General features: G+C 46.0%; 1 protein-coding gene across 1 annotated transcript; it reads right to left on the bottom strand.

The window, feature by feature from the left end:
* Positions 1-45,573: 45,573 nt before the first annotated feature.
* BNIP1 (BCL2 interacting protein 1) lies at positions 45,574-71,366 on the bottom strand. Its single transcript, XM_040344549.1, has 6 exons — positions 71,182-71,366; positions 65,355-65,447; positions 59,851-59,942; positions 56,375-56,476; positions 48,883-49,001; positions 45,574-47,074 (listed from the first exon to the last, which is right to left on the bottom strand). Exons 1-6 carry the CDS (start codon positions 71,314-71,316, stop codon positions 46,881-46,883), a joined length of 735 nt encoding a protein of 244 aa, XP_040200483.1. The 5' UTR covers positions 71,317-71,366; the 3' UTR covers positions 45,574-46,880.
* Positions 71,367-72,089: the final 723 nt, after the last annotated feature.

Below are 72,089 nucleotides of genomic sequence, written 5' to 3'. Positions count from 1 at the left end.
ATAAATCCCGCCTCTTGTGTCCAATCACTGTGCTGTGATTCGTTACAGCACAAGCTGATTTTTGGGAATGGGGGTGTCCCTGAATAGTAGTTTGGAAATGTGGTCACCCTACTGCTCTATGCTTGTGAAATACACAAACAGGTGATGGCATGATTTTTAAATTAAGCCCCACAAAAATGCATGGTAGTGCAGTACCATGCGTTTAAGTGTGCACAAACATACATGCATTTGGTGGCTGAGTGTGGGTGCTATTAAGAATTAATGCCACCTGCACACAACTACAAAAGGAAACACATTTTTGTGTGGTGCAGGAAAATGCGTAATTTCACATACGTTACCGCACTGCACCCAGCGTGAAAAAGCCCTAAAATATTGTTTGCAAGGCAGATTTAAGTAGTGAGTAGGTTGAAAATTCCCCAATCCCCTCTGCTTGCATAAATCTCCCGCTAAACTTCCCACTCATAGTACAAATCCCCCCTCCTAGCACAACCCCCCCCTTCCCCAATCCTAAAGCCCCCCAGCACAAATCTCCCCTCCTAAAACAAACCCCCCAGAAATCCTAAATCACCCCCAGCACAAATCTCCCTCCAAAATTCTCCCTACTAGCACAAATCCCCCACCCCCCTCCCAGTACAGACCTTCCCTCCTAGCACAAATCCCCTTCAAAATTCTCCTTCCTAGTACAAACCCCCCCCCCCCCCCCCCCCCCTAGTACAGACCTTCCCTCTTAGCACAAATCCCCTCCAAAATTCTCTTTCCTAGTACAAATCCCCCCCTCCTAAAGCCCCCTCTGCCCTTGCCACAGCTAAATTGCACACAGCCTGGTACTGACCGATCATTATATATTTCCACTGTTAACTTTTGTGTACAAGTGCAGTTGTATAGAATAACTGTGCACCTAAATCTTACTTTAAGGGGTTGTAAAGGTAAAAAAAAAAATAGGTTCCTTTACCTTAGTGCAGTCCTCCTTCACTTACCTCATCCTTCGATTTTGCTTTTAAATGTCCTTATTTCTTCTGAGAAATCCTCACTTCCTGTTCTTCTGTCTGTAACTTCACACAGTAATGCGAGGCTTTCTCCCTGGTGGGAGAGGGGGGAGGGGGCGAGCAGGAGAGTCAGGACACCCACTAACACACAGCTCCTTTCTCTATCTGCAAGGTACTGTAGAGAGCGTCCTGCGCTCCTGTAGTCCAAGGGAGGGGGCGAGCACAACACTTTACACCAGGGAGAAAGCCCCACATTACTGTGTGGAGTTACAGACAGAAGAACAGGAAGTGAGGATTTCTCAGAAGAAATAAGGACATTTAAAAGCAAAATGGAAGGATGAGGTAAGTGAAGGAGGACTGCACTAAGGTAAAGGAAGCTATTTAGGGGGGGGGGATACCTTTATAACCCCTTTAACACAAATTTACAACAAAAAAATAACCTGCAAGCTCGATTTTTTTTTACAATGTGGCATGCATACATTATAAACAATAAATGCAAGCAAATAAAATCAACAATCCTTCAATGGAAGTCCAATGTGTTTGTCCATAATCAGTGCCAGATTTGCAAAAATGTACATGCATGCTGGAAACGATATACATAATATTACTGAATAAAAATGATAGGTGGAATAAATCAACAGAAAAAAATCAATGATTAAAGCAGAACTATTCTCACCTTCTGCTTTGTGCCATCCAAGAACTCCCCACCAGCCGTGACATCTTCGGGAGGCCGGCTTCTGGGTCTCGAGTGCCAGTCGATGTCATTGGCCAGGCTGAGATGATATCACTCCTGTGCATGTGCGGGAGCTCCATCAGCTTTGGCATTGCCCAATTTGTGCAGTGCGCACCTCACTGTACAGGGGCAGACAGACAGGTACGTAGCTTTAGTGCAGAAGAGACAAAGCAGAAAAATCCTGTCTGCCCATTTTCATTTCCTAGCCCAAAGTTCCACTTTAAGTGGAAGTCCAGCGTGTTTGTTTATAACAAGTGCCAGTAAATAAATCGAAAGATGTAAATCCCATTTGCTCCTCCACCTGTCACAGTATGCTCTCACCTGGAGATATTGACCTATTTGTCACAGATATGTATGGCCTCCTAATTCAAAAGGCATATTTTCCATGAGAGAAACAAGGCATAATAGATGCTAGTGGTGCCAAGAACTGGGGCATGTGGCAGCCAATTGCCCTATATTACATGAGCCTATGGAAACTGACCTTGGGAGGCATATGTCAATATGGCTGTAAAACAGCCACATGATTACACTCCACTGCTTGATCTCTCCCTGATTTTGTGAGTGCAATTTTACTGTGTGTTCTACTTGTGTTTTTAATAAATCGCCCTCATACTGCACTATCAGGTTCTGCTTTGTGATTCCCTTTTCCTTGTTTATTGTCACTATTTGCCAAGCCTGGCAGCAAACCTAGAAACTGAAGCCTCGTAAACACGACCGCTTTTCCTGGCAGGAAAACTGCCAGGAGAGCATTTGGCCGGGAATCCTGGCCGTGTGTATGCTCCCTAGCAGTTTTCCCATCAGGAAAACAGCCGAGAATCCCGACGGGAAAATAGAGAACCCTGCTCTCTATTTTCTCATCGGGTTTCCCGGCAGAGTGTTTCCTGCCGAGAAAACCGGTCGTCTGTATGCTTACCTGTCCCAGATAAACCTGTGCATGCTCTATAAGAGTTTTCCGCATGTGCGATAGCATACAAGTTTAGTGTAGGGTGTAGCAAGATGACGGTGATGGCATTGAATGGGACGAGAGCCGGCTCATCGTAGTCGATGACATCACTGCGTTCTTGCAATTCAAAAGAACGCGGTTCTTTTGATTGGCCGTCGGTATGCACGGCTTTGCAAGGCAAGCTTGCCAGGAATCCTGTCAGGAAAACCAAAGTTTTTTTCCTGACGGGATTCACGACCGTGTGTAAGACTGAATTGTAGATATATTCTAATACAGTAGAAGGGCACCCGGTGGAGGCATTATTAGACTTGACTCAGACCAAACAGTAGTCCTTTGTATACATGGCAATGCTAAAGACTACCCTCCTATGGTGCTCTGGATGGATACACCTAGTAGAAATGTAAAGCATGTCATGGGTGTGGATTAGAACTCTGAAAATGTGTCTAAAACGAATGATGTCACGATTTTTCTTTAATTTAATATTGACAATCCTATCCAATTCCTAGATTGGTTGGGGAGTAAAATATAACAGCCCCAGTTCTGGAAATAACAGATATACCAGTGATCATGACAAATTTTGCATAGTTGGGGCAAACCAGTTCGGCAAATGCATTGAAAAAGGTGATAAACGGGTACATGAAGAACCAGTAATTGGCCTGGTGTTACCTGATTTTAATTTTAGTATAAGGTCAGGTTCATACTGGTGCGTTTCGGTTTAGTGGTTAGGTTTAGGTGCGTTTTAAACCAGTTTTTAGACTCAGTTCTTTAGACTTTTATTAGATCTTGTGCGTTTTTGCCACGTTTTCTATATTAAGTGCATCAAAAGTCCTGTATGCCACATCTTTTAGAAAATGCAGAAAAAAGCACAACCTAACAAAGGTCAATAGGGCCGCAGCTAAAAATGTCTGTAAAACACATCTAAACCGCATATACACCCATGCTGTGGTCAAATTGCGGCACACCAGTGTGAACCTAAGATGGACTACTTTATCATGTAAAGAAGGAACACAAGTAACCTGAGATGTTGGCAGTTTCTCATGTATTAATAACTGATTTAGAAGTAAAAAAAAAAAATAACAACAAAAAAACACAGGAATAGATTGAATAGTATTGTAAATCTTGCTCTTTGTGTCAAATTACTGTAATGCACCCCAACCACATTTTCAAAATCTGCCGGTATCCTTGCCTATAATTGATGCCCCTGTTTAAAGGGTTTCTATGGCTATGGATGGGCCACTGCTGAAGTCTGTCAAGGGGCACTAGCACATATTGGTAGTCCTCAACTATGTCACCTCTTAGCCAGAAGACATCCCTCTCAGAAATACATCACCTAGAACAGCAGTTTTTCCCGTAAATTTAGTTAAGGCAGATCAGCAGATCGTGGGTGCAATGTCAGGCTCCTGCAGAATTTTAAGTGTAGCTGTCTGCCTGTTCCTCCGATATGGGCAGGCAGTCCAGGAAGGATCAATTAACTACGAGGATGCTCACCAGAGCCCACAAAGGCTGTTGGTACTTGTAGTATATTCATTCACAGAACTGAATGACACTGCCATTTGAACTGAGCCCCGCACAGCTGCACTCTTTTCAAAATGTGACAGTGGGTACAGGGACAAGATCTGTAAGTCCGCTGTCACAGGGAAGGTTGGGATCATTGGGGGAGAGCTGCAGGAGCAGGGACATGTTACATGCTCCACCCTAAAAACAGGTGGAACATGTAACATGTTCCCAAAGGTGAACTTATCAATTAATATGTTCTGGAGTGGGTCTTAGAGCCTGAAGATTTTGTAGAGCTTTGGGTAGAATAAAGCCACCATACGTACAGTAGGTTCACATCAGACCATTTATCAACCTCCGTGTGCACAAGTCTTTCTATACTTGAGCTGACTAATGTTTAGATTTCACTATCTTGCTCTTTCTGCAGTGGGAGCCTGCTGCTGGGAGGAAAAAAGCCTGAGTGCTAACAGAACACATAAAAGTGCGTCTTGCCTGTTTGTTTAGGGGAACTCAAATTGCTACATGTATGTTAGCAGTTTGGCCCATGTGCGTCAAATCCAGCACAGTTGCAGAGTCCAGCCCCGCACTTCCAGAAACCTGTCAACAGGGATGGACTGGCCATTGGGACTACAGGGAGTTTCCCGGTGGGCCGATGGCTCAGTGGGCCGGCTTCAGTGACAGCGAACCGCCGCCCCCCACTCCTCTCCCTCCCTGCAGCGCTCACCTGGGGGGAACAGAGAAGCAGGGGGTGGACCAGAGGAGCAGGGGGGGGTACAGAGGAGCATGGGGGAGGGGACAGACAGCTGACTCAACAGCTATGGCCTGGGAGTTTCTGACTTCTGCCTAATCTTGTCCCATAAGGGGGGGCACCAAACTGATACTTTTACTTTGCCCCGGGTGAAATAATGTCTAGCTTCCCCACTGGTTCTGCCTATAAAAGAGTACCAGTACCAGCCGTTCTACTCTAATAAAGCAGAATGGCTAGTGAAGGTGGAGAGGGGGGCTTGGGTGGTGGTGGGGGGGGTGCGGGAGTTGTCCGGCAGCCATGAGAGAGACCTGTCAAAGTGGGCCAGTCTGGATGAAGTCCTGGGCCGAATTTTTGTCCCAGTCCAGCCCTGCCTGTCAATATCTTTGACAGGCTGAAGTATAAGGCGGCTGGGTTGGCCCAGACATAGAATTGAGTGGTACTTGTATTCAGTGCTGTGTGTTTAGAGATGTATGCCCCGAACTTAAATGTGCATCAGTTTACATCCATCTACCTCATCCAGGTACAGAAAAAAATGTAAATGTTCTTTTCTGTTTTGTTTTTTTATTATTATTATTTCATAGACCCAGGAAACCCTGTGTTAAAATGCAGTGAAAAACTGAAAGGACTCGGATGTCTGTTCCATACTGCTCTGTTTCAGCTAAGGATCTCCTCACAGATCCCGATGCTCGGATAAAACATGACCTGTGTCGAAGAGACTTAAAGGAGAAGTAGGGCCAAAGTTCTTTTGGCCCTACTTTTTCTGTGGGTCACAGGAGTGCACTTCGTTTTGAATTCCTGTGCCCTGCATTCAGCTGACAGCAGGCTAAAGGCCACTGTCAGCTGACGTCACAGAGCTGGTCCAGGCTTTGCAGGGTCCCCAAAAATAATGTCACAAGACCCTGAGCCAGCCGCTCCTATCCCCTCCATAGCACAGTGCTGGAGGGGCAGTGCACAGAGCGGTGACTGACAGCCACCGGCTCCCTGCTCACTGAAGACCGAGAATTGAGCAATCAGCAGTCCCTGATAGCTCTGTTCTCAGTGTAGCGCATAGGAGCCGCTGGTGAATAGATATCCCCCACCCTGCACAGTCAGGCACATCAAAATTTTCACAGGCTCACTGAGACAAGAAACAGGACATGCAGCTTTGTTTTGTTTTTATTTAGGGGTTAATAACTTGGATGGGTATAGGGGTATTATGGGATGCCCACTTGACTGGTCTTGGGCCATCCCTGTGTGACAACAAGGTCTTTAAGAGGCAGCTAAGTCAAAGAACATTGCTAGCCAAGAGTTCTCTCACCACAAACTCTAATCTCTGGCAGTACCCTAGAGGTCAGGAGAGAGGTTGTGCCAACCACATAGACTGTCTTCTCAAACTGGCATTGGCTGAATTAGAGGCCCCTTCCCTCTATGGAGCTCTATGTACTCTCCATGGCTCAGGCTTACTGATTGTTTGTGGCTCTGCCCTATATTGCTCTGCCACAGTAGCACCCCAGAGCCAGTCTTTCTCTTCTTTGGAGTTAGCGGTCTCACCCAGCTGTGCTGCTCTGTCACTCGGGCCACACAATACAGCTCCTGACAGCCAGTCTCTCCTGCAGCAGCCTCTCTGCCTCTCCTCCCAGCACAAAGCTCTGCTCATCACTGCAGCCTCATGGCTCATTCCTCGGAATCCCGCTCTAGTAAGGGAAGATCAGGCTCCTCTCTTCTGCCAGGCCCTCTGGGAGATGTAGTCCACACAGCCCTCCACAACTCAGCCCCATCCAGGAAATTACCTTTCCCAGTAGCCCCTTCGCCCACCCTGCCCCATATTCCAAGGGCAGATCTAACAGTGAAGCCGGGGTAGCAGCCAATGAGAGTCCTCTCTTCTTCTGATTCTCCCAGACACAGAGTCCAATCTTGCAGCAGGAGACAAGGGAACAGGCTAGGGAATAGCAGAAGGTGCCTGGGTGGCGCAGATCCTGCTCCTTAAAAGGTTGCCAACCAGGCTACAGAGGAACTTTAGTTTCTTGAGGATTTTACAGGGAAAATGCAAAAAAAAAAGAGCATGTTTTTATTTTTTCAAGTGTATGGCCCTAATTAGGGTAAGATATTAGTATTTTTAGTTCTTTTAAATGTTATTATGTGGTTTTATATTGTTATCTTACAGTAATGAGAGATGTGTTTTGTACTTGTATATGTTGGTTCTATGAGCGCATCGAGGCCTTCTGGTAATGACTGCACTCCCAATAAGCATTTTAATAAATAAATAAATAAATAAAACCGTTTTCTTTTAAAAAATAATGTTGTTTACCTGCCAGTTAGAGAAATAAAATGTTGACTGGCTACAATTTGCACTGGTAATAAGCAAGTAATCACTCCTAAAAATGTATAGAATCTCTGTATAGATGAAAGTATTAGAATCTAACTACATACAGGGCCGGCGCAACCACCAGGCGGACCAAGCGGCCGCTTGGGGCGGGCAGGTCCGCAGCCAGGGATGGGGCGAAAAAATGACCTTTTCTTTTTTTTTTTTAAATTTTTTTTTTTATACTTTGTCCGGGGACCGGAGTTGCCGCCGCCCTCCGGCGCCCGGTGTCCCGCTCCGGTGTGCTAATGCGCCGCAGCGCCTGTCAGTAGCTGACTGAATGTGGCCCGGGCCGGGCGCAGCCAATCCAGTTACTGCCTGGTGATGGATGACGCCGGGTCCGGGCCTGTAACTGCACGGCACTTCAGTGACGACGTCCTCCTCCGCGCAGGAGGACGTCTGACGTCACTGAAGGGGCGGACCTCCGCTGCTGGGTGACACAGTGCCCAGTCCCGCGCCGCCGGAAGATTGAGATGGCAGAAAAGCGCACAGGAGGTGAGGGTGGGGTCGTGGCGTGGGGAAGAAGAATGGATGGATCATGGATGATGGAAGAACGAAGAAGGAGCAAGGGGGGTTAATGGAGACTGGGTCGGGTGGATAATTAATAAAGCAGGAGGGCTTAATGGAACTGGAAGAAGGAGTGGGGCCCCCACTCCTTCCAGTTCCATTATGCCCTCCTGCTTTATTAATTATCCACCCGACCCAGTCTCCATTAACCCCCCTTGGTCCTTCTTCCATGATCCATCATCCATCCTCCCTGGGCCCCGCTCTGCTTCCGCCATTCCTCCCCCCCACAGTGGGGGGGGGAGGAATGGTGGAAGCAGAGCAGGGCCCAGGGGGGATGGATGATGGAAGAAGGAGCAAGGGGGGGTTAATGGAGACTGGGTCGGGTGGATAATTAATAAAGCAGGAGGGCATAATGGAAGAAGGAGTGGGGGGGGGAGGAATGGTGGAAGCAGAGCAGGGCCCAGGGGTAATGGATGATGGAAGGAGGAGCAAGGGGGGTTAATGGAGACTGGGTCAGGTGGATAATTAATAAAGCAGGAGGGCATAATGGAACTGGAAGAAGGAGTGGGGGGGGGGGAATGGCGGAAGCAGAGCAGGGCCCAGGGGGGATGGATGATGGATCATGGAAGAAGGAGCAAGGGGGGTTAATGGAGACGGGGTCGGGTGGATAATTAATAAAGCAGGAGGGCATAATGGAAGGAGTGGGGGGGGGAGGAATGGTGGAAGCAGAGCGGGGCCCAGGGGGGATGGATGATGGAAGAAGGAGCAAGGGGGGGTTAATGGAGACTGGGTCGGGTGGATAATTAATAAAGCAGGAGGGCATAATGGAAGAAGGAGTGGGGGGGGGAGGAATGGTGGAAGCAGAGCAGGGCCCAGGGGTAATGGATGATGGAAGGAGGAGCAAGGGGGGTTAATGGAGACTGGGTCGGGTGGATAATTAATAAAGCAGGAGGGCATAATGGAAGAAGGAGTGGGGGGGGGAGGAATGGCGGAAGCAGAGCAGGGCCCAGGGGGGATGGATGATGGATCATGGAAGAAGGAGCAAGGGGGGTTAATGGAGACGGGGTCGGGTGGATAATTAATAAAGCAGGAGGGCATAATGGAAGGAGTGGGGGGGGGAGGAATGGTGGAAGCAGAGCGGGGCCCAGGGGGGATGGATGATGGAAGAAGGAGCAAGGGGGGGTTAATGGAGACTGGGTCGGGTGGATAATTAATAAAGCAGGAGGGCATAATGGAAGAAGGAGTGGGGGGGGGAGGAATGGTGGAAGCAGAGCAGGGCCCAGGGGTAATGGATGATGGAAGGAGGAGCAAGGGGGGTTAATGGAGACTGGGTCGGGTGGATAATTAATAAAGCAGGAGGGCTTAATGGAACTGGAAGAAGGAGTGTGGGGGGGAGGAATGGCGGAAGCAGAGCAGGGCCCAGGGGGGATAGATGATGGATCATGGAAGAAGGAGCAAGGGGGGTTAATGGAGACGGGGTCGGGTGGATAATTAATAAAGCAGGAGGGCATAATGGAAGAAGGAGTGGGGGGGGGAGGAATGGTGGAAGCAGAGCAGGGCCCAGGGGTGATGGATGATGGAAGAAGGAGCAAGGGGGGGTTAATGGAGACTGGGTTGATAATGAAAGCAGGAGGGCATAATGGAAGAAGGAGTGGGGGGGGGGGGTTAATGGAAGCAGTGGGGGATAATGGAAGAAGGAGCAGGGGGGGAATGGATAATGGAAGCAGGGGGGTAATGGAAACGGAGGTGGATAATGGAAGCAGGGGGGGTGGATAATGGATGCAGGGGGGATGGATAATGGATGCAGGGGGGATGGATAATGGAAGCAGGGGGGGTGGATAATGGAAGCAGGGGGATGGATAATGGAAGCAGAGGGGGTTGGATAATGGAAGCAGGGGGGATGGATAATAGAAGCAGGGGGATGGATAATGGAAGCAGGGGGGATGGATAATAGAAGGGGGGGGGGATGGATAAGTCGACTTCCACACTCCACCACCGGCCACCAGAACTCCCACACGCAAATAAATATAATGTAGTAGATGTGACCTGCAGTCCTATGTAACACCACAGATAACAGTGATAACCCTCAGAGTACAGATAATGTAGTAGATGCTACCTGTGTTATCTGTGGTGTTACATAGGACTGTCTGCAGGTCACATCTACTTCATTATCTGTACTCAGAGAGTTATCACTGTTTTATCTGTGGTCAGCCCTGTCGTATTTCAAGGTAACAGTTTAGGGCCACATATGGGGTATCTCCGTACACAGGAGAAAGTGTTACAAACTTTGGGGGCATTTTCTCCTTTTACCCCTTATGAAAAGGTAAAGTTGGGGAAACATTTTTGCAAGGGAGGTGGGTGGCCGTTGGGGGGGGGGGCGCCAAAATGGAGCTTCGCTTGTGTAGGCAGAAATCCTTGCACCGGCCCTGACTACATATCTTCCCAGAATTGACCATGTAGCACCCTGGTATTAGGCGGGGTTGCTAACAAATTTAGTTATGCTAGGTGATCATTAACCTGGTCAATTGGTAGTTGTATCCACTGATTTTCTGCCCTAAGCCTGAAACTAGTGCATTTCTCTCTTCTGTCAATAGGAGACAGCAGTTCTACAAATTCAGTGCTGCAACCAGCTTAAAGGTCCTCAACCTGTATAGCTGTCTGCCTATTCTGTCTCTGAATCTGCAAATTGCTATTGCATCTTGTGATGCAATTGCCTATATGTCTCAGTTTAATGCTCCCTGCTTGTTTAAGGCTGTTAATGGTATTTACCCTTCTGCAGCCAGTCCTGTTTCAAATGTTAATTGCTCTAGCCCTGTGTTTACTGGTTACTGTGATTAGACAAGTGGCTCATGTTAATTATGCTGATTGCTTCATTGTGGTAATTATCTCTCTATATGCGGAGCCGAACCGGCTAGATACTGATTAGTTCAAAGAAATATCCTTATTCCAAAGGATCTGTATGGAAGCCCCAGTGTGAGGGGGGCGGAGATTTGTCATTGTAACAGTTTTGGAAATGACATATAAGCTGTGTGATATAACATTAAAGTCTGTCTTGTTCTAGCAGTAAGCCTGGACTAATGTGTGGCTTAATGGGCGATCTCAGGAATATTCCTCCTAGTGGAATATTGGGGTGATGTTCTTATGGAAGAAGGGAATCTTTGACGGGGATATCATACCGATACCGTCACAATTGGTTGGTAGCAGTGGGATTTTCCCTTCTATTCCCCTTCACACCCGGATTCCAAGCAGACACTGGAAGAACTACTGGAAGTTCGTGGAAGGATTGCTAGCAACAAAACCAAGCGGGTCATCATAGCAGAATCAATGGAGCTAGACCAGGAGGACGGGATTGCAGCAACGCCAGCAGTACAAGAGATGGAGACACCAGTGATTCAGGAGGAGGAATCGCCAGCCAACAAGCTAATGAGAGAGAAGCTAGCATGGTTCGGTCCGAACCCAACGGCAGATGTGGTGCTGAGAGTGATGGAGCTACAGGAGGCTAAAGAAATAAGGGACGCAGAACTACAGTTAAAACTGGCAGCAGTCCGACAAGCAGCCGCACATTCTCCAAACAGTGAGTACAGCACAGCAGACGCAAGGAAGATTCCGTTTAGCGCTTTTAAAGTTTTTGATGAAAAGGACTGTGAGATTGATAACTTCCTGGCGGATTTTGAGCGACAATGTAACCTGCACCGAATAGCTAGAGGAGAGTGGGTTTCAATATTGTCAGGCAAACTGTCAGGCAAAGCTTCTGATGCTTTCCGTACCGTGCCAGATCAGGATATCCATAGCTACGCCCGGGTTAAAGAAGCGCTCCTGGCTTGTTATGCAGTAACCCCAGAGTCCCACCGACAGAAGTTCAGGGACTCACGCAAAACCACGAAAGACTCTTATGCAGAATGGGCATGCCAGTTGTCCCGGTCGGCCTCTAACTGGGCTAACAGCAGCCAGGCCACCACCGCAGAGGACATTTTGCAACTAATGCTCCTGGAGCAATTTTACAATCACATCCAGACGGACGTCAAAGACTGGGTGAGAGATCGCAGGCCCATGACTCTACCAGAGGCCGCTAAGTTGGCGGATGAATATGCAGATACTCGCAAGACGAACCAGGTCACACCACAGGAACAACCTCCACCACAAACGGTGCCCTCACACCCACCAACCGCTAGATACCAACCTCCTAACAGACCGGTGACATCTAGCCCTCGCTATCCACGCCAGGAGGGCAACGAACAACGCTGCTTCCGGTGCAAACAGCTGGGTCACTTCAAGCAGAATTGCCCCATGAATTACAACACCAGGTCAAATTGGTCTCAACCTGGGTACCGCCCACCAGCAGCAGCCCATTGTGTAGACTCGGCTTGGGATCCCCAGGAGCTGGGTCGGGAAGAACCATTGGGCACCCCTTACGAAGCCCTCATGGTACAATCTGCTATTACGGACAACAGGGAACACCATTGTCAGCTGGTCATGGGCTCCAGCCCTGAGCCGGAGGGGCCCTGGAGGGAGCTGGGCAGAAAGAGGCACCGCCGGCCACCCTTCAAGAAGAAGAGGTCCTGGAAGCCGTATAACAAGCTGACCTGGGAGGAGAAGAAGCGACTGGAGGAGAGGGAGTCGCAGCGGGCGTCCCAGATGCGGGCCGAGATGTTCGCCAAGGGCCCACCGGTGGCCCCTTACACCACCACCCAGTTCCTGATGATGAAGGACCACGTGGAGAGCCTGCAGGACATGAGCAAGCAGGAGCTGATCCGTGAGTACATGGAGCTGGAGGAGTGCATAAGCCGCATGGAGGAGGAAAACAACCACCTGAGGTCACAGCAGGCTGACCCCCCCAGGCTCCATGAACTGGAGATGGAGCTGGAGAAGCTCCAAGAGGAGAACCGGCGGCTGCGGAGGGAGCAGAGGGTGGCTGACCCTATGGGGCACTGATCCCCCCCCCCCGAACTCTGAGCACCAGTGCTACAGCATTTCAACAAATATAACTTTTTCTTTTTATGAATCTCCTGTGATTGTCACTTCAGAGCCATAACCTGCCCCTCCCATAGCGGGACACCTAGATGGCGGCGCACAGACCCATTCGCCGTCTTCACACTGACTTCTGGTGACTCTGCAGATCACACACAGACTTGGGGACTGACCGGCGTGTGATCTGACGACCCGGTGACATACCTGAGTCGGGAGCAGTTGCCAAGGGAGGTCAGTTACGCCAAACGGAGTTAACCTCGGACTAAAAGCTCTGAACCCGTCAACCCTACTGGACCAGGGAAGGTCCAACCGGGTTTGCCGTAGCAGGGAGAAAAAGGGGGGCCATTGTGATGCAATTGCCTATATGTCTCAGTTTAATGCTCCCTGCTTGTTTAAGGCTGTTAATGGTATTTACCCTTCTGCAGCCAGTCCTGTTTCAAATGTTAATTGCTCTAGCCCTGTGTTTACTGGTTACTGTGATTAGACAAGTGGCTCATGTTAATTATGCTGATTGCTTCATTGTGGTAATTATCTCTATATGCGGAGCCGAACCGGCTAGATACTGATTAGTTCAAAGAAATATCCTTATTCCAAAGGATCTGTATGGAAGCCCCAGTGTGAGGGGGGCGGAGATTTGTCATTGTAACAATTTTGGAAATGACATATAAGCTGTGTGATATAACATTAAAGTCTGTCTTGTTCTAGCAGTAAGCCTGGACTAATGTGTGGCTTAATGGGCGATCTCAGGAATATTCCTCCTAGTGGAATATTGGGGTGATGTTCTTATGGAAGAAGGGAATTTTTGACGGGGATATCATACCGATACCGTCACACATCTGCCTAAGGGTGTCCAAGCCCTAACCCTCTCTCCCTCAGTTCTTGTTAAGAGACAATAAATCTCTTTTGTTCGCATTCAAATGTGACTGGCGCCAAATCATTTTACCTTGCATTACACCAACTATGCCTAGTAACCCACTATACAAAGAAGGATGTCAGCTATCCCTGACTCTGGAGGTCATCATTAGGCCTCTAGGGGCCGGCACCCTTGCTACAATCATTATTAGGCATTGGGCAGCACAGTGGCTATGTGGTTAGCACTTCTGCCTAGCAGCACAAGTGTTGTGGGGGAGTCTACCCTAGTGGAAGAACACAATGATTAATGTTAGAAGCAATAGCCACTGGCAGTAATCGAATGCAGAAAATCTGATAGGCTGGCTGCACACAAGTTGATCGATGAATCAACTTCAGCACAACCATGATAATTATCCACTGGGCGACCTAGTGGGATAAACCAAAGGTCCATAAAGATCACTAAGGGCCATCTAACAGGGGCCCCGGTTGCAAATGCACTGGTTTACAGCAGAAGGTAATGCCTGTACTGGTCTATTGGACCACCCCGACACAAGGCGGTGTGAGCCATCTGTAGAGAGGTACAAAGAGGAAACTTTGGAATCCGGAAACAGTGGCCGCCTGCCAACAAGACATATGCCACAAGTTCCAGGACTCAGGGTCACTCTAGGACAGAAGAAACCAAGGGTGGCCATGGGCATGGACTAGGCAGCGGAGAAAAGGAGAAGAGAAAAAGACAGAGAAGAAGGATCGAGAAGGGGACTCAAGGGGGAGGGGAGAGCGAGAAGTTCTGCAGGAGGACAAGACAACAAGCTAGTTCCTAGGAGAGACCCAGGCTGCGCAGATGCAAGGTGGGAAGAGCATAGGACCACCAAGGTGACCATACATTGAGAAACTTAGAATGAGAATCATTGAGAATGCATGACATTTTCTCTTTAATCATAAGGTCGGTACAAGTGCTCTATACCATGGCAAACGGAACAGAGGGTCTCTTCCAAGCTCTGGCTATTACCCGATTAACATCTATGAACAGATAAGAGGCCAATTTTTGGACCTTAAATCTTTCAACCGGGTCACCTGTTCCATTGACAACTGTTTAAGAGGGGAATTTCTTATTCTTTCACATCCTGGTGTGTCTCCAGGATAGAAAGTAAATAGGAAACACAGACATAAAAAAAAAATAGAGAGAGGCTTCACTACTTTATCCGTAAAAACAAAACAAATTTAAAAAAAGTTTGGCTTTATGTTCACTTTGTCATGGAGCTGCCACATATGGTAGGTACTTCTAGACTGAGGGTAACTGAGTAAACAGTACTGACATGATTTTACATGAGACACCAAGTTTCTGCTAAGGTCAGGAGAAATAAAATAGGCCACTATACATGATGCTGCAATATCACACCACTAAAAGAAGGAAGAAGTTCAAACACTTTCTGCCGTGTCACATACATAGAAGATATTCTATCTCCCTCTACTAGTGTGTGCTGATCCCAACAAAGGCGGCCTTTCCAGCCAGTATGCCCTTCGCCTTTTTATCTGCCAAACAGGGAGATGTATGCAGCATTATCACAGGCTGTGGATCATAGAAGCCAAGTATCATTCAGATACAGCCTGTTCTGCCGCCAGATTGGTACCTGCCTGGAATAGCCTACATGGTGCAATCACAGGCACCTCTATGTCATTTACAGACAGAACATTCCACAGTCAGCAACACGTCTCACAGCTGCAGCCCTACAAAACGCTCCATGCCAAATCAAACTTTCCAGATTGATCTGAAGCATAATGTACAATCTGCAAGGCTTTGTGATGCCAGCTTAAATCCATAATGCACGTGGGGAGCTTGTATTGCAGAGAGGTTACGATTACGGTATCTGTTATCATCTTTAAGTTTAAAGTGGATGTATATGAATGTAGCACTACCCCTGTCGGAGCTGCTGGTGAGGTTGGGTGGCACAGGCAGGCACACAAATTTTCCACACATGCTGATGTCAGGAATCAGTCCTTACAGTTATGTTTTTTTTTTAGGGAAGTTGAACTTGGATAGGAAATAGGGTATTATGGGATGCACAGAAAGAATTCTTCAGGGACACAATTATATACATGCAGTATATACACTTCTCCTCTTCCACCTCCAGCACAATTTTGCTTGTAGAACTACATCTCCCAGTACCAGCTAGCACTGTAAGGATGATCCAACAAAGACTCAATTAGATCTGTAGCAGATGCTGTTTGCAGGCAGGGACCATGGGCCTATTTGGTAGTGTAGCATGATAGAAGTCCCAGTGCTTAGCTGTCCTATTCCTGTGGCTACTGATCCCAGTACCACCTCTTCAGGTACTGCGAGCCTGCCTGACTGCAGCTGCCCCTTTCACTAGCCCTCCTGGCTAAAACTCCACAGTCCTCCCAGACTGACTCTGCATTAGGGTTGCCCAGGGCTGGATCCCAGACAAGACCACCGAGGCCAGGCCTCGGGGCGGTAGTGGGTGCAGGGGCGGCGGCGCCGCCACAGCAACAGGGGGCAGGGATGGACTGGCCACTGAGAAACTCCCGGTAGTACCGATGGGCTCGGTGGGCTGGTTAAAGCGGCCGCCTAATCTGCATCGGAGGTCTGCGGCGATCTACCCGTCGATCACCGACAGCTGGCGTCTGACAGGTAGATCGAGATTTAGTCAGCATGCAGAGTAGCGCAGGAAGCGTGTGTAATAAGTTCTCTCTCATGTCCCTCTGCTCCCCGGCAGCTCCTCCTCTCTTCTCGTCCATCCCCATAAAGTGCCATAAAGTGCCATGTGCCCTGATGTGCTATGTGCCCTGTGCCCCATGTCCTGATATGCCCTGTGTCCTGATGTGCCCCGTGCCCCGATGTGCTGTGCCTCAATGTGGTGTGGTGTTATGTTCCCTGATGTGCCCTGTGCCCTAATGTGCTGGGCTCTGTACCCTGATGTGCTGTGCCCTGTACCTTGATGTGCTGTGCCCTGTACCCTGATGTGCTGTGCCCTGATGTGCTGTGCCCTGTACCCTGATGTGCTGATGTGTTGTGCCCTGGGCCGGTCTGGATGAAAGCCCCCTATGTGATGGTGTGTGTGGGGGGGCGGCATTGAAGGACCCGGCCATGGGGCGGCAAAGGGAGTAAATCCGAGCCTGGGGTTGCCACCTTTTCTTCAAGCCAAACCTGAACACTTTAGCATGTTTATTTTTTTAGTATACACTATAAGATTTTTTTATTTTTTTAAACATTTATTTAAGAAAGACTACTGCACCAGCTGCAACCTAGTGCCTCTTTCTCCCTTCCCTTTTTTCTCCTCTGTAAGTGCTCCCTGCACCGTGCTCCAATTCCCCTGCTGTCCTGCTTCCCCTGTGTGCTGGGGCCCCTACAGGAGGCCCGGGTGGTACCCCCTGCACTGGTGTCCAGGTCTCAGGCAGAGGGAAACCCATGCACATTGTTCAAAACCTGGACTGTCCGGGTCAAAACTGGACAGGTGGCAATCCTACTCTGGAAAAGATTTTCACCGCTCCAGGTGAGCCTTGTGGATGATCAGGGATGGTCGGAGTACCAAGGTGCTGGCGATGCACGTAGCAATAGCAGTGAAAAGAGAGAGATGGACAGCCGCACTCCGGGAAAAATGTTTAAAAGAAAGTTGTCTTTATTTTCAAGCTGGAACATGTACAATCACCGCAACCACAAAACAGGACAGCCTACACGTTTCGCACTTAACTAGTGCTTAGTCATGGCTTATGGATTCCAGCACATAGTACCAGTACATGTTCCAGCTTGAAAATAAAGACAACTTTCTTTTAAAAGTTTTTCCGGAGTGTGGCTGTCCATCTCTCTCTTCTCACTGCTATGGCAATCCTACTCTGCATCCATCCCAGACTGCTTGCACCCAGTCCCTTCAGGCATGCTTTTCGGTCCCCTGACTGCAACACTCACCAGCCCTCTTGGCTGTCTTCCTCTCTGAAGATTTGCTCGGCAGGGTTCTCTTGCTGTCCTCTCCTTCCTTCTGTGCCTCCTGGTCAGGCTCCCCCTGTGTATCTTGAAGAGGGGTCCCTTCAGCACCCAAGCCCAGGCCAAAATTCACCCCCCCCCCCAAACTAGGGGGTTACTCTCAAAGGCCTCTGACAGCCTAAAACGCCATCTCCATCTTCTACCCAAAACTCTATTGCCCCAGCTGGGCTGACCCTGAGTATTTGAGTAAAAATCCATATCAGGCCCTTATCCAAGCACGCAACCCTGTGACCCTGCCCCCCTCTGATGCCACGGGGAAACCGCAGGAAACCCCCATGGCGTCAGAGGGGACGGGGTCACCCGTGTAGTCCCCGGGTGGCCCCGCCCTCAGCTATATAAGAACTGTCACGGCGGGAGTAACATCACTCGATGGGAATCTCCTATTGAGGCATCAGTTGTTTTCTGGTATCGTCAGAGCTACATCGCTGGACTTTTTTCATTTTTAATAAAGGACTTGTCCCAATCTGGCTCTTGTTTTTTGTTCCCTTTTTTTACACTTTTTGGGGAAAATGGTAGGATTACAATGTACCCCGTTACCAATTCACATAGGGTGGACGGGATCTGGGGTCCCTTTGTTAAACTGGCCTCAAGATTTCGATAAGCCCCCCGCCCGCAGACCCCCACAACTACCGGGAGAGGGTTGTGGGGATAAGGCCCTTGGGGACATGGGGACATGGTACTTTGGGGTCCAGACCCCAAAGCATCCTCCCTATGTTGAGGGCATGTGGCCTGGTATGGTTCAGGAGGGGGGTACTCTCTTGTCCCCCCTCTTTTCCTGCAGCCTGCCAGGTTGCAAGCTCGGATAAGGGTCTGGTATGGATTTTTGGGGGACCCCTACACCATTTTTTTTTAAATTTGGCACATGGTTCCCCTTAAAGTGGCTGTAAACCCACTCTCATCCTTTCTAAAATACTGCCATAGTGCTGATCTATAAGGATATACATGTCTCCTGCATGTATCCTTACCTGTCAAATGTTTCCCCTCTGTCTGTTATAAGAACTGAAAAAAAACCTGCAGATTCTGTGGGTGGATCTGTTGTCTGGAGCTCTGTGGGTGGAGTCGTGATGTCAGTAGACTCCCTGCCCTACTCTACACTCCCAATATCAACAGGAGTTCCACCCAAATTTGGAACTTCCTCTTAACCCACTCCTCTTCCCCTTACATGCCACATTTGGCATGTAATTTTTTTTGGGGGGGGAGTGGGGGCTTCAGCAAGAGTGGGACTTCCTGTCCCACTTCCTCCTTCCTGTAGGCGACTAAGCTTAATCGCCTTCAGGAAGGGGCTGCTGTAGGCGATCGCCTAGGACACGTCACAGGTCCTAGGCGATCTCCTGGCCAATTACACGGCGCGGCGCCGGGCCGCGCCGCTCGCGCATGCGCAGTGCCGCTCGCACATGCGCAGTGGGTGCCCGGCCGTGAAGCCGAAAGCTGTCACGGCCGGGTGCCCACACTGAGAATGAAGACGCCGGCCGGGGAGGGGGGAGAGGAGCGGAGCCCCGGCCGGCGCGTCGCTGGAGCGCTGGAGCAGGTAAGTGTCTGTTTATTAACCCACGCAATTTTTTTTTTACATTTTCATTCGGGGTTCTCCTTAATATTCATACCAGACCCAAAGGGCCCAAGAGAACCCATGCCATTTTTTTTTTTCAATTAATTGTATCTGTATTGCCGGGACCCGACAATTCATTACAGCCGCGATCAGTTTTAAATTACTTTTTTTCCCTTTAGAAATGTCATTTTGTTGCAGGGACTGTTCTAAACACGGGAAAAATTTGCCACTTTACAGGCATACTATAGATACCCCACAGGTACGAAATTTAAAGGAATATTTTATTGTTTCCCTTTAAGCATTATTAAAATCACTGCTCCCGAAAAAAATGCAGTTTTTAAAACTTTTTTTTGCATTGATACATGTCCCCTGGGGCAAGACCTGGGTCCCCAAACACTTTTTATGGCAATAACTTGCATATAAGCCTTTAAAATTAGCACTTTTTTTTTTTATGTTAGTGTCCCATAGACTTTAACAGTGTTCCACGGCTTTCAAATTTTCCCCGAACTCAGCATATTGTTCGGTGTTTGCCAGAACAGTGGGGGCAGAGAGGAGGAGGCCTGGCGGTGATCCACAAGACTCACCTCTCGATCACTAAACCAGACCTTCAGAACTCACTTCCATTCATGGAAACCCTCACTCTGCAACTGCAAACAAATCCCCAGGACACCGTTCACATACTACTCTGCTATAGACCACCTGGTCCAAAAACGCACCTTCTCACGTCATTGACAGAGTTCATCTCCACCTATACCCTAAACCAGTGTTTCTCAACTCCAGTCCTCGGGGCGCACCAACAGGTCATGTTTTTAGGCTTTCCATTATTGTGCACAGGTGATTTTATCAGTTTCACTGCCTTAGTAATTACCACAGCAGTTTGATCTGAGGGAAATCCTGAAAACATGACCTGTTGGTGCGCCCCGAGGACTGGAGTTGAGAAACACTGCCCTAAACATCAAACACCTCCTGCTGCTCGGGGATTTCAACCTCTGGGCCAACTCCTTACAGGACCCGGTCACCGACGCCTGCATTGACCATTTGGAAGGATTAGGTCTGCAGCAACTAGTATGTGGGCCCACACATGCTTCAGGTCACACGCTAGATCTAATTTTCAGACAAGATTTGGAAATTAACATTCTGGAAAATGAGCCGCAACAATTCATAATTACAAAAAAATGCCCCCTCAAAAAAAAACGATAAAACCGGTGACAACACACTGGACTAGATCTCAGAAGAAGCTCCACTTGGAACTCTTCAAAACTACATTAGGGAACAAAATAAAAACAATCCAACAACTTCAAACAGCCACAGAAACACTTTACGCCATCAACAAGGCTCTACTACAGTCAGCCGACTTAGTAGCGCCAAAACGCAAAACATGCATCCGGAAAAACAACTCCAGCTGGTTTAACGACCAGCTGTCGTTGTTGAAGCAAGAGCGCAGAAGAGCGGAAACAGCTTGGAAAATAAGCTCTTCAGAGGAAAACCATACTATTTACAAGGTAATAACTAAGAAATACCATAAAGAGATCTTTAAAGCCAAAAAAAAACATTTTTCCAATATCATCGCAAATGCCCTAAACCGCCCCAGCGAACTCTTCAATCTAGTCACCCAGACCATGAACCCAATCTGTCTAGAGGCCCCGAATTCTGATTCACAAGAATTTTGCAACAAATTATCGGATTATTTCATTAACAAAATTGAGAAAATCGGTGAAAGTATTCAGAAAAATAGAACCTTCATCAACCCCCCCCCCCTAAATCACAAACCTAATACCCACATAAATCCGCCGCAATCAACTAATTTCACTCTAAAACCCATTTCCATCGATGCCACTAAAAATATCATCGGTACTCTGCGAAATAGCACATTGCCTAATGATATCATCCCCACTAAACTGATGAAAGAATGTGTCGATATTTAGGCACCAGCTATCACGCAGCTCATAAACCAGTAATTCGAGAAGGGCTTGGTGCCAACCTTGCTGAAACAAGGCATAATCAAACCAATTCTAAAAAAAAAACACCCTCGACCCAAAGACCCAAACCACCGTCGACCCATAACAGGCCTAAATGTCTTCTCCAAGGTAATGGAGAAAGAAGTTGTACAACAGCTACAACATCATTTAGACACCCACAAATTACTCGATCCGTTTCAATCGGGTTTTCGTCCTGGTCAAGGGACAGAAACAGCACTGCTCAAAATATGGGATGATGCTCTCGAGGCAGCAGACGAAGGAGAATCTTGTCTTCTGGTACTGTTGGACCTAAGCGCAGCTTTTGATACGGTAGACCACAAATTATTACTGACTCGGCTAGCTGAAGTAGCCAGAGTCGCGGAATGTGATTTATCTTGGTTCTCCTCCTTCTTGGAAAACCGATCACAAATAGTAAAAATTGGTCCTTTCAAGTCTGAAAAACGCACAGTGTCATGCGGAGTCCCTCAGGGATCCCCTTTGTCGCCTGTTCTGTTCAATATCTATCTCCGCCCTCTTTTTGAAATCATCAGTAACCAGAAGTTACTTTACCACTCTTATGCAGATGACACACAACTGTATTTTTGCATCTGCAACAAAAAGGATCATTATCTCGGACTAGAGAAATGCCTTACTTTGATAGAAAATTGGATGACGAAGAGTTATCTTAAACTCAACGGTTCGAAAACAGAACTTCTCCTGTTTCACGCCAATCGAAAGAATCATCCCGCAACAACATGGACACCCCCGCCCATTCTGGGTAAAACCATCACCCCTAGCACCAAAGTCAGGAGTCATTTTTGACACCTACATGACAATGGATGCACAAATAGGGTCAGTCAGTAGCACCATCTGCTGTGCCTACTACACAGACTCACTCCCTTTATCCCAAAAGAAGACATAGCAGTCGTGGTGGGAATAATTATCAACTCCAGACATGACTATGCAAATGCCCTCTATCTCAGACTCCCTAAATACCAAATCACTCGTCTGCAAGTCGTTCAAAATACGGCCGCTCGACTTGTGACTGGGAAAAAAACATGGGAATCAATCTCACCTTCACTGAGATCCCTTCATTGGCTGCCTGTAAAAGACAGAATCACCTTCAAGGCACTCTGTCTAACGCATAAGTGTGTTCAAGGAAATGCCCCCCAATATCTATGCGAAAAACTAAAAGCTCACAACCCCAATCGCGTTCCGCGATCCACCAACCAAAATCTACTCCAGATACCATAGCAACCAGTCCATAGCAACCAGTCCATAGCAACCCGTCCATTGCAAAATACAAGTGCAAAGGAAAACGAAGATTTGCAGTCCAAGGACCTAGACTATGGAACGCTCTACCAACCAGCATCCGACTGGAGGTGAACTACTTGGCCTTCAGAAGAAAAATCAAAACCCATCTCTTCTGAGGACAAAAAAGTTTACTCAGGGAATGGATACTAAGCTCCCAGAGGCGATTCAGTTCGCATGTGTTGCGCTATATAAGTTTCTCACTCACTCAGAACATCTGCACAACCAAAGTTCGGCCCAAACTTATGCTCAGGTCGAACCGTAGCCCATCCCTATTCCTACTACTAATTCAGAGGAGAGGGAATAGTACCTTTCCAGGGAGGGCATAATACATAGGGCAGAGTGCATAAAGCATTTTAATAAGTGTATTCAAAAGGGATGTATGGAAGACTAATTTGAGAAGTTTGGAGGATCAATCATCTTGCCAAGTAGATTTTTATTAAATACCCAAGAATAGATAGATGGATTTAGAACAAATGCACTTTATTGAACAAAAAAAGCTTTGTAGATCTTTGGAAGGACTTTTTGTGAATTAGGTGTGAGGGACATTGACTTTTTAGCTCAGATTTTATGATTGATTTATGCTTTCTTCTGCTGGGGTTGCTGAGGTTCTTCAGCTGCTGCCAATATTTGGATGTTTACAACTCTAGTACGCTGATACTTACGAACTATAATTGTATCTGACAATTACAGTATTGAGCAAAGGCACACCACCATCTTCAAGCTGCAGTCGGATCTGCAAGCTATAGAGGTGTATTTTGTGAATGATGAATCTAGAATAATGTGCCTTAGGTACAGGCCTGGGATTGTTGACCTAAAGTCAGAGGATCGTGTCAATATGATGCAGGACCCCTTCATCACATGCCTGACGAAGGGGTCCTGCATGGCTCCGAAACATTGCACTTGTCGTTGTGATGTGATCTTTTTACAATAAAAACCTTTGGACGATAAGTGAAGATCTCTGGTGTGCTGGCAAACATGGACATTATCTAAAGTCAGAGGATGACTAGTGGTTAAATCATGGCAGTATATTATTGATAGGGTGCTTAAATTAGGCCAGTATATTGACCTTGCCGTAATGACACAAATGTGTTGTATCAGCGTAGGCATCTGAGCCATCTGGTATGAACAAGAATGACGTATTAAAAGTAACGTTGTTTTTGGTATTTAGGGTCAGCTACTTTGCTGTTCTTAACCATGCTTTCATTGGCATGACTATCCCTAACAGCCTTTGTATAGCGTGTCCAAGTATATAGCTTGTTGCCTGTCAGAGCTAAAAACCAAAGCACAAAATTAATTGTGAAACGTGCTGCACCAAATGTTTTTTAAGCAGAGGCCCTTAACCAGTTGCCGACTGGCCCATAGCTGAATGAAGGCTACAGCGCTGTCAGATAACTTTGAGAGGGTGTACTATGATGGCTTCCCAGAATCGTGCTCCCACACGCCCCCTGTTGTGACCATAGGGGTTTCCAGACCCTGTGTGCCACGGATCAGGGTAAAGGGCCAATGACAGCTGCCCTTTACCACATGATCGTCCAATGATGGAACGATCACTTGTCAACGAACCAGCGCATGTCCGGTTCAGCTCCTACCCTCTCCTAGCACCGATCGGTACAGTGTGCAAGCAAAGGAGGGCGCTGGTGCAGAAGTGCCTGTGGGCTGGATGTGATATGCCCACAGTGCTGATCTCTGCCCATTCTAGCTCATTCATCCATGGCCCAGTCATGCTCATCCATCCATGGCCCAGCCATGCTCATACATACCCAGCCATGCTCATACATCCATGGCCCAACTGTGCTCATCCATACCCAGCCCTGCTTATCCATGCCCAGCCACGCTCATCCGTGCTCATCTGTGCCCAGCCGTGCTCAGCTATGCTCAGCCATGCCCTGCCGTGCCATGCTCAGCTATGCTCAGCCGTGCTCAGCTATGCTCATCCGTGCCCCGCCATGCCTCATCAATTTTTATCAATGCCTCATCGATTTTTATCCATGCCCAGCCATGCCTCATCCATGCCTTATTCATGCTCATCCATGCCTCATTCATATTCATCCATGCCCAGCCGTGTCAAATCAGTACTCATCCCTGCCAGATCAGTACACATCCATACCACATCAGTTCTCATCTGTGCCACATCAGTTCTCATCTGTGCCACATCCACGCCACGTAAGTGCTCATCCATGTCACATCCATGCCACCACAGTGCCTCACAAAAGTGTAATAGGTAGTCAAGATAGATTTGAAATTCATGTCCCTAGAACACCTGATGGTGCTCTCTGCATGTTGGGCCTCTGTATGTGACCAGGCTGTAGAAAAGTCTCACACATGTGGTATCCCCATAATCAGAAGGAGTAGCAGAATATATTTTGGGTTGTAATTTTTGCTATGTAAATGCTATGTGTTAGAAATATCTTATATATGGACAGGGCTGGACTGGGACAGAAATTTGGCCCTGGACTTCATTCAGACTGGCCCACTTTGACATGTCTCTCCCATGGCGGCCGGACAACTCCTGCACACACAACCCCCCCCAAGCCCCCTCTCCCCTTTCACTAGCCATTCTACTTTATTAGAGTAGAACGGCTGGTGCTGGTACTCTTATAGGCAGTACCAGTGGGGAAGCTAGACATTATTTCACCCGGGGCAAAGAATCAGTTCGGTGCCCCCCCTTATGGGACAAGATTAGGCAGAAGTGAGAAACTCCTAGGCCATAGCTGTTGAGTCAGCTGTCTGTCCCCTCCCCCATGCTCCTCTGTCATCTCCCCTGCTCCTCTGGTACTCCCCCTGCCTCTTTGTTCCCCCCAGGTGAGTGCTGCGGGGAGGGAGAGGAGGTGAGAGCTGTGGGAAGGGAGAGACAGAGGAGCTGGATCTTGATGCCCCATGGTGTGGGATACATGCTATGTGACCTTATTAGATCGAATCTCTGAGGTGAGCGGCTAGGACTTTCTGCGGTGGACGGGCTGCATTCACCCTTATCACTGTTTTGTTTTGAGATCAAGCACTTTACACATGGAGGAAGACTCTCTCACATATTGGGACTGTGATTGAATTACCATATATTGCTGTGCTGCACTGATTTTGTTATACATCATTTGCAGAGTCTGAAAGACTACAGAGGGGCGTTTTATAGACTCTAGCTGCTGAAGAAAGTGACCGTGGAAGGGACAGAGTCTATCAGCAGGATATACAGAGTGTCTAAACCCAGAATATCAGGGGATCTGCAGACAACAGTGCAACACGTTACAGAGGATCAGCTTTAAAGTGATTCTGTTGCTTCATAAGAAAATTACCTGTACAAGAACATTACACAAGCTTACCTGTCTTACCTTCTGTACCACCAATCTTGAAAGAGCTATATAGTATAAAGAATCCTCTACATCCAACACATTTTGAGGAGTGTTAAGGCCTGTACACATGATCGGATATTGTGACAACAATTGTGTGATGGAAGGGTTTTGTCGGATAGTCGACCGCCTGTATGCTCCATCGGATAATTGTTGTCAGAATTTCCGACAACAAATGTTGGATAGCCATGCTCTCAAATTGTCTGACAACAAATGTTTTCCGTCGGATTATCCGATTGTGTGTACACAAGTCCGTCGGACTAAAATCCAAAGTACAAACACGCATGCTCCGAACCAATGACACCATAAGACAACATTCGCAGAAGTTGCCCAAAGGGTGGCGCTAAAGAGCTGAAAAACCACGTTGTTTCGTGTATGCTGGCTGAAAAAGTTCTGCCATCTGTATGCAGAACAAGTTCAATCCAACGCCCTTCGGACAAAATTCCACGGATTTGTCAGATGGAAGTCCGATCGTGTGTATGAGGCTTTAGAAAGAACCAAAGGAAAATAAAATACCTTCTTCTTGGGGATAGAGCGTTCCTTACACTTGACAAACTTTCTAACCCTTCTGCTAAAAAAAGAGGTGGCTATTGGAGTTGGGCTTTAAAAGACATCTCTTAATTTTTTACAACATTGTGAGACAGACTGTCTGCAAAAAAGATAAATGTGATGAAAGTCCTCTCCAAGTTTTTATTCTCAGACATGCAGACCCTTTTCATCTTACAAAACACTAACTCCGTCCTCTGACCCAGCAATCTCTAAACACCTTCTTCCTCTAATGCATATTACAGCCTCTAGTTATTGCAGAGGAGACATTTCTCATGTCTATGAGTTCTGATTTATAAAGGAAATTGGTGCACTTATATTATTTGGGATGACATTGAGATTTCATACATCTTCATTGTCTTTAATAGCTCATCCATTACTTTGTGGGTTTCTCTGAAGACTGCTAGAGACAGCTGCCTGCTTTCCTGTCCAGAAAATGATTTGTCCTCTTTAGAGATGATGTTGAAGCCGCCATCTTAATGAACATCAGAGCCTTGTGAAGTAATGACTGTGGGTAGCAGCTGAGCTGCATCCATCATATGCGTGTACACGTCCACTTGGAAAAATACTTTTTTTCAGTTTCCTTTGGTTACAGCTCTGCATAGAAACCAATCAGCTTCCGTTTTTTTTTTTTGTTAAAGCTTATTTGAAGAAGCTGAACAAGTTAGAAGCGGACTGGCTGCCATGCACAGCTGTACCAGATTTTGCACTCTCCAGTAGGGATGAGCCGAACACCCCCCCACCCCCCCCCCCCCCCCCCACCGTTCGGTTCGCACCAGAACCTTCGAACGGACCGACCGTTCGCGCGAACATTTGGAACCCCATTGACGTCTATGGGACTTGAACATTCAAATTCAAAAGTGCTCATTTTAAAGCCTAATATGCAAGTTATTGTCATAAATGTCTTTGAGAACCCGGGTCTTGCCCCAGGGAACATGTATCAATGAAAAAAAAAGTTTTAAAAACGGTCGTTTTTTCTGGAGCAGTGATTTTAATGATGCGAATGAAGTGAAAGAAAAAATGAAAAAATCCTTTAAATATCGTACCTGTTGGGTGTCTATAGTATGCCTGTGAAGTGGCACGTGTTTAGAACTGTCCCTGCACAAAATGAGATTACTATAAGAAAAAAGTAATTTAAAACTGCTTGCGGCTTTATTGTAATGTCTGGTCCCTGCAATATGGATGAAAATCATTGAGAAAAATAGCACAGACACAGACAGTACACACACCACGTAGCTTTAGGTGCACACTGCAGAGGACACAGGCAGTACACACCACGTAGCTTTAGGTGCACACTGCAGAGGACACAGGGAGTACACCACGTGAGAATACTGCAGCTAGCACAATCACCTGCCTGCCTGTCAGTAAATTAGGAAGAGTGGATCTAGCTAAACTATACAGTGTATAAATATATATACAACACCTGGGATGCATATATATCCTCTACACACTGTAACTTTAACTGACTAGCCTGCCTGCCTGCCTGCTTGGTCTATCTACCTACTAAAAATGACACTCTCGCTCTGTCTTCTCTCTCTTAACCACCGCAACACACTACACAAGGCCGACCTGCAGGCGGCCTTTTATAGTGTGGGGCGTGTATTAAACCCCCTGAGCCATAATTGGCCAAAGCCACCCTGGCTTTGGCCAATTATGGCTCTCCGTTTTTTGCAAGCTGTCATCAGCCAGCAATGCACTGCGATGCCGCAGTGAATTATGGGCCGTGAAACGCCACCCAAATTTGTCACGAACGGCCCAAAACTTTCGTAATTCGACGAACGATCGAACATACGATGTTTGACTCGAATACGAAGCTCATCCCTACTCTCCAGTTTTAGTAAATGTTCAACCCCCAGGGTGTTCAGTTTGGGCACTTTCATAATATTAAACTCATTGGTTGTTCTCTGGGAATATGTCTTCCAGAGCAAGACATGACTATAAATTGTGTCCAAAATTATAATCAAAAATTTCAAGACATCCCTGAGGAAGCCACATGACCCTGTGGCGTAACGTGTAGGGGAGGGGCCAGTCTATCATAACACTGAGGCACGCATCCAGAGCATACTGTGGCAATACTGTCATATACCCACAGTGTTGTCATATACCCACACTGAGGACTAAATGCTTCTTACAGTTTGGTGCACTCTAAGCACCATAAAAACGTGAGTGTTTTTTTTTACCCTAGTATTTAAAAAAAAACAATGGTTTTAAAAAGGATATCCAGCTTTCTCTTTTTGTGACTTGTCCAAATGGAGATACGTGTTAGAAAAGGAGGATTCTAATCTCAAGATTGCCATCAAAGGAGTGAAACAGTACATCAGATCCTCAGAGAGGGACAAAAGCGTAAATAGACCATTGGTTGGTCTTATCCCCCAGGGGAGGGCACATTGGATGAGGGAATTATCCCCAATACATGTGGATGATTGGAGCACATAGTGGCGATCACAAATTAAAGAAGAAATCGTTTGGATATGTGAACATATGCTTGTTATTGATGAAAGATTGAATACACGCAAGCAAACTCATACTAAAGGATAGTTTATGGACTGATGTATTGTTTGTTTTTGCCAAGGTTAAATATCAGTCCTTGCTGGTTTTGAAAAAATTGCTATGCATGAAGATTAACCCCTTAAGGACCACCTCACGCCGATTTACGTTGGCAGAATGGCCGTGGGTTGCCGGTGCGCTCGCGACCCAGTCCTGAGCTCTGTGCCCGTGACCGCGGGGCCAGATCGCTACCGGTGTCCCACGATCGGGTCACAGAGCTGAAGAACGGGGAGAGGTAAGTGTAAACAAACCTCTCCCCATTGCTTCCTAGTGAGCCTGTCACTGATCGTCTGTTCCATGTCATAGGGAACGACGATCAGTGACGGCACATGCCCAGCCATGCCCCCCCTATAGTAAGAAACACACATTAGGTCACACTTAACCCATACAGCGCCCCTACAGTTTAACCCCTTCACTGCCACTGTAAGTTTCACAGTAATCAGTGCATTTTTATAGCACTGATCGCTGTAAAATTGACAATGGTCCCAAAATAGGCTGATCGCCGCCATTACTTGTAAAAAAATAATTATTAATAAAAATGCCATATAATATCCCCTATTTTGTAGACGCTATAACTTTTGCGCAAACCAATGAAACGCTTATTGCGATTTTGTTTACCAAAAATATGTAGAAGAATATGTATCGGCCTAAACTGAGGGAAAAAAAATGTATATATATTTTTTAGGGATATTTATTATAGCAAAAAGTTAAAAATATTGTTTTTTTTTCAAAATTGTCGCCAAACTTGAACAAAAGAAAGCTTTATTTGTGGGGGGAAAAAAAAGGACGCCAAATTTTGTTTGGGAGCCACGTCGTACGACTGCGCAATTGTCAGTTAAAGCGACGCAGTGCCGAATCGCAAAAAGAAGCCTGGTCATTTAGCTGCAAAATGGTCCAGGGCCCAAGTGGTTAAAAAGGGATACTAAAACAATATAATTCAGGAGTTTAGCACCATTCTTTTGATTAGAATTTTGCACATCGATACACTTATGTATGTATAGGTGTGAGCGATTCGTTCATCAGAAGCTGTTAGCAGATTGTAGTCTTCTAGCACTTATTAGCACAACATAGCAGCGCACAAGTACACATATTATTTAATTACAAATTGTGTCCACACTAGTATGTTGGGCTGACAACTGTATAGGTAGCATCAGCCACCTGGATCGATCAATGAAGAATGGTGGTACGCACAAAACCAAGCCTGGACCCCACTCTGCAGCATGCACCAAGCTTTAGAAAGTCTTGGCACAGTAAATAGCTGCACATTGGTAAGAGGGAGAGACCATAAAAAGAATGTATGCCCTTCCTAGTTTGCTCCCATCACTGCTATTAGGTCATTCTAGCAACTTTTCAGAGGTAGTCCAATTTACTCTGGATAAGCATTCGTTTGTTCATTTGATTATACATTTCATCCATTGAGTGTGTTATTAACTTATGGAATAGTGGCCCTTTAAAAAAAAAAACCTGGACAATACTCCATAACACGACTACTCTACACTTATGGTAATATTCTTTTGAATCCTTAAAATAGCTATTGTGAAAATTAATACATGCAATTATAGCATTTAGTGTATATATTTAGTTTTACATAAACAATCGCCTTGTCCATTATTTGTACTGTTTGCATATAAACTTTTTTTTGGTTTGTTTGTTTTTCTATTGTTGCATTACAAAAATGTGCAACAAAAAGAAAATGTCCCTATGACCCATTTCACACTGGGGCGTTTTTCAGGCGCTTTAGCATTTAAAAAAAGCGCCTGTAAAGCACCTGAAAGAAGCTGCATCTGCAATCCCAATGTGAAAGCCAGAGTGCTTTCACGCGAAAGCACCTGAAAAGCGCCCCAGTGTAAAAGGGGTCTTAGCGTTAAAAAAAGCGCTGAAAGAAGCTGCATCTGCAATCCCAATGTGAAAGCTCAAGTGCTTTAACACTGAGTAGCTGCGCTGGCAGGGCTTCAAAAAAAGTCCTGCAAGCAGTTTCTTTGCAGCGCTTTAGGAGCGCCTAAAGACCCCTTCTCATTGAGGGAGCTTTTTTGAACGCCAAAGCGTATGAAAAACACCCCAGTGTGAAAGGGGTCTTAGCGGCACTTTGCCAGCGTTTTTCGGGCGCTGGCAGTGTGAAAGGGCTCTGAAAGCACTCAGACTTTCTCATTGGGATTGCAGATGAGGCTTCTTTCAGACGTTTTACATGCTTTTTTTTTTTTTTTTAATGCCAACACACCTGAAAAATTACCCAGTGTGAAAGGGGCCTATAACATTACTGTGCTTTGTACCATAATTTGATGTTGTTATAAACAGAACAGATCATAAAAAAAAAAATTGCACTTTTTAAAAATGAAAGGTTTTTCGCATTGGCACACCATTCACATGACAGCACTTTCTCTACTAGTAATGAATTATGTTAGATTAGGTTGGTGAAAGTTCTTGGCAAAGTACTTGGTGACAATAAGAGAGAATGTATAATGGGCAGTATTTGGAACACATACCTCACAGCTGCCATAGACAAGTCTGGATGTGCCCTGTGGTACTGCTCTTCTAGAGTTTATTTATACTTGTTTGGTTTCCTGAAGTAAAGCACATGTATTTTAATGCATTTGTAGCGCTGCCCCTGAAGGAGCCACTAGATTTCAAGTCTATTTTCCCCTTACAGCACACACAGCCAGGCAAACTGTGTTTTCCACACCGTTTCCAATGGTGTTTTATTGGGAACCGTTAACTTGGATGGGGATGGGAGCATGGGATATCCCAAACTGGAACAAAACTATTGAACTTTGTACACAAAAACTGATGACTGCCGAGTCTCTGGCTGGTTTAAAACAAGTTGCAAGCTGTATTGAAAAGCCCTATGCTGCAATGTCCTGTAAAACACTCAAATGCCTTGTACACACGGCCGGACTTTTGACCGTCCAAAAGTCCACCGTGAGTCCGTCAAAAGTCCGACAGAAAGAAAGAGAACAAGTTCTCTATCTAAGGTCCGTTGGACTTGAGACAAAAAAAGTCTGATGGAGGCTACACACGGCCGGACTTTCTGAGAAAAAAAGCCCGCCAAATTGGCCCATCTCCCCAACATTATAATTTCTTTAACAGCAGGGGGAGGGACAAACAACAAACCAACAGTAGGAAAGGCAGAGGGTCACCTCTGCAGCAAAAGAGGTTCTCATGAGAATGATAGGAAAAGGCGGAAGGCAGCCTTTGCCTCCCTTTTCCTCATGGGAAAGCGATGGATCCTCCGGTTCCAATTTTCCCTGAGGAGCAGTTTCCCCTCAGGTAAATTGGCGGGCTCTTTTTGCCCTGCAGTAACCTCTTACTGCAGGGGAATTTTGGCGGGCTCTTTGCCCGACAGATGACCTCAGGCTCATTCGCCTCAGAAGACTTAGGAGCTGTGGTGTTCTTCCCCACCCCCCCCCCCCCCCCCTCTTTTTATAATTTTGTCGCGGTGTTTGCTATGTGGTAGGGTCACCTTAGTCTTATCAAAGGGGGACAAGCTTTTCATTTATATTACATGAGGATGTGTTATGATAATAATATTATTATTAACTGATGCTATGGTATTTGTTTGAAGCTGGGTAATTTTATTGGCAGCCTGAGCCGTAGTGGCTAGGTAGCTTTAAAGCGGGAGTTCAACCAATTCCTTTTTTTTTTCCCTTAGCTTCCTGCTCGTTCGGTCTAGGGGAATCGGCTATTTGTATTAAAATATGATCCGTACTTACCCGTTTTCGAGATGCATCTTCTTCCGTCACTTCCGGGTATGGGTCTTCGGGAGCAGGCGTTCCTTCTTGATTGACAGTCTTGCAAGAGGCTTCCGACGGTCGCATCCATCGCGTCACTCGTAGCCGAAAGAAGCCGAACGTCGGTGCGGCTCTATATGCGCCTGCGCACGGACGTTCGGCTTCTTTCGGAAAATCGTGACGCGATGGATGCGACCGTCGGAAGCCGCTCGGAAGACTGTCAATCAAGAAAGAACGCCCATTCCCGCAGCCCATACCCGGAAGTGGCGGAAGAAGATGCATCTCGAAAACGGGTAAGTACGGATCATATTTTAATACAAACAGCCGATTCCCCTAGACAAAACGAGCATAAAGCGAGGGGGAAAATGTGTAAGGTATGGGTGAACCTCCGCTTTAAGGCTTATTTTAAGGTTATTTATGTAAATATTTAAATTATTTATTTATTTACCTTTTGAAACCAATAATAAACACTCGCGGCCTTTATCATCCAACAAGTTGTCTGATGTCTCTTATTTTATTTTAAGTATTAAGGGTATGTTCCATCTGCTTTCCCATTCATCTTTCCTCTCAGAAGGAATGGAGGGCTGAGAATTCCAGCAGTAGCCCCCTTTAGTAAAAGCAAAATCTCTGTACAGACCCAGGTAGCAGATGAGACGATAAAAGTAATTCCTGCTCAGCAGTAATAATTAGGATCTGGGACTCAGACCATCCTTCCGTCAGGCCCCCAGATATCAATGAAGTGGTGGCAGACTGGCTTTCCAGCTTTCACCAAAGTTACATGGTCCTTGTAGATGGCACGCCCCAAGATCCACTCCTTCTTTATGTCTTGGAAACGGGCCTACACTTTAGGATGGTGAGGCCCTCTGCAAGGCCTTGGCACATGAAGAAAGTTCCACACCAAGTCCTCCACCAACTGGGACCGGGTGGCTTTAATTTGATCCATAATGTGTCCAGGAACAAGGTCCTTTTTTGAACTGGATTGTTTTTTAATGTTCCCTTTCCCTGGTGGGATACAAGATTCTGTGGGCCTTAAAAATAAGCTCCTTGAAAGCAAAGTTTTGCACCTGGGTTTGGGCCCAGGAAGTGGGTTGGTCAAATTGAACCCTTTGCTCAACATAGACCTTCTCCAGTTACCATTCCTTGGTGCTCTGCAATATCTGCTCCACTGCAACTTCTCAATCAGCTGGGTCAGGAGTGGTTGGTTTTCCTGCAACCCTGCAGATAGTGCTTCCTTCCTGTCTAGGGTGTCCCCCTAGTCCCATTTAACATCAGATGAACTGGCCGGTGCCCAGTCACTCATATCTGCCTAAAGGGACTTGAAGCTTGCCCTAAGACCCCTTTCACACTGAGGCGCTTTGCAGGCGCTATAGCGCTAAAAATAGCGCCCTGAAATAGCCGCTCTATTCACTCCAGTGTGAAAGCCCGAGGGCATTCACACTGGAGCGGTGCGCTGGCAGGACGGTAAAAAAAGTCCTGCCAGCCGCATCTTTTGAGGTGCTGTAGGAGTGGTGAATACACCGCTCCTAAAGCGTCCCTGCCCATTGAAATCAATGGACAGCACCGCCGGCAAATCGCTGCTGCAGCGGCGCTTTGCAGGCTCTTTTAACCCTTTTTTGGCCGCTAGTGGGGATTAAAAGCGCCCCACTAGCGGCCAAATAACGCCACGAAAATGACGGTATAGAGCCGCTAAAAAAGACGCTTTACCGCCGACGCCCATACCACCCCAGTGTGAAAGGGCTCTAACTCTTGGCCTACCACTGTCACTCTCCACTGGCTCACCTGATAACTCATCTGACTCTGGCTCCTTCTAAGTGGTGGTAATAGGTGGACAGTAGCTGCTGCCTTATCCAGTGTCCCTTCCCACTTAGGCATTCCGCATAATACTATCTGCTATCCCTCTGTGGTGGACTTGTCAAAAAACTCCTGTGTTCCGTGAATAGCTGCGGGCCTCCTGACCGGCCGCAGGTGAACTCCCACACTCCCCAGCATAACTTTATTTGGAACACAGCCCCAGCCTCGCTATGTTCCTCCCAAGACCCTTTAGCCTACGCCACCTCCATGCACAGTCCCATTTGCAGTGTCACAGTGTAGGTTGTGGGTAGCAGGCTGCTTGGTGTTAACTTCATCAGTGGCTCCCCGCAATGCCTGCACTTCACCCATGCTCTAACTACCACTGTGGGTCTACCACAGCCTGCACATACCAGGCACAATCTCTCTGCTTCTCCATTTAATGGCCAAAACTACCCCTTATCAGTGCTCCAAAGGAACTCCAGGTTCCATCCGCTCACGCTACTCTGGCATTTGGTCCTGAGCTCCAGCCAGCTGCATGCAAGCCTCCATCTTGCTCCTCTCACATAAATGCTGGGTGTACTCCTCCTTCCAGGACTTACAGCCCCCCCCCCCCCCACCATACATGCCAGGTGACTCCGGGTCACAGGAGAGCAAAAGTACGTGCATTCCTGTGATCCACAAAGCATGGCCAAGAGTTTTGGCTATAGTTATGTTTTAATGGTGAGCTAAGGTGTTAGAGTGCCCAGAGCCAACACAATTAGCTCAATCTAGGCACCTTTATTTTTACAGCAAAGGGTGACTGTATTGTGTCAATACTTCTGGTCACTGTTTTCACTGTAGAACAGACTGGCAATAATATCTTATTTCAGAGAACCTGTGAAGATCAGGGATGATTACTCGCCCCAGTCTGACACAGAATATAAAATGTCTCATACATGATGGATCAGTCCCTTGGGAAGGCCTAATTTTCCAGACTATTTTGTCATTGTTTTCCTCTATCCGTCCCATGGCTCCTGCGATTTAGTATGACCTACTGTGAATAGTCTTCATACGCTCACGAGAGTCTCTAATTGAAAAGCTAATTGCAATTAATCCTTTGCTGCAAATACTTCAAAATCTAAAGCTTGCAGCTGTTCTCTAACCTTCAAAGTCAGCAAAGTAAGACTGCATTCTTATACATGTCTGCAACAGGAAACATTTCAATGAAATGTGAGTGACCTGTTGACAGGACTGGCCAGAATCCAGACTGGGAATGAATGCTGAATATTAGCAGCTGGACAGCAGCTCTCCTGATGCAGAGGAGCAAAAACATTGCCACCAGGACAAGACTACATGCCTGGGAACAGTTTAAATTAATCTTTTCAATAACATTTGAGCAGCCACTGTAGTCTATGAGGGCCTGTCAAATTGCAGTAAATGTACGTACCTCATGCCCATGTAACAGGACAATGAAGCATTTTTGTTCCTAATTATAACACATTGTTTCCTACTAGCGTAAGGAACGCTTGCAGGACCTTTTTTTTTTTTTTACAAAAGTGTTTATCCAATACCATATCAGTAAACACATTGGGGGTTATTTCCGAAAGACAAATACAAAAAAAAAGGAAAATAAAAAACAGCATTTTAGCTTGCACATGATTAGATGATGAAGAATTGCAGGAAAAAAGGAACAACAAGCGCCCAGAGGCGATTTAGTTTGCATGTGCCGCGCTATATAAGTTTTTCATTCATTCATTCAAAGGGCTCATTCACACTAGCACTAAAATGATAAATCCCAGCATAGATCATACCGCTGTACCATGTTGTTCTGTTGTCTACAGATCTCCTTATTTCTGGGTTTAGTTGTGGCTTTGTGTCATGTGACACTCTATATATCCTGATGATAGACTCTGTCCTTTCCACAGACACTTTGTGCAGCAGCTAGAGTCTGTAACACTCCCATTTGTAGTCTTTCAGACTCTGTAAATGATGTAACTTCATTCACAGCTCTGATGGTGTGTGAAATTGAATATATCCAAATTCGCATTAAATCCCCCCCAGTCACAACTATAGGAAGTTTTCAAACCTCCCAAGTCACACTTCACAGATCACAGCATTATTCAAGAAGAAACACGCCTTCATACACAACCTGTTCTGAAAGGTAGCTGCGCCGCTGTTGGGCAGGATTGAATGGATCACAATTACACTTGCCACAAGTCCATCTTGCCCAGTAAATATGCCCACCATTGTGACCAAGTAGAGTCCCACCCCTCAGATCCCACCCTCCCAGAGCCCTGCTCTCTGTGAAGTGATTAATTTACATATGAAGGAAACACCTTCATAATAACCTCCAAATCGCCCTTCCTCTGTAGTCTTATGACCTGTACACACGATCAGAATTTCCGATGGGATAAACTCCAACAAAGTTTTCCGATGGAATTCCATTCAAGCTGTCTTGCATACACACTGTCACACCAAATTCCGAACATCAAGAATGCGGTGACGTACAACACTACGACCAGCCGAGAAAAATGAAGTTCAATGCTTCCGAGCATGCGTCGACTTGATTCTGAGCATGCATGCTATTTTCTCCGTCAAAGTTCCGATCAGGAGAACTAAATTTCTGAAACTAAGGGGAAAAAAAAGAGAACATGTTCTCTTTCTAAGTCCGTCGGAATTTCCGAAGGGAAAACTCTAATGGGGCGCACAAACGGTCGCAATATCCGATGAAAAAATTCCGTCTCACTTTTTTCATCGGAAATTCCGATCACGTGTATATGGCATAACAGTAAGCCATTATTCTTTGGCATGCTGCAAGGCAGAAACGACACAGGAGGAGGTATGACACCTTTACACCTTTCACCACCCACATGAAGGCCCAGAAACACCAACCCTAAGACCCACCTACATCAAGTCCCAGAACTGGTAAAAGTGACTCCCATAGTCCACCCTGAAACTACAGAGGCTCAAAGGATCATGGGATATGAAGTATCAGGACTAGAAATGGAAGGAAGCAGGAAGTCAGAAAACTTTGAAATTCATCCAGAAGGAGTGACATCACAGACACAGAAACCTGCTGTATACAGCTAAATAAGGTAGGTTACACAGACACTGGGGTTGTTATTCATTTACTTGCACAAGGCATCTCTTGTTTTGGGGTGGAAAAGCTGGAGTTATTTTTTTTTAAAGCAACAAGCAAAAGCATACACAGAGCAGGATTAATACCAATCGCAACAGAAAAAAACAGCACCTATTTATTTCTCCAAATACATATTCCATAATTAACTGCTCATTCCTTTCATGAACAATTACAGTTGCATCCAGCTGTTCAAAACCTTATTACTGTGAGTAAAAATTTCATTTCTAATTTAGATACTTTATTTTTATGAGTTGTAGAGGTTTAAAAAAAAAAAAAAAAAAAAATGGCCCATGACAGGAAATCTGTCCCCATGGCCTTTCCTCCACTGTATGGACAAGAGATAATAATATAGGCATACACTGTCCACAGAGTCACACGTACAGTTAGCCTGCATCACTATTAATTGGTAAGAAAGAATAAATTCTACAAAAACCACAGGAATTTTCTTTTAAAAATCTTATAGGAATATTTTTTCATGCACTAGTGTGCAGTTGAAAAGTAGAACTGTGTGCAATGGAGAATTCAATGACCTTTTCATCACTTGTTTTCTGAAAAGTATATAGAGTTGTATGGCTCAGTAAATATGGGAAGTCAGCTAAATTATTTTCTTAGCCCATGGTACGATGATTACCTATTGTACCACTTGCCCCTCCCTTTTAGATTGTAAGCTCCCACAAGCAGGGCACTCCTAATACTCTTGGATTGAATTATATTGTAAAGTGCTGCTCAATGGTTGGCACTATATGTGCCATTTAGCACTGGCACTGTAATTTTCAATAACTTCAATAGATTCCATGGATTCCTCCCACCCCATCTACCATACAAGGTTAAAATCTGTCCTTCTGTATAAAATTTGTGTAAACCTTAAAGCGGGAGTTCACCCGAAATTTTTTTTTTTAACATTAGATTGATGCTCATTTTGTCTAGGGGAATCGGGTGTTTTTTTTTAAATCGAAGCAGTACTTACCGTTTTAGAGATAGATCTTCTCCGCCGCTTCCGGGTATGGTCTTCGGGACTGGGCGTTCCTATTTGATTGACAGGCTTCCGACAGGCTGCCGACGGTCGCATACATCGCGTCACGAGTAGCCGAAAGAAGACGAACGTCGGTGCGGCTCTATATGGCGCCTGCGCACCGACGTTCGGCTACTTTCGGAAAATCGTGACGCGATGTATGCGACCGTCGGAAGCCTGTCAATCAAATAGGAACGCCCAGTCCCGCAGCCCATACCCGGAAGCGGCGGAGATCGCTCTCTAAAACGGGAAGTACTGCTTCGATAAAAAAAAAAAAAAAAAACAACCGATTCCCCTTGACAAAATGAGCCTCAATCTAATGTTAAAAATTAAGTTTTTGGGTGAACCTCCACTTTAAAGGGTTAGTAAAGGAATTTTTTTTTTTTTGCTTTAAAATAACAAACGTGATATTTACCTCCACTGTGCAGTTCGTTTTGCAGAGTGGCCCCGATCCATGTCTTCTGGGGTCCCTCGGCGGCTGTCTGTCCTTTCCGCAATTACTGACCACAGTCATGCGAGAGCTCGCATGATGGTAATTGCGGGCTCGCTCCCGTGATACAGCGAGCGGCCATAGCCACTCACTCTATCACTCGGCGCGCCGCGTCACTGGATGTGATTGACAGCAGTGCCAGCCAATGGCTGCGCTGCTCTGAATCCATCCGCTCTAGCCAATCAGCAGCCAGGCTGGGCGGCGAAGAGGATCTCGTGACTGCGCGGGACTTTCGAGGGGTCAGGTAAGTATAACGGGGGCTCGGGTGGGGTGGCAGCATCCAATGTTTTTTTCACCAATTTCTTTACAACTCCTTTAAACAAGCAGCTTTAATGGTTCCTTTCTTTTGGAGCTTCAAGTGGATTATTCAACTGCTTATTACAAACCACTAATCAAGGAAGAGTCTTCCCTTGGAAACGCATACAACCTCTAGAATAGTCATTCTCGACCAGGGTTTAACCAGAGATTGCTAGGGGTTCCCTTAGCAGTAAGCAGGGGTGAACTGATTTCCCACCTGACGATGCCTGCACAGTTCCAACTCTCGACACAGACCCTGTAGGTATTGGGGCACACTTCTCAATGCCTACTAATAAATAGGACATTCTTCCAACTGACCCACTAATGTAGCACTGCAGTCCTTCAACTGACCAATACTGTAAGAAGGAACAACACTGAACACCAAAGTATGAGGTATTCTTCCCCCTGACTGTCAATGTAGGGGGCCCACTTTCACTGAACTCCAATGTAAGGGGGCACTACACTGACTACTAATGTAGAGAATGGGGCATTTCTTCAGTGACCACCAGTGTGAGGAGCATTTCAACACTGCCCATCGATAAGGGACTCACTTTTCACTACCTTCCTTGTTATTCTGGCCATTGCTTTTATGATTACTCCTGAAAATACGTTTATTTTAGTAGAGTGGTGGAGGGTGTTAAAAATTATCCGCTCCAAAAATTTTACAAAACTTCTACGCTGCATGTCAAATATGTTAAAGAGGTATTAAACCCTTGTTTTTTCAATTAAAATAACAAACATGCCTATACTTACCTACTCTGTGCAAATCTTTTGCACAGAGCAGCCCCCAATCCTCTTCTTCTAGTGTCCCCCACCAGAGCTCCAGGCCCCTCCTCTTCGGCAGGTACCTCCACAGAAAGCCGCTTACCCTGGAGCACCTGTGCATGCTGGGTCCCGATCCTCGCTGCTGTGTCCACGGACATAACAGCAGGACTCTGCCCAGCCTCCCGCTCCCATGTCACAGCTTTTGATTGACAGGAGCCGGAGCCAATAGCTCCTGCTGCTATCAATCAGTCCAATGAGGAGGGAGACAATGGCAGGAGCCGCTACGCTCCACTGGATCGGATCAGGCTCAGGTAAGAAAAAGGGAGGGTCTGGGGGGAGCTGCAGCACAGAAGGTTTTTCACCTTAATGCATAGAGGTGAAAAACCTTAAGGCTTTAGAATCACTTTAAGTATACAACATTCCTTACATACTGTGAGTTTTAGCTATAATCAATTTTAGCAGGGGTTCCCTGTGAAAATCACATCATAGGTTACTCCAGAGTAAAAAGGTTTAGAAAGGCTGCTTTAAATTTCGCCAAACTTCTTCATGGATCCCGTTTGTTTAATCTGCACACATTTGCGCTAGCAGGCATGAGCTTACCCTCTAACAATATATCATTTTTTTCTAATCAGTAAGAGCAAAGTAAAACTCAAAAAAGTATTGTCCCCAAGAAGATTGAGCAAATAGGTGACAATGGGAAGTGTATACTTGGAGGACATCCAACTGGTCCCAGTTTATCTAATACAGGCAAGGATTACATGACTGTAGCACCCATGTCTGTTTTAGCTGTCATAAATTAACTCGAAAGACTAGTTACTGTGTGAAGGAGAATGTTAGAAAAAAAGCATAACATATCTAAACACAGATCATTTTCTAATAAATATAAAATTAATTATAAAATATTATTTACAGGAATTTACACATTTGGAGGGGCATCTGAACAACTAGCCCAAGCTATAAAGTGAATGTAAACCCACACTCATTCTTTCTAAGCTACTGCCATGGTGCTGATCTATAAAGATATACATGCCTGCATGTATCCTTACCTGTCAAATATCTCCCCTCTGTCTGTTATGAGACCTGAAAAACTGCAGATTCTGTGGGTGAGACTGTTTTTCGGGAGCTCGTGGGTGGAGTAGTGATGTCAGTAAACTGCCTGTCCACTTCTACACTTCCCTTGTCAACATGCATTTTCTCCTGTGTATTTCTTACACTGAACTTCTGTTATGATTACTAACAGTCAGTCAAAACACAGAAAAGTCACCACATGACTTCAGCATGCCCAATCATGCTGAGGTGAGGAGCAGCCAATCCTTGGAGAGCTGGAGGAGGAAGGGATCTGAAGTACACATAGGTAGATTCACGTAGGGGCGCCTAACTTTAGGGCGGCCTAGCCTAGTCTTTTTAGGCTACACCGCCGTAAATTAGTTAGGCTAGTAGTGATTCTTAAACCACTTACCTGCTAATTTTCGGCGGCGTAGCCTAAAACGAGCGGGCGTAAGCGCGCCTGTGATACATTTGCCTATATGCTTCAGTCTAATGCTCTCCCTGCTTGCCATTGTGATTACCATCCGGTTATTGACGTGCTAATGTCCCCTCACTATTTCTAAAGGTTAATTGATCTATTGTGTTGTGTGAAGGAAATCTGTGTTTATGTGGCTTGTGTTAATTATTCTGATTGCTTCATTGTGGTAATTATCTCTCTATATGCGGGGTCGAGTTGTCTAGTTGATGTATTTAGTACAACTAGTACTCAACTCCACTGATGTCATTATCTAAAGAAAATGTGTTTTCAGACTCGGCTCCGTCGTGTCTGCCTACTCGTCTGTATGGAAGCCCCAGTGTGAGGGGGGCGGAGATTTGTCATTGTAACAGTTTTGGAAATGACATATAAGCTGTGTGTGTTATAACATTAAACTCAGTCTTGGTTCCAGCATCCAGTCTTGACTCATGTGTGGGGAATCCTGTGATGTTCTTGTATGGAGAGGAGGGAATGCTTGACGGGGATATCATACCGATACCGTCACAATTGGTTGGTAGCAGTGGGATTTTCCCTTCTACTCTCCTTTACACCCGGATTCCAAGCAGACACTGGAAGAACTACTGGAAGTTCGTGGAAGGATTGCTAGCAACAAAACCGAACGGGTCATCATAGCAGAATTAATGGAGCGAGACCAGGAGGACGTGATTGCAGCAACGCCAGCAGTACAAGAGATGGAGACACCAGTGATTCAGGAAGAGGAATCACCAGCCAACAAGCTAATGAGAGAGAAGCTAGCGTGGTTCGGCCCGAACCCAACGCCGGATGTGGTGCTGAAAGTGATGGACCTGTTAGTAAACGCAGAACTACAGAAGGATAAACAAATAAGGGACGCAGAACTACAGTTAAAACTGGCAGCAGTCCAACAAGCAGCCGCACCTTCTCCGAACAGTGAGTACAGCACAGCAGACACAAGGAAGATTCCGTTTAGCGCTTTTAAAGCTTTTGATGAAAAGGACTGTGAAATTGATAACTACCTGGCGGATTTTGAGCGACAATGTAACCTGCCCCGAATAGCTAGAAGAGAGTGGGTTGCAATATTGTCAGGCAAACTGTCAGGCAAAGCTTCTGATGCTTTCCGGACCGTGCCAGATCAGGATATCCATAGCTACGCCCGGGTTAAAGAAGTGCTCCTGGCTCGTTATGCAGTAACCCCAGAGTCTCACCGACAGAAGTTCAGGGACTCACGCAAAACCACGAAAGACTCTTACGCGGAATGGGCATGCCAGTTGTCCCTGTCGGCCTCTAACTGGGTTAACAGCAGCCAGGCCACCACCGCAGAGGATATTTTGCAACTAATGCTCCTGGAGCAATTTTACAATCACATCCAGACGGACGTCAAAGATTGGGTGAGAGATCGCAGGCCCATGACTCTACCAGAGGCCGCGAAGTTGGCGGATGAATATGCGGATACTCGCAAGACAAACCAGGTCACACCACGGGTACAACCTCCACGACCAACGGCGCCCTCACACCCACCAGCCGCTAGATACCAACCGCCTAACAGACCGATGACATCTAGCCCTCGCTACCCACGCCAGGAGGACAACGAACGCTGCTGCTTTCGGTGCAAACAGCTGGGTCACTTCAAGCAGAATTGCCCCATGAATGACAACACCAGGTCAAATTGGTCTCAACCTGGGTACCGCCCACCAGCAGCAGCCCATTGTGTAGACTCGGCTTGGGATCCCCAGGAGCTGGGTCAGGAAGAACCATTGGGCACCCCTTACGAAGCCCTCATGGTACAATCTGTTATTACGGACAACAGGGAACACCATTGTCAGCTGGTCATGGGCGACAGCCATGAGCCGGAGGGGCCTTGGAGGGAGCTGGGCAGAAAGAGGCACCGCCAGCTACCCTCCAAGAAGAAGAGGTCCTGGAAGTCATATAACCAGCGGACCTGGGAGGAGAAGAAGCGACTGGAGGAGATGGAATCGCAGCGGGCGCCCCAGATGCGGGCCGAGATGTTCGCCAAGGGCCCACCGGTGGCCCCTTACACCACCACCCAGTTCCTGATGATGAAGGACCACGTGGAGAGCCTGCAGGACATGAGCAAGCAGGATCTGATCCGTGAGTACATAGAGCTGGAGGAGTGCATAAGCCGCATGGAGGAGGAGAACAACCACCTGAGGTCACAGCGGGCTGACCCCCCCAGGCTCCATGAACTGGAGATGGAGCTGGAGAAGCTCAAAGAGGAGAACCGGCGGCTGCGGAGGGAGCAGGGGGTGGCTGACCTTATGGGGCTCTGAGTCCCCTCCCCCCCCCCCCCGGACTCTGAGCACCAGTGCTACAGCATTTCAACAAATATAACTTTTTCTTTTTATGAATCTCCTGTGACTGTCACTTCAGAGCCATAACCTGCCCCTCCCATAGCGGGACACCTAGATGGCGGCACACAGACCCATTGGCCGTCTTCACACTGACTTCTGGTGACTCTGCAGATCGCACAAAGACTTGGGGACTGACCGGCGTGTGATCTGACGACCCGGTGGCATACCTGAGTCTGAAGCAGTTGCCAAGGGAGGTCAGTCATGCCAAACGGAGTTAACCTCGGACTAAAAGCTCTGAACCCGTCAACCCTACTGGACCAGGGAAGGTCCAACCGGGTTTTCCGGAGCAGGGAGAAAAAGGGGGGCCATTGTGATACATTTGCCTATATGCTTCAGTCTAATGCTCTCCCTGCTTGCCATTGTGATTACCATCCGGTTATTGACGTGCTAATGTCCCCTCACTATTTCTAAAGGTTAATTGATCTATTGTGTTGTGTGAAGGAAATCTGTGTTTATGTGGCTTGTGTTAATTATTCTGATTGCTTCATTGTGGTAATTATCTCTCTATATGCGGGGTCGAGTTGTCTAGTTGATGTATTTAGTACAACTAGTACTCAACTCCACTGATGTCATTATCTAAAGAAAATGTGTTTTCAGACTCGGCTCCGTCGTGTCTGCCTACTCGTCTGTATGGAAGCCCCAGTGTGAGGGGGGCGGAGATTTGTCATTGTAACAGTTTTGGAAATGACATATAAGCTGTGTGTGTTATAACATTAAACTCAGTCTTGGTTCCAGCATCCAGTCTTGACTCATGTGTGGGGAATCCTGTGATGTTCTTGTATGGAGAGGAGGGAATGCTTGACGGGGATATCATACCGATACCGTCACAGCGCCTAATTCAAATGACTTGGAGGGGTGCGTGTTGTATTGAAATGAGGCTTGACCTCACGTTTTTTGACACTGCGCATGCGCCGGGCAACTACATTTCCCAGTGCACATTGCGGCTAAGTAGGCCGTACAGGCCTATTGATTTCGATGCGCACGTAAACGACGTAAATCGCGTTTCGCGGACGACTTGCGCAAACAACGTAAAAAAATTGAACCTCGGGGCGGGAACGGCGGCCATACTTAATCCACCTCATAGGTGGAATAACTTTAGGTGGCCCATCGCGTACGGAAACGACGTTAATCGACTGCGGCGGGCTCACGTTTGTTTGGGAATCGGCGTACAAGCTCATTTACATAATCTAGGCCGGCCGCAATGGAAGGGCCACCTAGCGGTCAGCCAAAACATTGCAATCTAAGATAGATTAGATATCTTAGATATGTTTAAGTGTATCTCTGTTAGAGAATACACTTAAACATAGGTCGGCTTAGATTCAGAGTTAGGTCGGCTTATCTGTAGATAAGCCGGCCTAACTCTTTGTGAATCTACCTAACAGAATGTCTCTCTCAGGCTCGTGCATGAGATATGCAAATCACCCGTCACTCATAGCAAGGGGGAAGAACCGACATTCAAAAAAATTAAAGCAGGTTGCTCAGAGCTGGATAAACTCTTTGTGGCAAGACTGGGCACAGATGACATAAAACCCTATACTGTACAAAGTGCAAGCCTTAATTTAAAAAAAAAATAATAAAATTGGGTTTACATCCACTTTAAGAATATTTCAGCTGTTGTGTGTGGGTGTGTTTGTGTTTTCTGTTTCACAGTGTGTAGACTACCAATAGTTTAAAATGCCTCTGGTTTTATAAAGTTCCCATTGTATTTTATTAGTACATTTCACCGGGTAGCATTTCCCAAACGTAAACTTTATGTTCTTTCTGGAAAACATGACCTGTTAGTGGCAGCTGATGTCTGGAGAACACTGACTACCATGTTTACCAATTTTACCAAATTCACTAAGAGGTTCTGCTGTCATATGATGGCAGAGCACTAAAATATCTACAAGAAACTGTAAACTCGAGAAACAACCTAAAAAAAAAAAAAAAGTATAAATTTGGCAGTACTATCACATATCCATATGTAATCAAATGTAAACATGTCTTGGAGTTTAAGTGAAGCATCAGGCAAACAGCCAAATACATAATGGGACCTGCTTTACCTTCCACAGGATCGCTAAAGGCCCGTGTCGATGACATCAGTTTGGCATGATTCTGAGATCATTCAGAATTCAGTTCACTGAGCATGCAGTTGACCACCTTCTGACCTGCTTTAAGTGGGTTCTGCATTAACATAGGGTTGTAGAGGAATGCCAAACCCATGTGAAGCACACAAAAACCTATTCACACAGGCCTAATTCTAGTTAACCAGTCATGTAATTTACTTGCCTCTGCCAAACTGTACAGTCACAAAAGAGAAACCGCCATTTTCTGGTTCAGCTCCTGCCTGTCGCTTCCAGCCTGTACATTGGATAATGAATCGGCGTGATCACACCTGATTCATTTTCAAGTGGGCAGGCTGGTGACACAAGATACCATAAACCAATACAGGAATACTGGAGTCATCTTCCTGACAACACAATCTGATAGAGGTCTGTGAATCACAAGACACAAGGCTCTACAGAGAAATAAATAATATGCAATTCCGTGCATATATCTATTTATCTGGATTCTTCTTTACAAAGTCTTATTTAAGTACTTTCCTTAACGCTCTTAAAGCTCTTTACTTAAAACCCATTTGTTTCTCTCTGATGTTGACAGCTTCACCCAAGTCTTCTTCTGAGTTCGGGATCTTTGGCCATCTTGATTGACAGGTTCTCTCTGGGACTGAAGTGTGTCTAGAATGTAAACTAAGCTTCGTTCGCACAGCTCAGTGTACAGTCTAAAGAAAATCGTTTACTGCAAGAGACATAGCATGTCCCTTCTGCAATAAAAAGCCTGCTTGCAATTTTTGTGGCGATGTGCTCATATGCCTCCTTCCAGCAGAGAAATATACACGCAGTTTGTATAATGTGATCCATCTGCCTTACATCCTCGGATCCATATCGGGGACACACGGGTTACGGTAGCAGCTATTAATAAGTAAGGTCCTAGAAAGTGCAGCCACTCTTAGAATGGAAAGAGTCTTTTCTTTAAGATATAAAGTACAGTTGCCAAAAACAAGGCAAGCGCCAGGAAAATGAGCAACTTGTCCGTCAGCTCACGGCGGTTATATTTGGTGATAAGTTTACGGCCCAGCTGGATGGTTCCAGACATGGATTTGAATTCTTCATTGGCCTCCTGGATTGTCCTGGATGAGGTGGCTGAAAAGAGAAAGAAGAGTTAGTAAACAGAACCCTATGAGAAAAACTAAATTCTTTTTAAAAATCAGCCATTTACTGAACAACACTAAGAAGGATTGACTTATTTCTAAAGACTATGGCCCCGTACAGACGACCAAACATGTCTGCTGAAACTGGTCTGCGGGCCAGTTTCATCAGACATGTTCGGTCGTGTGTAGGCCCGAGTGTGCAGGATTCCAGCGGACAAATATTCCTGGACTTGTTTTAAAACAGTCCGCTGGAATCCTGCCCGCTCGGACATGTTCGGTCGTCTGTACAGACCTACCGTACATGTCCAAGCGCCCGCCATCCCTCGCATGCGTCCAATGACTTCGACGCATGCGTGGAAGTATTTAACTGGCAGGCCCGCCCACGTCACTGCGTCATTGTCACGCTGACACGCCCCGCGTTTACGCGCGGCTTTCTGTACGATGGTTAGTACAGCCATCGTACAGAAAGCCCCGGGCAGACATGTACGGTGAAAACGGTCCGGCGGACCGGTTTCATCGTACATGTTTGCTGGTGTGTACACGGCCTAAGGCTCCATTCACACCTTGGCGACAAAACGCCCGACGCTGGAGGGGCGAATTTGCATTTCTGTCTATGAGATGGTTCACATCTCACGCCGAACGCCGTACGCCTGCCGCCTGAAAACAAGTCCCGGACCCTTTTTTTCAGGCGGCATTGGCGTTCGGCCATAGACAGCAATGGAAATGATTTGTGTAAAAAAAAAAAAGTTACACAAATCGTGGCAAAATACGCCGCATACGCGGCGTTACTTGTCGCCTAGGTGTGAATGCAGCCTAAAATCCCTGCAGTTCCCTTGAGAACAATTAGCATGGGCATTATGCCAGGCTGCGCATCCCAGCTTCAGGCATTTACCGATTCCTGCTGCTGGGATTGATAGCTGCGTGCGGATAGCAGCGACAGTCGAGACTGTACACCGTTTGTCTGATCGACTTTTGTTGAGGACATGTTGGAAATTTTTTCTCGATCAGTGGCTACGACTGTTAATCAAAATATTCTGACAGCGGATAGTCCTTGTGTCAAAACAGGAAGGTTACATAGTAGGTGAGGTTAAAAAAAAAAAAGACAAAAGTCCATCAAGCCCAACCTGTTTTTTGAGGTTTACACTTTAATGCACTTTAAGTGCATTTACTCTGGATATGAGGGGGAGCTCTGCTGGTTTCTATTATCCAATCATGTACAAACAAAAATGTTGCGTTTTTTTTTTTTTTTTCCTCTTGCATGTGATCGAGTATTTACTAAGCTCTGGCGCAAGTGCACTTGCAGTGCTCAATATAATTTGCCTTTAAAAAAATCAACCAGTGTGTCTCCACTGGTGGGACTACTCCATCCGTTTAATGTAGGAATCTTTTTTCATTTTGTTCATCCTACTGGGTTGTTATCCCTTCCTAAGAGTCATTTAGCTTAGCTGAGAAAAGTGACCTGTTTGCAAAATTTTATAACTATGAAAACGGTTTGTTTTTTTCGAAAATGTTAGTTTTATTTGTTTAGCAAAAAATAAAACCCCCAGTAGTGACTAAATACCAAAAAAATTATATTTGGGCACAGTGTTGCATGACCCGCAATTGTCATTCAAAGTGTGACAGCACTAAAAGCTGAAAATTGGTCTGGGCAGGAGGGGGGTTTAAGTGCCCAGTAAGCAAGTGGTTAATGTCTTGAAGTACATACAAATATCATTGTAAAGAGTGTGATGCTGCAAGTCAGTTTTTTGCACTCAGCGTATACTGTAGTATGTAGTATATGCGATACAAGTATAGCCATACCTAGAGTATGCATAGTTATTTCACTTTGCTGCACCTGCTGAGCCATCATTCGGCTGACACTCATTAGGCTCTCCGTGATGTTGCTTGTGGACTCTGTTAGGTTGTCTTTGGTTACTTTTCTGTGGGGCAGAAAAATATAAAATGTACGATTTGTTTTTTGCATGCAACTTTCCATGAGAACATTAAACATAGCACACTACTAAACATCATGCTAACTGTATGGTATTAGTGTTAGGTTTCTTCACAAGTCTGCATCAAGTTTCTATCTTGTATATATTGCAACTTTTATTGCAAAGCACTGTGAAAACTGTTGGCGCTATATAAATCCTGTAGAATAATAATATAATGAGGGCGATAATAATCTAGACCAGCCTTTGGCGGGGAGCGCAGATATGTGATTGAGCACCTCTGCTGACCGGTTAAGGAATCCTTAAGTTGGGTTGGTGCACAAATACTTTCCCCTTAGTGACAGGGGGCCCGTGGGTATGCAAGTGATCACCGACTGCCTGTCAGTCTACCCTGTCTGAGAAGATGAATCAGGTCCATCTGTAACTGGGCTTTATCCAAAAGGAACATGAATGCATTCTTCAGGGGCTGCATGGCGGAGGCAGAGCAACAGATCTCGGAGACAAAGGATGTTCAGAAGGATCATACTGCGGATATACATACCCTGAAGGTAAAAGTGAAACATCTAGAATCCTGCGCAGAGGATGCCGAAAACTGCAACAGGCGTAATAAACTGCTCATCGTGGGGTTGATGGAGGGTGCGGAGGAAGCAAAACAATTTTCATCTCACTTTACTGTGGAGAGCCCATCATATCCCACCTGCCAGGGGCCTTCCTGGGGCTTCTCATACTTTCATTTTTTAAATTACTAAACTTTCGTGACTGGGACCTTGTGCTTTGGGATGCCCAAACCTCTTGAGACCTGCGTTATGAGAAAGCTCATGGTCTTTCCAGACTACTCCATGGAGACTCATCTGAGGAAGACCTTTGATCACATTTGCTCCCGTCTGAGGACAAAAATATAACGTTTTTTTTCCCGGCGAGGTTCAGAGTCCGAGATGACGGACAGGTGCGGTTTTTCACCTTACCGGAAGAAGCGGTCTCCTGGCTGGAAATGTTTATGGGTTTTTGGACTTTGAAGTTAACGGTTTCTATTGTTTTTACTGAAAATGCACAATTCAGCTGTCATTTTGAAGCACATAGTACTAATGACTCCAATGTTTGAATGCTGCTGATCAATCTGGGTACATAGGTACATTGATTTCCTGGACAAAAATTATTCTTCCTTGTTTGCATGACTAACTTTAATGTAGTTTCATGCAACACGAGAGGGCTGAACCCTCCTGTTAAGAGGTCTTTCAGATTTTGTTTCCTGAAGGATCACAACTATTATATATGTATCTTTCAAGAAACTCACCTAGTTGGCAGTAAAAAAAAAAAAGATGGGTAGTTATTTTCATTTTGTCAGAGGAGTTAGTGTTATATGCGGAAGTCGTTACCCTTTCATCTATTACACTTAGAAATGAACCCAAATGGATGATATGTGCTCATACATGCTGTGATAGGTGGGCTAGCGCATCTATTCCCAGGGACCAATCTGCTTAATTCAGAAAAAATAAATTAGACTGTCTTGCAATTCGCTTGGGCTGCAAAGAGATCCACCTGAGGCGAACCCTATTTTCTGGTAATTTCCGCAAAGATCTCCGGGTGGATGGACAAATTGTCACGACAAACCTGGTAGTGGCGGAGGTAGTCTGCCAGACAGTTCTGCGTACCTTTTAGGTGAATTGCTGCAATGGAGGCTAGATTTACCTAGGCCCATGACAATATTTTCTGGGCTATGAGCCGAATGGTCCAACTTCTCGTACCCCTTTGCTTGTTGAGGTACGCTACAGTAGAAATGTTGTTGGATCGAATCTGTAGATTGTGACTGCCGATTTCTGGCTAAAAGGCTTATAAGGCCCTCTGTACTGCTAGCAGCTCCCTTTGATTTGATGACGCCCTTGCTTCCACAGGGGTGTCAGGTCACCTGTGGCCAGGTGACAAGTGCACCCCGTTGGGGTCAGGGATGCACCACAGGGTGAACCCTATGGCCGACTGCTGCGATCAGAGAGGAAGCGTGAGCCCAAGATTCCCCAGGGTGCAGAGTCTAAGACCCAGCTTTGTGTTCACCAGAGCCTCTGGTGGTGAGGATGGCCTTCGCCACAGCTGGATCCAGGTCCCTGGGGTCCCCAAGGTCATGCTCCGCAGGGAGAGATGGGAAGCAGCAACCAGGACAAGCAATAGTGATGGGTAAGCCGAGGTCGGGGCAACAGACAGACAAGGGTAATCAAGGAACAGGCCAAGGGTCAGGGAAACAGGCAAACTGGAGAAGTCAGAGACGAGCCAAGGTCGGTACACAGGAAGGTAAACTTAACACTGCAGACAGGAACAAGCTACAAACAAAGGTTGAACAGCAAAGCAGACTAGCAGTGCAGTGGTTAATATAGGCTTCCTGGGATGGCCTAGGGTGGAGCCATGCAGGAAGGAAAGTGATAAAAGACAGCCAGAAAGAGGGTCAGACCTCTAATGAACACATCTTTTCTGGGCAAGAGAAGGATTGCACTGCTGGCCCTGTAAGTACCCATAGTTCAGCTCATGAGACTTAGGGACCTCAGGTTCCAGGACATGTTAACCCTCCTGTCGGGAGGAAACACTAATACTGAAGGGGGAAGCCTGGAGGACTGCCTTTTATTTAAACGTGTTTCCTGTTCTGTTTGGAAGAACCCTAGGTCTCATGGGCTGTCCTGTAAGACGCCTTGAAAAAAAACATCCCATTATTCAGGACGATGCTCTGTTGTAGCTCCAGGATGTGGATTAATCCCTACGCTCTGCATTGGATATCAAAGATTAATTTGGTCATTATTCGGGGGTCCGCATTAACTGGGGGAAATCTCCAGTTATCTTTTCCCTTCATCCCTCAGGTTCTGGTAGAGTGATGCATACGAAATTGCAGTGGGTGGAGTTTACTTACATGGGGATCAGAGTGCGAAATAGGTTGAATGCCTACCTAGAGGTTAATCTTGTAACCCTGATTTCCCCGATTTGTTCGTAAATGACAGGCTTGCCGTGCTCTGCCGTTATCTCTAATGGGTTGGGTAAATTTGGTAAAAATGCATTATGTACCGAAATGCCTTAATTTTTGGTGTCTGTGTCGAAGGTGACATTTGTTAGCTTGGACAGTATAATAATTACCTCTTTTGTTTGGAGGTAAGACACCTAGAGTTGCTCAGAACAGCCTTCAGCAGCCTCTTGAGGGGGTCTGGCTCTCCCTAACCTCCAACTGTATTATTGGGCTGTACTTGTTACTTTACACTGGTGGTTCAGTCAACCAACTCAAAACCCAGCAGTCACAATGGAGGCTGCCCTTCTAGACTCCTATACTGTGTTGACTAATTTAGTCTATCGCGGACCTAGGGCCCATCCACATGTCACTGGTCCTATGCGTACAATGCTTAGAGTTTGGGCACAGGCTGGGGGAATTTATAGGAAGGATGTAATTTTCTTACCTTATATGCCTCTTTGGGGTAATCCTCAGCTGAGGCAACTCACCCAGATCCCGAAGCCTCAGTTGGGGGCGGTTAGGGGAGTTGTGGCCTTAAAACACCTTATCACAGATAGGAGAATCTCCTCCTTTGCTGTGCTGAGAAATACATTTGCTTTGCCTGTATCTATGTCCTTTTGCTATTTTCAGCTATGCCATGCTCTTCGGGCCCAATTCCAGTAACCGATTACTCTGAAGCCTGATCAGGTTGAGAGGCTGACATCTAGGCTACTGGGCAAACCATTCTCTTCCCTTTAACTTAGTTTGTCAAACTCATACGCCCATACCTCTAGGACTTTTAACAAGTGGAAAGTTGACATACTAGAACTTACCCCTGACGACAGAGGACTGTACGGGCTCTTATATTACCAATATGATTTCAGCTAGAGACTGCTTCAACCAACTTCACAGGGTCTATTATACCCCTCAGAGGTTGGCGGTCATTTACCCTCAGGTTAGTTCCACCTGCACTCGTGGTCTCTCCTCTACTGGAACCTTCTTTCATATGGTGTGACATGGTCCAGCTATAAGTTCATAATGGGAGTCAGTGATTACTGATTGGAATGTGCTATATGACTGGTCTCTGCAGCTTGATCCACGCATGGTGTTACTGGGTATTTCGGTAGACATTGCAGCCTCTAGAGCAGGGGTGTCAAACTCAATTTCATCGTAGGCCGCATGAGCATTATGATTGCCCTCAAAAGGGCAGGTTGTATCTGTAAGATTAGATGACCAGCGCATCCCCTCTCCTTACATTAGTTGTCAAGAGTCCCCCCACCATCAGAAGTTGACTCCCCCACTCTTTTACATCACAGTGCTACCCCCTTTCCTTATGCTGCTGCTGGGAAGAAGCTGAATGCATTGTTTAAAAGCAGAAAGTAAGGGTCTGGGGGAGGACCAAAAGGAGGGCTGGAGGTGCGAGAGCCACATGAAATGGCCTGGAGGGCTAGATTCAGCCCGTGGGCATTGTGTTTGACACCTATGCTCTAGAGTCTAGACATATTAAGCTATTCATATTTTTTGCACTTTATTATGCACGTAGGGAGCTTCTAATTCGATTGAAGCAGCCCACTCCGACCACGCTCACTGGTTGGGTGTCTGCGATAAACGTGATCTTGCCATTGTACAAAATAACCTATGAGAGTAGAAATTGTCCCAAGAAGTTTGACAAGGTGTGGTCCACCTGGATTGATGCTCATGGTCCAGCTGAATTTACCAATGGGTAAACTCTTTCCTTTTTTAAGGTTGGGACCTGGAAATTAATTGAGTTATTCTTTATCTGCAGTGAACTTTCTCCATCAATTCAAAGGGCAGAATTTACACAAGATTTCCCAGCTCTGAAAAGCAGCGGTTGGAGAGCTCGGAGGGCTGATTGGAGGGAAGGGGCACACCCCCTTCACACAGCATACAGGAACAGAGCTGAGGCTGTCAATCTGCTGGAGCTCCCTCCCCTTTCATCATTTTTTTTCTTGGTGTCAGGAAAACTCATCAGGAGCGATTCTTGCTGACAACAGAGGAACGAGGCAGTGGACAAAAATTACACTTAGTTCTTTGGACATTGTAGAGGGATATGCTTTGTTCATATTTCATGTCTAAAGTTTACAACCACTTTATGCTGGGCTCACATTGAATTTGCATGTAACTCGTAGCAGGGGTCCTGTGCATCCCTGTTCTCCATTTTAGGGACGAATCGGGCCCAAATTTTTGCCTGAATTCAAACCTGAAATGGAGCCAAAGTCCCGAAGTACTCTTCTGCAATGCGCTCCGCAACCACCCCGGAGATTCGGCTCCATTGAGAGCCGGTCACAGTCTCTTGTCATGCTAATTGGAAGGAAGAAAACCTGCATCCAATGGCATAAGTGTGAACCCAGCCTTAAAGTGGCACTGAAGGTTCAGTTTTTTTTTTTTAAATGACAAACATGTCATAGTTACCTCGACTGTGCAGTTCATTTTGCACAGAGTGGCCCAGATTGTCCTCTTCTGGGGTCCCATGGCGGCTCTTGCGGCTCCTCGCCGCAATAGCTTACCCCCTCTGGGAAGCTCTCTCCCAAGGGGGTTACCTTGCGGGCACGCTCCCGTGTGATACACTCGGCGTATATAGCTGCGAGTGTATGACTTGGCCCCGCCCCCCCCCGGCGGCGTCATTGGATTTGATTGACAGCAGCGGGAGCTAATGGCTGTGCTGCTATCAATCTATCCAATGAAGAGCCAACAAGACGTGGGGAAAGCGACACAGGATCACGCCCACGGAAATTCACGGCTCAGGTAAGTAAAACGGGGGCTCGGGGGGGGGGGGGGGGAGGTACAGCAAGGTGTTTTTTCACCTTAATGCAAAAAAAACACGAAGCTTTACAACCCCTTTAAGGTAAATTCACTTGTTCTGTAGGTTGTAAAGTTTTAATCAGAAGAATTGAATGTGCGCAACACCTTTTCCCTTCCTCTCCATTAAAACTTTATTATTTTCACTGATACTAAAGAAATTACACAAATATGTTGAAAATTGTAGTGATCCCTTACTATGGGGGTGAGTGTAGGCTAGAGATCATTCTGCCACTGCTTTGTCCTCAAGAAACGCCTGGCAAACTCTGGAGGAGCCCCAAGGTTCCACAGAACCCTGGTTGAGACAGGCTGGTCAAGATAGATATAAATATGAGTTTATGAACAGCTTGTAAACTGGTACATAGCTTCCTGTAGTCTTAACAATGTCACTACTGATGGCCACTGACTAATAGCATGGATAGCAATGTCCTAAGTAATGGCATTCCACTACATGGGCATACTTGTATAATATACAAAGAGAAGTAAGCTCTTAATAGTGGATATAAAAAGGTATGCCTGGTAGAACACTCTCTGTGTTCTTTGTGCATTTGCTTAGGCTGCAGTAGAATAGTTGCCCACTAGGCTCTTAGAATCCTCATCCACAACTTGCTCTCATTTCATGAACAGTTCAAATTTGTAAAGCAATTATGAGATAAAGAACTTCAAAGTGACAGGGAATATCTGCCTAGATACAACGGCACTGGGTAAACGTCCACTCAGTTCTTGTGTATGGTTTACAAATATATCTGCACATGCATCCCTACCATCAATGGGCTCTTTACCTGCTCAATAGGGCAAATAGAACTACAGACACGGCCAACATTATAACACTGGACACTAGGGTTGTCCCGATACCACTTTTTTAGGACCGAGTACAAGTACCGATACTTTTTTTTCAAGTACTCGCCGATACCGAATACTGATACTTTTTTTTAAATGTGACCCCAAATGCAGCCATGTCCCCCCCATATGCAGCCATGTCCCCCCACATCTGCAGCCCTGTCCCCCCCACATATGCAGCCATGTCCCCCCCACATATGCAGCCATGTCCCCCCATATATGCAGCCATGTCCTCCCACATATGCAGCCATGTCCCCCCACATATGCAGCCATGTCCCCCCACATATGCAGCCATGTCCCCCCACATATGCAGCCATGTCCCCCCACATATGCAGCCATGTCTCCCCCCCCATACCTAGATGCTGCCGCGCCGCTTAGTTAATACGGGCGGGGAACATTACAGCTTTCATTTGAATAGCTGTAGTGTTTCCCGCCGCGCTGCGTATAGACACTCCCCCTTGCTCGGGATTGGACAGATCACCCGAGCAAGGGGGAGTGTCTATACGCGGCGGGAAACACTACAGCTATTCAAATGAAAGCTGTAATGTTCCCCGCACGTATTAACCAAGCGGCATGCGACGGCGGTGGGGGGGGGGGCTGAGTATTCGGCCAGGCATCGGGGGTATTTGCGGGAGTACAAGTACTCCCACAAATACTTGGAATCGGTCCCGATACCGATACTAGTATCGGTACAACCCTACTGGACACAATGGAAACCCGTTCATTAAAAAAAAAAAGACTGTACCTCTGTCTTGTAGAATCACCATCTTCAAGTAGTTCATCCTTCTCAGAGTTATCTATCGCCAGCTTAGAGGAAAGATTTGCCTTCCTCCACACAGTCTGATTGCTGAAATAAACATTACATATACTATTAAACATAAAAACAATAAATTGGTCATTTTTTTTTATAGCAATATCATCACGATTCTACAGTTCTGCCAAATCTGGACAAGGCAGTACAAAGAACAATTATAATGTGCAAAATAACACACAGCAGTTTTAAGCAAATTTTAGATATAACGTTCTGCCAATAATGGTGGAACAGTGTGTTCTTTAAAGCGAGGTCTAAGAGATAACAGAAGGCAGCCAAAATCAGTTTTTCAGACTTTGGAGATATCCCCTTTTCATAAGGCTAGGTGACAAAGAGGAAGACCTTTGAAACATTTGTTTCCGCTTGTTTTCACTGCTATAATTACGAATGGCAGCCAATTGCATTTCAGGTTAATTTGATCAGATGGTGTAGGTTACTGCATTCCTGTCTTGCTCTTGCCCTTCCTAAGCAATGAAACCACAAAGCTCCTAACCCACTCCCTGGTCACCTCAACTACTGCAACTCCCTCCTCATTGGCTTACCAGGCTATCCCCTATTCATCATGAATGCTGCTGTCAGACTCATCCACCTTACCATCGTTCAGCATCTCCTCCTACCCCTCTCTGCCAATCCTTCCATTGGCTTCCACTCACCCAACAAATTAAATTCAAATTACTAACATTAACTTACACATAATTTAGCCTCCAGCTACATCACTAGCCTAGTCTCAAAATACCAACCTAATTGTTCTCTTTGTTCCTCCCAAGACCTCCTGCTCTCTAGTTCCATTATCTCCTCCCATCCTCGACTCCAGGGCTTCTCCCAAGCTTCTCCCATCCTTTGGAATACCCTACCCCAATCTGTCCAACTATCTCAAACTGTGTCTGCTTTTAGGCGATAAATAAATAAATAGTGCAGCGCAAATAAATCTAAAATATATAAAACATCAAAAAAACATAATCAAAGTCCATAAAGTGCAAAGTGATAAAGGTGCTCCAAAAATACAATGGTGATAAAAAGTGCAGAAATCTTCATCAAATCTGTGACCCATAGGACAGGATAATCCTCCACCAAGGCTAATGGATGGCCTCTCACCTCAGCAATTCGACCTGTGGCTAGGTCAAAAAGCAATAATCATATCCTCCAAAATGGCAAGCAGCTTTCAGGGCTCAACTCCAAAAACGTCCACCAGATGGAACCAGCAAGCAATGTACAAATACTCCCATAGATCAATCAAAGGACCGAGAAAGTAAAAGGACACACTCTAAGTGTTCACTGCTTAAAAAGGTTTAATAATCGAAACACAAACAAAAGAAAAACACTCACATTGTAGTGCACTCTAAACCGAGTGCAAGGATACCAGCTTGTACCGCAGCTCGGAGGCCCGGTTCAGTACAGACAGCGTGTGATGGTCTCAGTGAGGCAAACGTGGGTGACGTCGTCGTAGCTCCTCCCCCTCGTACGCGTTACGTCCTCAATGTAGGCGGGACTTCATCAGCGTGGGGCGGGTGACGCTGATGAAGTCCCGCCTACATTGAGGACGTAACGCGTACGAGGGGGAGGAGCTACGACGACGTCACCCACGTTTGCCTCACTGAGACCATCACACGCTGTCTGTACTGAACCGGGCCTCCGAGCTGCGGTACAAGCTGGTATCCTTGCACTCGGTTTAGAGTGCACTACAATGTGAGTGTTTTTCTTTTGTTTGTGTTTCGATTATTAAACCTTTTTAAGCAGTGAACACTTAGAGTGTGTCCTTTTACTTTCTCGGTCCTTTGATTGATCTATGGGAGTATTTGTACATTGCTTGCTGGTTCCATCTGGTGGACGTTTTTGGAGTTGAGCCCTGAAAGCTGCTTGCCATTTTGGAGGATATGATTATTGCTTTTTGACCTAGCCACAGGTCGAATTGCTGAGGTGAGAGGTCATCCATTAGCCTTGGTGGAGGATTATCCTGTCCTATGGGTCACAGATTTGATGAAGATTTCTGCACTTTTTATCACCATTGTATTTTTGGAGCACCTTTATCACTTTGCACTTTATGGACTTCGATTATGTTTTTTTGATTTTTTATATATTTTAGATTTATTTGCGCTGCACTATTTATTTATTTATTCACATTGAGATATTTTTGGATTATATCTGCAGTGCTGGCTTGCAATTTAGTTTTAATTTTAATATATTTCCAGCGCTGAATCACCATTATTATATATATGCTTTTAGGCGATCCCTGAAAAAGTTTCTCTTCCGAGAAGCCTATCCTGCCTTCACCTAACAACTGTACTTTTATTTTCTTCATCAGCTCCTCCCCCACAGGTATTACCTTTTCTATTACTTGACCTTCCCTCTTAGATTGTAAGCTCTAACAAGCAGGGTCCTCCGATTCCTCCTGTATTTAAAACTGTACTGTTTGCCATAACGTTGTAAAGCGCTGTGCAAACTGTTGGCGCTATAAAATTCTGTATAATAATAATACTGAAAAGGCCTTCTTGTGTGTTGGTAAATGAAAAAGACAGACAATATGAAAATACAGGTTGGACAAAAGAATAACACTGGCCCCAAGAGATCAGGACACACAATTTATGCAGACAGTTTGGTATACCTCCAACACAGAGTGGAAGAAAAAAAATGATAGTGCAAATAGAGTTATATGTAGAAGTTTCAGCGTGGTAGGCCTAGCAGGGTAAGCAGTATATGCAATTCAAGAACAACAAAGAACACAGGACTTCACCGCACATGGAGTATGATTAGGTGACGTAATACCCAAACTGCACCAACACTAATGTAGTTGGAGACCATGTTCAGAAAACCTGGCTTAATAACTTCAGAATTAAGAATTATCCTCAATAATAAAAAAAAAAAAAAGCTTTATCTAAAACCACACTTTCTTTAGTTTTGGATAGATCAGAGATGTTTTGTCAAGTACATGCATTATCGGTGCCAGATCTCAAAATGTAAAATCTATGTCCTTTGCTAGTGCCCATCTCATCTGCCAAGCTAAATCATTTTGAGGGGAGGCTGTATGCCCCCACACAACAAGGCTGATCTCCTTATTTGTGCCAATGACCATTGTCACCAAGACAGAAAATGACAGGAGAATTTACAGTTGTTACCAAAAGCTAAATTTTACAGTTGTTACCAAAAGCAGGAGTGGCAATTTTCCATTGGGTACACCTTTTTTGAGGGCAAATGTGTAAAAGGGGATTATCCCCTCATGTTAGAGAGATTTCTTCACCTTTCTTGTTCTCCAAATGACAGAAAATCTGCACAATGGAATACAAACAGCAAAAAAAAAAAAAAATAATAATAAAAAAATAAAAAAATAAAAAAAGATGGATTTTCTCCATTCCCTGTTAAAACAGGTTTTGGGTTTAGATACACGTTGGCTAAATCTTTTCTGCAATACCCACCTGAGCATCTGTTTTTTGTGGCATTCCATCTCTTTTAGCAAAGTTTGCTTGTCCGACTCCTTGTCTTGTTCTTTGGCCAACAGCTCCAGGTCCTATCAGGTAAAACATATTGGACACATTAAAGTTGAACCCCAGGTAGATAAAAAAATAAAAATAAATACACAGATTAACCACTTAAGCCCTGGACCATATTGCTGGTCAAAGACCAGAGCACTTTTTGCGATTCGGCACTGCGTCGCTTTAACTGACAATTGCGCGGTCCTGCGACGTGGCTCCCAAACAAAATTGGCGTCCTTTTTTTCCCACAAATAGAGCTTTCTTTTGGTGGTATTTGATCACCTCTGCGGTTTTTATTTTTTGCGCTATAAACAAAAATAGAGCGTCAATTTTGAAAAAAATTAATATTTCTTACTTTTTACCATAATAAATCCCCCAAAAATATATAAAAAAAAAGATTTTTTTCCTCAGTTTAGGCCGATGCGTATTCTTCTACATATTTTTCGTAAAAAAAAAAAAAAAACACGCAATAAGCGTTTATTGATTGGTTTGCGCAAAAATTATAGCGTTTATAAAATAGGGGGTAGTTTTATGGCATTTTTATTAATATTTTTTTTTACTAGTAATGGCGGCGATCAGCGATTTTTTTTCGGTACTGCGACATTATGGCGGACACTTCGGACACATTTGTGGGACCATTGGCATTTTTATAGCGATCAGTGCTATAAAAATGCATTGATTACTATAAAAATGCCACTGGCAGGGAAGGGGTTAACACTAGGGGGCGGGGAAGGGGTTAAGTATGTTCCCTGGGTGTGGTCTAACAGTAGGGGGGGGGTGGACTCACTAGGGGAAATGACTGATCGCTGTTGTAAAACTGACAATTGCGCGGTCGTGCGATGTGGCTCCCAAACAAAATTGGCGTCCTTTTTTTTCCCCGCAAAAAGAGATTTCTTTTGGTGGTATTTGATCACTTCTGCGGTTTTTATTTTTTGCGCTATAAACAAAAATAGAGCGACAATTTTGAAAAAAATTCAATATTTTTTACTTTTTGCTATAATAAATATCCCCAAAAAATATATAAAAAAAACATTATTTTTTCTCAGTTTATGCCGATATGTATTCTACCTATTTTTGGTAAAAAAAAAAAAAAAAAAAAAAAAATCGCAATAAGCGATTTATCGATTGGTTTGCGCTAAATTTATAGCGTTTACAAAATAGAGCAGGGATATGCAATTAGCGGACCTCCAGCTGTTGCAGAACTACAAGTCCCATGAGGCATAGCAAGACTGACAGCCACAAGCATGACACCCAGAGGCAGAGGCATGATGGGAATTGTAGTTTTGCAACATCTGGAGGTCCGCTAATTGCATATCCCTGAAATAGAGGATAGTTTTATGGCATTTTTATTAATCATTTTTTTTACTACAAATGGCAGGGATCAGCGATTTTTTTCGTGACTGCGACATTATGGCAGACACATCAGACAATTTTGACACATTTTTGGGACCATTGTCATTTTCACAGCGAAAAGTGCTAGATTTTTTTTGTCCATGGACGGACACAGCTCCTTAAATCTTGACAAGTGGGTTATGTTCCCTGTTTATAGGAGAGGACTAGGCAGAAACATGTTAGATAATTAAATACATGTTACATTAACAGAGTTGAACAGCCCCGCCCAGGGGGTGGTCCCTCCAGACATAACCCTCCTCACTGCAGCATGCAGCCTCAGTTCGTAACAAGCAGTACAAACCTAAAAAGGAGAGGTGGGTGCTGTGTTCGTCCATGGACTCAGAGAAAAGGATTTTACGGCGAGTACAAAAAAATCCTATTTTCTCTTCTCGTCCATGGACGGACACAGCTCCTTAAATCTTGACAAGTGGGACGTCCCCAAGCAGTGTCAAACATGAGGGGTGGGAAATATATCAGTAAAACAGGAATCACCAATTGTCCTGGTCGAAAATGCAGCGACCGAAAAAGGGGGGCCCGCCCCCTAAGAGCATAGGCCTGTATGACGGTCTGCCTGATCCACTGAGAAAGGGTGGTCGACGAGACCACCAGGCCCTTTTGTGGACTAGACACCGACACAAAAGAGGGTCAGATCTCCAAAACAGAGCGGTAGCAGGCAGGTACACCCGCAAAGCGCGTGCCACGCCTAAAGTATGAAAGGCAACCTCCGTAGGATGCGCCGGCCAAGGACATAAGGATGGAAGAACAATGCCCTTATACTCGGAGAGAAGTCCGATAGCGCAGGGTTTGACAAATTTGCTAGGAGCCAGCTAAAAAAGTGCGCCCCGTCCCGCCAAGCATGTAGAATGGTGACTTCAACTGACCCACTCAGAAGCCCACTAACTCCACTACTGCTGGGTATTGGTCACAAGGGTTGCTATTAAAGGAAACAGTTGGATTCTGTATATTATTGCCTGTATGTACATTCAATCTATCCGCAACTCTGGGGGCATTAAGGATTACATGATATATATTTTTTAGTTGTTGTTAAATAAATAATCTTGTGATTTTAGGAATTTGTATGTGTTCTACTATGTTTACTCAAGTTTAAAGGTGCCTATAAAGTCCCAGCCACATGCTTATTCTTTTTTTACAGTCATTCCTGCCAAAAAAGACTCTTAAAACTTATTTCCCCAGTGGGTTAGGGTTACCAGAGAAAAAAAAAAACACAACATGCACCAATCGTTTATACATTCAATGCATTTGGGGGTCAGAAAAAAAAGACTACCTCTTTATTAGGGCTTCAGCAAAACACAAAATAATTCAAATGTTAATGTGACTAGTATAAATATAAGTCAAAAAATTATAGAAAATCATGGATTATACCAGTCACATTTAGATGATATTGTATATTGTTGTAGCCCTTATGGGAGAGGGAGTGGTATAGGTTTCTGCCCCCAAAAAATATTGGCTGTTTTTTTTTTTTTTAAACCAATAAATTAATTTGGACTCTTTTAGCCTTCGGTCTGGCACCCCATTTATTGGTGGATGTTTTTCTGATCACTGCTCATGCGAGCCGCGCCTGAGCCAGTCGGCAGACCCGGGACCCGGCGCCATGATGCGGGCAGCGGCAGCACGGAGCGGTCACTGGACACACGTGTAGGGTATTGCGAGCTGCTCCCGAGCCAGTCGGCACACCCGGGACCCGGCGCAACCATCACATTCTCTCCTCTCCGTGGTTGCGGCTCTGATCAGTCTCTGCAGTGGCTTTCAGAGCCGAGCAGAGAGTGAAGCCGCCTCCCCCTTCCTCCTGCATCCTGCATGCACAGCACTGTGTAGACATAACGGAGGAGGAGGGGGGGGCGGTTTCACTCTGCTCTGAAAGCCACTGCAGAGACTGATCAGAGCCGCGACCACGGAGAGGAGAGAATGTGATGGTTGCGCCGGGTCCCAGGTGTGCTCGGGAGCAGCTCGCAATACCCTACATGTGTGTCCAGTGACCGCTCCGTGCTGCCGCTGCCCGCACTGTCTTCAGTCGCGGGAGGGGCGCAGCCGGCCTGACACCCCCCCAGTGCCTCACTTCAATCAGCTAGGAAGCATAGGCCGCAAAGCCGCGGCCTCAATTAGCGGCAATCGCGGCACCGCAAGATCGCGGGTGGGGGGGGGGCGTGTGTCCGACGCGCACAGGATACCCCAGCTCTGCTTCCCCCGGGCGCCAGGTCGATAATTCATGGAAAACATGGAAAGGGTCAGTACTTCGGATCTTCTAATAGTCAGATCCATACAAGCGGGGAATCCCGCAATAGGGAGAGTGGTCACCTATACATGACACCTGGAGGGTCCACCACCGGAGAAGAAGCCCACCTCTTGAACGTGCTCTCCTCAAAGGGGCACTGAACCGCCAGGTGGTAAGGGACTACAAAAGCCCTCAGCGGCTTTTCTCATTCCGCATCTTAGAAATTATCAAAGAAGGGCACAGAAAAAAAAAAAACCTACACAGAGCGGTCTGATTTGTATGATCCAAAAAAGATAGAGCCCTCGGCGGAAACCCAGCTGCACTATCCAGCTTAAGAGAGTCCCGTACAGCAGTGAGAAGCGCACCCATAAATGCCTTATCTAGCTTTTTATTTTTTTACTACCCTGGTACCTGGTCCATGGCTCCATAACAGAGCATTCCCCCGGGGATAACGGGGGGAGGGGGCACTCTTTTAACCCTCGCCCGTCCGCAGTCTATCCCCACCCTGGCACAAAAGTGTCCAGGGCTAACAATCAAGCCTCTGTGGGAATCCCAGGTGCTAACACCTGCTGCTACCACCAGCATGTTGCTGAAGGACCAGATACTGACTCCAAATATTAAAGACATTTACATAGTGCATGCACACCTGTCTTAACAAAAAAACTGATGCTCCTAGGGGCCCTATTCAGGGCATCTTACCCACTTGCTGCGCTGACCAGGGGTACCCAGGGGACTCACCTCAGGGGGGAGACTGCCCAGCGCTGCTGACCACTCTCAGCACACGGCATGTGGAGAGAAAAGGAACTGTGTGGCATCTGCAGGGACCTGTGTGCGCCGTAGGATACAGCACTAGGGGTCAGGACTGCACAAAGATGGCCGCCGAGCGTTCAGAACGCGGCCACAGGAAAATGGCCGACCGCAATGAAAGCTGCACATGACGCGGCTATGACAAAATGGCCGCCAATGGGATTTTTCAATGTAATTGAAAACCTCCCAAAATATGGCACCAGCACCGGCCAAATGGCAGCAAAGCGCTGCATTTAAACAGGGAAAGCCTCCTAGGGCTTTTACAGTGAAAACCCCCACAGGAAAGTACCCAGTACAAACAATAAAAAATGCCAGATAACACAGCCCCCTCAGGAAGGCCTCCCCCCGGACAGCGTGCCTTAGCAATGCAGCAGAGGGAAAGGAGCAGGGAAGGGAGGAGAAGAGGACCCCCAAACCCCAGGAATGCCCAGCCGTACCAACCCACCGAAGCGGGACGGACTGTACTTACCCTTCTGAGCGAGGACTGGCTGACGCATTCCTGACAGAACTACAACCGCAATGGAGGCAGCTGTCGGCCTGGTCCACTGTGAGTGAGACAACAGCCCAGTCATATGTGGACCTCGGAGCAAAGCTCACCGGCCACCCCAGGAGTCATGGGGTATGGCGTGGCAGACCCAGCCTCTTTGCAAATAAAATAAATAAATAAAATAAAATTTCTCCTCAGGGCGCTGGGCCCAAAGGGAGCCATACGTCCTTCTCCTTTGCTAGGCAGAACAAAACTGAGGCTGCATGCTGCAGTGAGGAGGGTTATGTCTGGGGGGACCGCCCCCTGGGCGGGGCTGTTCAACTCTGTTAATGTAACATGTATTTAATTATCAAACATGTTTCTGCCTAGTCCTCTCCTGTAAACAGGGAACATAACCCACTTGTCAAGATTTAAGGAGCGGTGTCCGTCCATGGACGATAAGAGAAAAACTGATCCTTGCAGTGTACAGCCATGGACAGCTGTGTGAATGAACCCCAATAGAAATCCCCATTTGCAGTCTCCTCTTACCTGAATCCTCAGTCTCAGGAGCTGGAACTTTTCTTTTACTTGAGCATTGAGGTCATTTAGTGTGCCGATTGGTCCCATGCATTCCCTGATATCCTGTAAACAAAAGAGAAAATTAATTACTCCTTTACTGATGTACACTACCCTAAAGCGGTGTGTGTGTGTACATGTATGTATGTATATATATATATATATATATATATATATATATATATATATATATATATATATATATATATATATACACACATATATACACACACACATACATACATATACATATACACACACATACATACATATACATATACACACACACACACACACACACACACACACAGTTGTGCTCATAAGTTTACATACCCTGGCAGAATTTATGATTTCTTGGCCATTTTTCAGAGAATATGAATGATAACACAAAAACTTTCTTTCACTCATGCTTAGTGTTTGGCTGAAGCCATTTATTATCAATCAACTGTCTTTACTCTTTTTAAATCCATAATGACAACAGAAACTACCCAAATGACCCTGATCAAAAATTTACATACCCCAGTTTTTAATACTGTGTAATACCTTTAACATCAATAACAGCTTGAAGTATTTTGTGGTATTTGTGGATAAGGCTCTTTATCTTCTCAGATGGTAAAGCTGCCCATAACTCTTGGTAAAAAGCCTCCAGTTCCTGTAAGTTCTTGGGCTGTCTTGCATGAACTGCACGTTTGAGATCTCCCCAGAGTGGATCAATGATATTGAGGTCAGGAGACTGAGACGACCACTCCAGAACCTTCACTTTATTCTGCTGTAGTCAATGACAGATAGACTTGGCCTTGTATTTTGCATCATTGTCATGTTGGAATATTCAAGTACGTCCCATGCACAGCTTCCTGGCTGATGAATGCAAATGTTCCTCCAGTATTTTTTGATAACATACTGCATTCATTGTGCCAACAATTTTGACCAAATTTCCTGTGCCTTTTGTAGCTCACAGATCCCCCCCAAACATCAGCGATCCACCTCCGTGTTTCACAGTAGGAATGGTGTACCTTTCATCATAGACCTTGTTGACTCCTCTCCAAAATATAGTGTTTATGGTTGTGGCCAAAAAGCTAAATTTTAGTCTCATCACTTCAAATGGTTTTTGTGCCCGAAGGTTTGAGGCTTGTCTCTGTGCTGTTTGGCGTATTTTATACTTTGTGGCATTTGTATAGTTTGGTTTCAACATAATACCTTTTTACTTCTTGATTAGAGTTTGAACACTGGCTGATTGCCATTCTCAATTTCTTGGATATCTTTGTATATCCCTTTCCTGCTTTATACAGTTCAACTACCTTTTCCCACAGATCCTTTGACAATTATTTTGCTTTCCCCATGACTCAGAATCCAGAAACGTCAGGGCAGCACTGGATGAAAGATGCAAGGGTCTGTCAGGAGTACAGAACCACATTGACCTTTTATACACACACACTAATTACAAGAAAACAGATCACAGGTGAGGATGGTTAACTTTTAACCACTTAAGGATCCCTTCACGCCGATATACGTCGGCAGAATGGCACAGGCACGTACCTGTACGTCCTCTTTAAGAGCCCAGCTGTGGGGTTGCGAGCGCGCCGCCGGCGCGTTTGCGACCCGGTCCGAAGCTCCGTGACTGCGGTGTCCCGCAATCGGTCTCAGGAGCTGAAGAACAGGGAGAGGTGTGTGTAAACACACCTCCCCTGTTCTTCATTGTGGCAATGTCAGTGATGGTCTTTCCCTGATATAGGGAAAGACAATCCCTGATGTCACACGTCCAGCCCCGAACCCCTAGTTAGAAACACATGAGGTCACACTTAACCACTAGGGGGTGCTGAAGGGGTTAACTCCTAAACTGCAATTGTCATTTTCACAGTAATCAGTGCATTTTTATAGCGCTTTTTGCTGTGAAAATGACAATGGTCCCAAAAATGTGTCAAAATTGACACGAAAAAAAATAAAAAATAAAAAAAATCAGCCATTAGTAGTAAAAAAAAAAAATATTAATAAAAATGCCATAAAACTATCCCCTATTTGGTAAACGCTATAAATTTTGCGCAAATCAATCAATAAAACGCTTATTGTGATTTTTTTAACCAAAAATAGGTAGAAGAATACATATCAGCCAAAACTAAGGAAAAAAATTGTTTTTTTATATCTTATTTTGGGATATTTATTATATCAAAAAGTAAAAAATAGTTTTTTTTTCAAAATTGTCGCTCTATTTTTGTTTATAGCGCAAAAAATAAAAACCGCAGAGGTAATCAAATACCACCAAAAGAAAGCTCTAATTGTGGGAAAAAAAGGACGCCAGTTTTATTTGGGAGCCAAATCGCACGACCTCGTAATTGTCAGTTAAAGCGACGCAGTGCCAAATCGCAAAAACTGGCCATATGATTTTAAAAAGAGTAAACACCGTTGATTGATAATAAATGGCTTCAGCCAAACACTTGTTGTGTGTTATCATTCATATTCTCTGAAAAATGGCCAAGAAATAATAAATTCTGCCAGGGTATGTAAACTTATGAGCACAACTGATATAGCTTTGCAATAACTGTAAAACTGTTTAACAGGTGTACGAGTATTGGATCTTTACACAATGTATGTGTATACATCTGTTTCTTAAAGCTGGCATTTAGGAAAAAGAGAGATAGCCTTGCAGTGGGTACCCCCTGCACTACAAGGGCTAACTGGTTGTTTTTACCTGGGCCCTAGGGGGGGGTGATAAATAAAAGAATATACTTTCCCGCAGCATTCCTCCATGATGCAAGACTAGTCCCCTGAAGCCCCAGTCTTGACACCTGAAATAACCCTGGCGGGGACTTCCGGTACTACGTCATGCCTAGTGAAACGCACGCTGGCTAAAGGGAGCTACAGAGTAGCAGCGGTCATTTTATGAATCAGCAGATTATTCCAGGTGCTAGGACTGGGCACTTGTGAGTGGATACATATATGGATAGTGGATACATATATATATTTTTTACCTTTTGGTCCCTTAATATCGTGCGCACAAAACGCGTCAGTAGGAGCCTACGTGATGTCACGCCGTCTTGCCCATGTGCTCAGAACGGTGGCTGCCATTTTCGAGAACAGTACTCCCGGAGATGGATCGTCCAACCAGGAAGTGCCAGGCGAGGTTCATCAGTATTACTGAGAACAACACCCTATGGGTGATCGCTCGGATAGTGTGTGTGCCCCCTCCATGTAATATGACTTTAGTACAGGGTTAAAAAAATAAAAAGTTTTGAAAATATGAAATCGAATTGACCTACCAACTCGATTTTTAAATCTAATCAGTTTTTTTTCCCCAGCCCTACTTTAATAATATTTAATCCACTTTACTTGCATTGGCAGCACTTTGTATGAATTATATGCAGGGTTTGACAAACCCCCGGGCGCCAGGTCGCAATTGCGACTAGAATTAGCAACCTGGTGCTTGGGGCGGCACAGCTGGGGTATTGTGTCTCCAAGCGCCCCCCTGTGTTGGGCCGGATGGTAATTGGGGCCACGGCTTTGCGGCCTTCTGCAGGCCTATGTTTCCTTTTGTGATCTGCCGCCATCTTGTGGTGGCCGTTGGTATGACAAGAAGAAAGCCAGCAATGCTAATGGTGCTTCCTGTTTTACTGCCCGCCCATCTCCTTCCCAAAGTGGAGAAGAGAAGAAAGTGTTTGCAGCCATCATCTGGCGCCTTTTGCCTAATGGTGAGTGTGGGGTGGCTGGTTTAAATAGCTTCATATAGCCTTTTTTTTTTTGTAATAGATTTTATTTTTTATTTTATTTTTTTAAGTAATTTTTTAAGGAATAATTTTCTAGCAAAAAAAAAAATAATTTACTTAGAACCCCCAATCATTATATATTTATTTTCTTACACCCTATAGAATAAAATGGCGGTCATTGTAACACTTTCTGTCACACCATATTGTGAAAGATAATGTTACGCCAAGTAAATTGATACCCAACATGTCACGCTTCAAAATTGCGTCTGCTCGTGGAATGGCGACAAACTTTTACCCTTTAAAATCTCCATAGGCGACGTTTAAAAAATTCTACATGTTGCATGTTTTGGGTTACAGAGAAGGTCTAGGGCTAGAATTATTTATCTCGCTCTACTAATCGCAGCGATCAGAGGCGTTGCTAGGGGGGTGCGGTCCGCACCGGGTGACACCTGCTAGAGGGGTGACACCATCCTGACGAGGTTACACAGCGATGTGCTCCTGTCCGGCCAGGTTCTCGGCACCCGCCCGCACTCCCGCAGCATCGCTCGCTGCTGCCTATTACACTAGAGCCGGGGAGGAGCCGCCTAGGAAAAGCTTTCCATCCCCGACTCTAGTGTAACAGGCGGCAGCGAGCGATGCTGCGGGAGTGCCGGCGGGTGCCGAGAACCTGGCCGGACAGGAGGAGCGTGTCTTAAAGGTCAAGAGGAGGAGCCTGGCAGGAGGGGCAGGTCTCGCACTGCATTAAGCCGCGCTGTTTCTGAGGTCTGTGCTTGGAGGGGTGAGTGCTAATTATACAGGAAGGGGGATGGGTGTCTGTGCTGGCCTGGAAAAGGGAAGACCTGCACCCACCTGCACTCCTCTGTACTACAAACCTGCACCCTGAACCCACCACCCACCTTCATCCACCACCCACCTGCACTGTGCACCCATCCCTCTGTACCCCCCTGCAATCTGTACCCACATGCACCCTGCACTCTGGACCCTGCAATCTGTACCCACTCAGCACCCTGCACCCACCGGCACCATGCACCCACCTGCACTCTGTGCCCACCTGCATTCTTCACCCTTCACTCTGTACCCTGCACCCACCACCCACCTGCACTCTGTACCCACCTGCACCCTGAACGCTGTACCCACCTGCACCCACCACCTACCTGCACTCTGCACTCACCTGAACCCTGCCCTCTGTGCCCTTCTGCACCAACCTGCATTCTGTACCACCTGCACTCTGCACCCGGCACCCACCTGCACCTACCTGCACCCTGAACCTACCCGCACCCACCACCTACCTGCACTCACCTGAACCCTGCCCTCTGTACCACCTACACTCTGTACCCACCTGCACCTACCTGCACTCATGATATTTAATGACCCTTTAGGACCCTCCCACACCCAGTTGCTGTGGCACGCTCAACCCACCCCCCTACTATTTTGGGGAAAGGTTTGGTGCGAGGTTGAGTTCCTGCACCTTTTCCCTGAGAAGAATGCCCTGGGTGACCTGGGGGGTTGACACCATGTTTCACCGCACCGGGTGACACCAACCCTAGTGACGCCACTGGCAGCGATACCTCACATGTGTGGTTTGAACACCGCTTTCATATGCGGGCGCTACTCACGTATGTGTTCGCTTCTGCACACAAGCTCGGCGGGACGGGGCGCGTTCCTGGCTCCTAACTTTTTCAGCTGGCTCCTAGATTCCAAGCAAATTTGTCAAGCCCTGATTATATGTATTGATTTTCTGCACACATTGTACACAGGAAGGATAAGCACAGCTTCTGTAATAAATAACATATGGAAAAACTAGCTGCATTTATGGAGAGATGATTGCGCCTCGGGCAAGCTGTTTACATCACCTGTCCCTAGCTACAGGTCACTCTAGGGGTGCAATTACATCCGAACAGCAGTGTGAGGACTCAGAGAAGAGGTAATGGGGAAGGGCTGCACCGATGGAGGGAGCCTGCTGATCACTGGGCACTGCTGAGGACTATGTTCCTGTACACATTCTGTGCTCAGGATCCATCCATTCATTTGTATGAGGAGCTGTCAGCACCCACAGCTCATCCCCTCTTCCCTGTACACAGACTCCCCGGACACTCATGTACCTGGATCAGCGCTTTGATCTCCAGATCATACTTGACGATCTCCTGGTGACAAATCTCTACGTGGACATCCCGGGAAGACGCCATGTCTCCTGTACGGACTCCAGAGAGGGACAAATCCCGTGCACTCCGCATCATGCCTGCGGCTGCCTCTGCCGCCACCTGCAGGTTACATGGAGGCTTCACCGTAGCACTACACCCGACTCTGCCGCCACCTGCAGGATACATGGAGGCTTCGCCGTAGCACTACACCCGCCTCTGCCGCCACCTGCAGGTTACATAAAGGAACTACAGGCCAGACTCACAGCTGGCAATAATGCGGGCACTGAGTCCGGTAAAACAGGCATAGCTCCCAACCATTGGTGTGCTCAGCCTTTGGCATTAGGGTGTGCACCCCAGAGCACACACACACACATGCGTGTATATCAGCAAAACAGCAGATCGTGTCGTCAGTAGAGCAAAGATTGGTGGCAGTAGGACGGTGGCAGTAGTTTTTATTTTTATTATATATAAAAATATATATTTTTTATTTTTTTCAGTAATTTTTTTGTAAAATATTAAGACTCTAAACAGAGAGAAAGCGACAGATATTCCCCTGTACTTTCTCTGCAGCCTCAGCTACACTGGACATTGAAGAGCTCTGTGCGGAGCAGCTTCCTGTTTTTTCCCACAAACTGAAGCATAGTAAGCATAGTTTACTATGCTTTAGTTAAAGAAAAGGTCCAGCCCCCCCACATGAAAAATTAAAAGTCAGCAGCTTCAAATACTGTAGCTGCTGACCTTTATTATATGGACACTTTGGGCTCTTTCACACGGAGCAAATCCGTATTGATCCGCCCCATGTGTGTCCGTCGGCTCAGCTGGGATCATCCGTAAATCCCCGCTGAGCTGTCGGCGGACAGGGCGGTCCC

This window comes from Rana temporaria, chromosome 3 (genome assembly GCF_905171775.1).
Source record: "Rana temporaria chromosome 3, aRanTem1.1, whole genome shotgun sequence".
NCBI lineage: Eukaryota > Metazoa > Chordata > Amphibia > Anura > Ranidae > Rana > Rana temporaria.
The sequence above is the reverse complement of the archived record's forward strand: the minus strand, read 5'-3'. Positions and strand labels throughout refer to the sequence as shown.

Coding starts and splice junctions, on each gene's coding strand:
- BNIP1 (XM_040344549.1), bottom strand. CDS start 71,316: ATGATGCGGAGTGCACGGGATTTGTCCCTCTCTGGAGTCCGTACAGGA. Junction 59,943..65,354: donor TCCTGAGACTGAGGATTCAG/GTAAGAGGAGAC, acceptor TTTACCTGATAG/GACCTGGAGCTGTTGGCCAA. Junction 47,075..48,882: donor AATAACTATGCATACTCTAG/GTATGGCTATAC, acceptor TTCTCTTTTCAG/CCACCTCATCCAGGACAATC.